At 38.8% G+C, this 72089-nt stretch overlaps 3 protein-coding genes across 9 annotated transcripts in view; 1 reads left to right on the plus strand and 2 right to left on the minus strand.

The window, feature by feature from the left end:
• Nucleotides 1-1735: 1735 nt before the first annotated feature.
• On the minus strand, nt 1736-24664 carry LOC122643583 (polyadenylate-binding protein-interacting protein 3-like). Its single transcript, XM_043837197.1, has 11 exons — nt 24493-24664; nt 24106-24227; nt 23806-23981; nt 20710-20881; nt 20533-20567; nt 20185-20260; nt 20030-20060; nt 19300-19577; nt 17747-17998; nt 2003-2101; nt 1736-1822 (listed from the first exon to the last, which is right to left on the minus strand). Exons 1-11 carry the CDS (start codon nt 24662-24664, stop codon nt 1736-1738), a joined length of 1500 nt encoding a protein of 499 aa, XP_043693132.1.
• A 20319-nt stretch (nt 24665-44983) lies between these two features.
• On the plus strand, nt 44984-51228 carry LOC122641595 (mediator of RNA polymerase II transcription subunit 21-like). 6 transcript variants are annotated; one of them, XM_043834879.1, is made up of 6 exons: nt 44984-45081; nt 46705-46841; nt 49059-49281; nt 50244-50318; nt 50416-50467; nt 50981-51228. In XM_043834879.1, exons 2-6 carry the CDS (start codon nt 46774-46776, stop codon nt 51055-51057), a joined length of 495 nt encoding a protein of 164 aa, XP_043690814.1. In that variant the 5' UTR covers nt 44984-45081; nt 46705-46773; the 3' UTR covers nt 51058-51228. The 6 variants fall into 6 exon arrangements, with proteins under 6 accessions (XP_043690814.1, XP_043690813.1, XP_043690817.1 ...); XM_043834878.1 differs by having other exon boundaries at nt 44995-45081; nt 46699-46841; XM_043834882.1 differs by lacking the exon at nt 46705-46841 and adding an exon at nt 47096-47101 and having other exon boundaries at nt 44995-45077; nt 49067-49281.
• A 15105-nt stretch (nt 51229-66333) lies between these two features.
• LOC122642367 (polyadenylate-binding protein RBP45-like) overlaps nt 66334-72089 on the minus strand; it is an 11712-nt gene continuing 5956 nt past the window's right edge. Inside the window, exons 3-7 of one of the 2 annotated variants that reach the window (XM_043835807.1) lie at nt 69363-69418; nt 69153-69283; nt 68961-69057; nt 68706-68873; nt 66334-66628 (exon numbers count right to left, since the gene is read on the minus strand). In XM_043835807.1, coding sequence (XP_043691742.1) covers nt 66626-66628; nt 68706-68873; nt 68961-69057; nt 69153-69283; nt 69363-69418 — 455 coding nt within the window. In that variant the 3' untranslated portion in view covers nt 66334-66625. Of the gene's footprint in view, nt 66629-68669; nt 68874-68960; nt 69058-69152; nt 69284-69362; nt 69419-72089 lie in introns of those variants that run through there. The other variant, XM_043835808.1, reaches the window with a different exon arrangement.

A 72089-nucleotide genomic window follows, 5' to 3' on the forward strand; every position in this document is an offset into this window, starting at 1 on the left:
GGACTTCGAGCGCTTTTACTTTCTTTCGCCATACTATGACATGGCCAATTTTTGTGATACAGTCAGAGGATAACTTGATTCGACAGCAGCAGCAAAATTTTAGTGGTTTTGATCCGGGCCGGAACTCGTTTTGGTACTAGGAGTTTAGGACTCTAGGATGGGCATAAGGGTGACATGTTTCTTGTATTGTTGATATTTGACTTTTTGCAATTTGGTGTCTATTCACTCCCAATAAATATATTGTTTTACTTGAATTATATATGTTCTAGTACTAAAAATTGTGTGGAATAGGCCATATTAGAGAATGTATACAACGTTCACTACCAACCTAGGGTCCAAAGTCAAACTACCATTTTGGGTGTATTTTTTAAAATCTAAGGGTTTCATGTTTAAAGGGCCTAAATAGGGCGTCCTAGAAGTTTCGGGACCTAATTTGGCCATTTGGCTTTTGAAACCAACCATCGGAATTTGCAAACAAAAATGTACAAGTTTCAACTGAAATTTTGGTTTTGAGCCTGGTTCCGAAACCTGTAACCTTGGGAACCAGTTTGGGTGTTTCTTTATAGCTTGTGAATCCAGAACTTCCTAATTTTCAGGAATCTAATCTTCAGCAACAGTGGGGCTCAATTTGAAGAAGGTTTACAGCTTGCGATTGTAGAGTTCATGAATTTCAGGAACCTAATCAGTAGACAAGTTGTGGGCTAGTTATAGGACTTCATTTTCTTTATTTTGTATATTGCTTAGTTGTTTGGACAGGTTGGGAAACTTGATAAGACCTAGCTTCCTATTTTATGTTAATTTCCTTCAGTTTAGAACACTCCATCTCAGCCCGTGCAAGGAAATTTCTTTCCTTATTTGGTTTCTTTTTTAGAGAGTTTCCTTTTGTTTAGGTAGTTTGGTCTGAATAGGATCCTTCATTTTAGCCTGTGTATGGATGTAATCCATCTCTGTTTTATTTAATTTCTTTATTTAAACCAATGTAAGGCTATTACTGTATTACAGCCCCCACGATTTGATTAATGGAAAAACAGAATGAGTTGATTTGAAAATGAGGTTGTTGCCTCTCCCTTCTCTCTTCTTCTTCGCTAGCGGATCAAGTTCTTCTCGTCCATTGATCTAAACAACCAACACAGCAGATCCATCTACCAGATCTGCATTATAACCGGTCTCGGTCTTGGCTTTGAGCACCGATTACACAATTGGTCAGTTTCGGTCCTGGGTATCATATGTGTAGGACTGATTAAACCCCTAGAGGATGCTATCTTCAATTCAGAAGATCCCATATAGAAGACCTCCCAGTGCAAAGTAGGTAGGACTGGAGTAAGAATCAGTGCATATATGTTGTACCAAACTTTTGGCAACCATATGTAAAGGACAGCATCAATTTAAAGTTGGATGGGTTTAAAGACTGTGAATGAGAGGATTCTCATCATGCAACCTCAAATCACTCTTGAACCATAGACGTATGCTCTTAGCTTTGCAGTGGTACTCACCAGGATCCCGCACCACTTTGTCAAATGTAAGAACTTTCTACAAGCACAGTACCTAAGATTCCTCATTCTACAATTCCCCTCAAAACTAATTATTTAATTTCTTCAGATGTCAAGTAAGGATAAGCTAGCAAAAGGCTTTAAAGAAAGAGTCCTCTTCACCTTATTATTTGGATACGTTCAAGGAACAAATAACTTGTCTGCGCCATTTTTAGCATTAATCATGAATCCATCAAGCGATTCTATTATTTGGATAAGATCAAGGATAAATCATGTCTTACATGTGAAACTGGATGCACATAGAGAAGTTGTCCGAGTCGTCCAACCATGACCTGAGAAAATGAAATGGAATAGAAAAAGAAAATCAACAACTGGTTACAATGACTCAAGTCACTGGACAGATCATGAGTCCTCATAGTAAGAATCCACCAGATCCTGCTAAACCGAGTACAAAACAACCACATGAGAGACAATGCAGCTAGCAAAGCAGATAAGATCTCCCTACCACTTACAGGTTGAGAGTTTGGATGCACATATGCAGGTCCTGCTTGGATGGGATATTGACCAGCATATCTAATTGGCTGCGGCCTGCTTCCCACATGTCCAACAATCTATTGAAAGAAAAGAACTACAGATATGAGTTACTAGAAAAGAACATTGGATAGATTATAGAGTAAGATAATAGCAGTTTGAGTTTTTTGGAGAAAATATATTAGACAATCATGCAGAGCTGCAGCTTGATGGCTCGGGACGGATTCTATAAGATGCGGATCTGGATCCCATTATTAATTGGATGATCTGTAATCAAAATATTGATCTAACAGATCCAGAAAGCCTGACATGCTTCAAATCTAATTATTAATCGGATAATTGGAAACACCTCAATAAACACTTCTGATATAATTTCTACCAAAGTCCATCTTCACTTGCATAAATTATCTATCTTAATCAGCTTGGAGCCACCTTTATCTGCCTCTGTGTGGTTAATAAAAGGATCTGTTTAATCAGGCTGGATCTTTAATGAAGCAGGCTCTACCTAGTTTGGATCTGCTAAAACAGGCCAAATCTGGTTTAAGATCCAGCCCATTGGTAGCCTAGAACCATGCTAAGGTGGAGCAGAAGGATGGTTTATCAAACGCCTAAACCAAGTAATGGACCATCTGCTAGGAAAGGGGAAATGCATCCCACCTAGGAGACATTCAAAACCTGATCAAATGATTCTATCCATTTGAAATAAACTATTTTTCTAGATTTTTGTTTAAATAGATAATTTTTTCTTCTCTAGATTGTTTTCCATAGTTTGGACAGTCGAGAAGAATAAGATTAGATGGTTGAAACTTGGAACCATGCCGCTGGTTTTGCTCGGAAGCTCCTGGTTGGGATATATTAAATGATGGGCCCACCATCAATGGCACCACATGCACCAGAGTACATGTAGACAACTGTCCTGTTCTACCCCCAAGTCTAAAAACCAAAACCATGCTGCAAAATGTTCACTTTGTCTAGGAAAAAGTGAAAGGAAGAATAGCATTAACAAGGAATATAAGATCAAAATAAACACCCTCAAACCATGGTATACGAGCTGAAAAAATAAATTTAACTTATTTGTGCCTTATGGCAAACCTACTAGTTTCCCAGGCCCAGACCCTCTGTAGCTTCACTATAAGATGTTCCTAAGTTGATGTCAATGTTGACTTCAACGAGAAGAAAGATTCTCAGGCCGGTTATGGTTTTCTTGGTTGGGTTCCTATATTGTTTACCACAAGAAACGCAACCACCTCAAGTTAGGTTACATTTATCAATTGGGCCCAATATTTGAACAAAAGCATCCTATTCAGGTTTTTTTTAAATCATTTAATGATTAGGTTCCTACACAGTCTACCAAAAGGAAGGAAAAAAATCGCAGATTGCTTATAATTTATCGATTGGTTTCAATATTGTATGCCACAAGAAAGGAAACTTTCTCCAGTTGGTTAAAATGCATTTATTGGTCACAGAAAAAATAGTATGATAGTCGAATAACTAAGGAGCATAACCTTGAGATGCAGCACCAAACATGAACTTGATGAGGGCTAAACTTAACTCATGAACTTTATGTTTTATGTACTGCCGAGTCGGCTAGCTAGAGCAGGGGCAATTCTGTCCTTAGGATGTAACCTTTGATATTATAAATATAAGGCTTGCTTGGTCTAATTGACCATTCAAGCAATTCACAAAAAACTGTTTTGTTAACATTGCATCAGAGCCAAATCCTCTGATCTAAAGTTTTCAAAGCCCTTCCCCCCTCTCCCATCGTTTCTTCCTCCTCCCTCCTCTCTCGATCTCTCCTTCTTCTTTTCTTCTTGGTTCTCATTCCCACCTTAGGGCAGCTCTAATGAGGTGATCATGTGATCTAGATGCTGCCCTCAGTACAACCTCATTACTTCATGTTCTAAACAGAAAATTGAGATCGATAGCTGCTGCCCTTCTACTGCTGCCCTTCTATATGCGATTTTTGGAGTTTCCACTTTTTTGAAGATCAAGCCTCTTTCTACTTGAAGGTTGATATTCCTTGTTGGAGATCCATCCTGGCCATAGTTGTCAAGGCGGCAAAGCGACCCAAGGCGCTGGAGGGGTGTCTAAGTGCTTAAGTGACAAGCCACCCGCCTAGGCGTCAACTAGGCGACCAAGGCGCCCCCAAGTGCTATTTTTATCCCCCCCCCCCTTTTCTTACATTATTTAGTACGCTACAATATATACCTTATATCATCAAAAATCAACATTAAGCCACATTAAGTCACATCAAATCATCAAAAATCAATATTAAGCCACATCAAGTCATCAAAAGTCAACATAGAACTAGAAGACAACAAAACTGAAGAAGCAAGCCATTGGAAGTTTGAAATAATCAAACATACATTTGGTTTATACTAGTCTCGCATTTGGTTTATATTGTTCTTAGAAAATATGAACTTATCTATAAGTAATTAAATTGTTCTCGATTTAGAGAAATGTTCTTGTTCTTTAAGAAGTTTGACTAGTCAGATGATTTTATTTTTACATGAGATTTTTAGTATTAGGTAAAGCACAAAAACAGCTTTCCAACAAATCCAAAATTGCTTAAATCTGATATATATTGAAGAAGTTATGTTCCGGTCAAACCTTATTTGGTATGCGTGAATGCTGTCAAAATCACTCTGAATGAAAATATTTTTTTAGATATCAAAACAAATGAATATTTTACCGCACTTTTGGTATTTAGCAATGTTTTACCATATTAAGATTTATAGAATTTTTAGATTTGAGAAAAGACCCAGCATTAGAAATGTTAACAAAACAGGAATTTCGTGAATGGCTTGAATGATCAATTAGATTAGTCGAGCTCTCTATTTATAATAATAATAATAATAAAAGAGATTACAAAGGGAAACACTGTTCATGATACTATTCAAGACACTGTTCATGTGAACAATGTCACAGCCCAAATTACAATCCTACCCTTGTTCAAAAGTACATAAATAAAGCATAAATAAAAAACCAAAAATACCCTTATAATGTCGGGTAACACATCTCAACACTCCCCCTCAAGTTGGGGCATAGATATCACACATGCCCAACTTGACTAGACTAGGATAAAACAACTTCCCACTCAACTCTTTGGTGAAGACATCAGCCAGTTGATCTCCAAACTTCACAAAAGGAATACAAATCTGCCCACTCTCTAACTTCTCCTTGATGAAGTGTTTGTCAATCTCCACATGTTTGGTACGGTCATGCTGCACTAGATTGTGGGCAATGCTAATTGCTGCTTTGTTGTCACAGTACAACATCAATGGAAGATGAACAGAACCACGGATATCAAGGAGTAAACTCTGAAGCCACAGTAACTCACATATGCCCTGGGCTATAGCACGGAATTCTGCTTCAGCACTAGATCTTGCCACAACATTTTGCTTTTTACTCCGTCATGTGACTAGATTTCCTCCAACAAAAGTATAATAGCCGGAGGTAGATTTTCTGTCAGGGTTATCACCCCAGCCAGCATTTGTGTAAGCCTCAATGCGAAGATGGTCAAGAGGAGACAAAAGGATCCCCTTTCCTGGAGCTGACTTCAAGTAATGGAGAATACGAAGAACAGCAGCCATGTAGTGGAATAAGGATCATGCATGAACTGGCTCACAAGACTCACAAAGAATGGCAATATCCTGGTCCGGTGTGGGAGAGATAAATCAGCTTGCCCACCAATCGCTGATATCTGCCCTTATCAACAAGTTCACCATCCTTCTCTTGCAGACGGGTAGTAGCTTCCAAGGGAGTGTCACAAGGATGACAACCAAGCAAACCAGTCTCTGATAATAAATCTAGAACATACTTTCTCTGGGAGAGAAAGATGCCTTTTGGAGAACGGACAACTTCAATCCCAAGAAAATATCTTAGCTGTCCTAGATCTTTTATGTCAAATTCTCGTCCCAAGAAAGCCTTCAGGTGAGAAACTTCATCTGTATCATTACCAGTCACAACTATGTCATCAACATAAACTATGAGAAGAGTGACCTTTTCTCCCTTTCGCTTGATGAACAGAGTGTGATCAGCATGACTCTGTTTGTATCCACAAGAGACCATGGCTTTATGAAACCTACCAAACCATACCCGTGGAGATTGCTTCAACCCATAGAGTGCCCTTTTGAGCCTACAAACTTTCCCATGGGTCTTGTCAGAGGAAAAACCCGGAGGAACATCCATATAAACCTCCTCTTCCAACTCCCCATGAAGAAATGCATTTTTTACATCCAACTGCTGTACGTCCCAGCCAAAGTTGATAGCACAAGACAGTAAGACCCGGATAGTGTTCAACATCGCAACAGGGGCAAATGTCTCCTGGTAGTCGATCCCATAAGTCTGAGTGAAGCCTCTGGCCACAAGCCTGGCTTTATATCTATCCATTGTTCCATCTGGCTTCTGCTTGACAACAAATACCCATTTGCACCCAACTGGTTTCTTACCCAAAGGAAGAACAACTAGCTCCCATGTCTCATTTTTAAGTAAGGTTGTCATTTCTTCCATCATGGCTGCTTTCCACTTTGGATCTGCAATCGCCTCCTGCCATTTCTGAGGAATAGAAACAGAGGAAAGAGAAGAAACAAATGCACGATAGGAAGGAGATAAAGCATAATAGGAAACAACATTGGAGATGGGGTGTTGGGTGCATGACCTAACGCCTTCACGAACAGCGATAGGTAAGTCAAGGGAAGGATCCTTACCAGATGATGTAGTAGGGTCTAGATTTGGATCAAGTGCAGACGATTGTGGAGGTGGTAAGGTGGTGGTGGTAGTCTCAACTTGTCCTGTGCGCTCCCGGGTATATACCTTATCAACAGGGATTTGACTAACTGGTCTACGCTCCCCCAGAATAGGAGCCACTATAGGAGCTGAAGTTACAGAGGGCTCCCCCTGAATAGAAGCCGGAAGAATAACAGACACATCTTCAAAACCCTGATCCTGCTCCCCCTGAAGAAGTGTCTGTGAATAATATGATAAGGACTCATGGAAGACAATATCCATGGAGACAAAAGTACGACGAGAAGGTGGATGGTAACACTTGTATCCTTTCTGGGTCGCAGAATAGCCCAGAAAAATACACTGAATGCTCCGTGGATCAAATTTCCCATGAGGATGATGATTGCGAACATAGCAAACACAACCAAAAACTTTAGGGGGAACCACAAAGGAGGAGGAACCCTGGAGGAGATCAACGGGGGAACGACCATCAAGGACACGGGTAGGCACACGGTTGATGAGATAAGCAGCGGTAAGAATGGCATCACCCCAATAGTGAGAAGGAACCTGCCGTGCAAACATAATGGCCCGGGCTACCTCAAGGAGATGTCTATTTTTCCTTTCAGCAACCCCATTTTGGGCAGGTGTGTCAACACAGCTGGTCTGATGGACAATACCATATGCAGCCAAATAAAGTTGGAACTGACCCTCCATGTACTCTCTTCCATTATCACTGCGTAAAATGCGCAAGGTGGGATTGAATTGGGTCTGAACCATACGATGAAATAACTGAAAACAGCGGAAGACCTCACTTTTATGGCTCATCATGTACACCCAAGTGGCACGAGTATAACAATCAATAAACGAGACAAACCATCAATGACCAGAAAGGGAAGTACAACGGGCAGGGCCCCACACATCAGAATGAACCAAAGCAAAAGGAAACTCACTTCTTTTATTTAATGAAGAATAACTGGAACGAGTCTATTTGGCCAAAACACAAGCCTCACATAAAAACTCATTCCTATTACAATGCTTAATCAAGCTCAAAAACAAAAGAGACAAAGTCCTAAGGGATGGATGACCAAGTCGGCAGTGCCAGAGATGAAGGTCAGGGGACGAGGTGGACTGTAAATGATGAGCTGTAGAGGAAGCCGAATGCAAAGTAGAAGGCTGACCCAGGTCAAGTAAGTAGAGACCACCCTGCATCTTACCACCCCCAATCGTGCGCCCCATCTCCAGATCCTATATGACACAATGAGAAGGGAAAAAAGTCAGTTTGCAGTTCAGATCTCTAGTTAGACTACTAATAAAGAGAAGGTTGGTAGAAAAGGACGGAACATGCAAAACAGATTTTAATGAAAGGGTAGGTGAGCAGTATATGGAACCCTTCCCATTAATAGGAGAAAGGGCACCATTAGCTACTCGAACACTGTCTTTGCCAGAAGATGGAGAATAAAGATGAAATACATGGGAGGAACCAGTCATGTGGTCAGTGGCACCGGAATCTATAATCCAAGGATCGGATACAGCCGATGCACACGTATCATCGATCGGAGTACCGAGGCAAAATTAGAACCAGGAGGGGCAGCAGTGTAGATGCCGTGAGCGGAGGCAGCGGAAGAGGCTCGTGAGCATGCGACGGAAAGCTAGGAGCTCATCCCGAGTAAGCCCAATGTCGATGAAGGGCAGCAAGCAGCAGAGTAGGAGAATCAGCCATACGAGCCTTGGGCTTAAACTTCCCACGGGCTTTCTTTTCCTCAAAATCAACAGGCTTCCCATGGAGCTTCCAGCATTGAACCTTAGTATGATAGAGCCTGTTGCAGTGTTCACACTTGACAGGACCTTTAGGGACAGTAGTACCACCATCAGTAGTGGTAAGAGAAGGAGTACTGGAAGCAACTTGCAAGGCGGAGCGATCAACAGTAGAGGAATGCAGCATAGCAGCCCGACGAGATTCCTCATTATGAACCAAGGCAAAGGCCTGCTCTAGGGATGGAAAAGGGGACTGCCCAAGTACTTGCACCCGAATAGGATCAAACTCCATATTTAGTCCAGCCAAAAACGTATTTTGTCAACATGTTTGCAATAGGCAGCCAGATCAGTAGCAGTAGAGGGCTGATAGTCGGAGTAATGATCCAATTGCTGCCACATGTTCTTGAGGGCAGCATAGTATTTGGAGACAGAGAGCTCCTGTTGGGTAGTGGCATTAGCCTTCTTTCTAATCTCATAGACCTATGCATCATTCCCCGTACAACCATAAGTCTCTTTGGCACCATTCCAGATAGTATGGGCAGTGTCCAGTAGAAGAAAATTGTCTGAGATATCCCCTTGCATAGAATGGATCAAGCAGGACATCACCATCGCATCATTCGATAACCACTTGTTGAGCTGAGAACCCTCTTCCACTGGTTTAGTTGTTGTCCCAAGAAGATGGCCAGTGAGGCCACGGCCAGCTACTGTCAAATAGGTAGACCGAGACCACTTCAGGTAGTTAGAGCCATCAAGCTTGATTGGGGCAGCAAGGGGAAGAAAATCAGTCCGGGCTGGCCATCAATGCCGAAGAGGCCGAAGAAGAATCTGAACCAGTCATCAAAGAGGTAACCAATCTTCAATGAAGCAAGAAACAAAAAAATATCCAAAAATTCAGGAATCGACCCCAATAGAAAAGGGCTGTATTGGAGCAAAAAATCTCAAATATGTAGGCTGGGAATGATGTCAAATGAAAGCTGCAAGGGTGCCAATCAGATGCAGCAGGAACCAGCAGGCCAACCCCAAGATCGATTAATGTCATGGTTTTGAAAAAAACCTTGAGAAGAGAGATCGATAAGGGGCTGGGGTCTTCAACCAATCTGATGAAGTGAATAGGGGCTGAGAACAATATCAAATAAAGATCCCACAATAGAAGATGCAGCCGAAACAGATGTAGAGGCCTGATCTCCAAAAAAAATAGGAATCTTCAAATCGCAAATAGTGCTTTAGCTCCACTCGATCCAAAAAAGAGGCATAAAAAAGGAGGTATATTGGGGCAGCAGGCAGCAGCTAGATTATTACGATCACCTCAGTAGTGCTGCCCTAATGGGAGAAGAACCAAAAGAAAGGAAGAAAGAAGAAGGGAAGAAGCTCGACGGAGGGAAGGAGAAAAAAATCGAAGGGAGGGAGGTGGGTTTTGAAAACCTAGATCAGAGTGTATTTGGCTCTGATGCCATGTTAACAAAACAGGAATTTCGTGAATGGCTTGAATGATCAATTAGATCAGTCAAGCTCTCTATTTATAATAATAATAATAAAAGAGATTACAAAGGGAAACACTGTTCATGACACTATTCACGTGAACAGTGTCACAACTCAAATTACAATCCTACCCTTGTTCAAAAGTACATAAATAAAGCATAAATAAAAAACCAAAAATACCCTTATAATATCGGGTAACACATCTCAACAAGAAAGTTGAAAATTCTACCTACCGTTGAAAATCCAATTTTTGTTCTTAAACTGGGGGTTGACTTTTTACCTTTTGGAATTTGATTTTTTAACTATTTTTATTGGTTTCAAATAGGGGGTATTTGCTTATTTAAGAATAATATCATAAGTAAATGAAAACATTTACTTAAATGATATTTGGCATAAATAAGGGCTAATACCGGGTACGATACCAATAATAACCAATGCAAGGAACCTTGCAATAAGGCGGAGATTGCCTAAGCCCCAACAAAACCGCATGGACGCCTAAGCGGCGCCTTGTCAACGCCTTGACAACTATAATCCTGGTAGTTCTGGACAGCACCTATCACAGCATTACAACATCTTTTGGAGCCCCCTAACCAATATCGATCTCCACTTTCAGGGTTTTTGAAAACCCTGACTCCTATCGATTTTTGGGTTAGGGCTGCCGGCTATTGCTGATTTTTCAGGGGTGCTTTATACACATTCAAGGACCACTCAACCTCCATATCAGCAATTTTTCTGAGTCTTTTTTTTGAAAAATTCAGGTCTTCTCTATTTGGATCGATTTCTACACATCGACTTTCTTCTGGTTCTTCAATTGGCTGATTGCTTCAACCTTCCTGCTGGTTCTATCTATTGATTACTTGCAAGCATGCCAGGCTCCGATATTAGCACTGCTACTTCTGGAGGTGATGGACAGACACATACAAAATTTTTACCTCTCTTTGCTCCTATTAAACTTGATGGCACCAACTACTTGATGTGGTCCAGGTCTACGTATTTGACCATTGCTGGTCGTGGACTTACTGGCCATATTCTTGGGACTACCACCATGCCAGCTGAACCTGGTCCTCTCCAAGATCGATGGATGTCTAATGATGCTATGGTCATGTCATATCTGCTACACTCTATGCAGCATAGTTGTCATGGCGTCGCCATATCGTCGCCATGGCACCGCCATGGCGTCCTAGCGCTGGAGGTCTGTGCATATCGACCTACGCCATGGCGTCCTATCTCTCTTTCCCTCTTCGATTTCTTCTTCCTGCCTCTCTTTCCCTCTTCGATTTCTTCTTCTTTAATTTTTTGTTTCTTCCCCAACCTTAGACCCACTCTGCTTCCCAAAATCTCCTATTTTAGCCTTGGTTTAGTAACCTGCAACTAAGACATCCGCCAGATCTGATTTCAGATCTCACCATTCGGTTGCCAATAGAATTTTGGGGCTATTTCTCGTTGGGATCGGCAGACCTTGGTGCTGTGATTTTGTTCCAGAAATTGCAGGGAGAATCATCTTTATAAGGAGTTTCCTCTGTTGGAACTACTCCAGTTCACCGCCTCTCTGCCTCTCTTTCTATCGTGTTATTGCAAGGTTGAAGAAATTAAGTCTTTAAAATTGCAAGTAAGGACAACTTATATTATTTATATAAAACCCTCTATATTCTCTGTTGCTATTCTGTTTAACCCATTCAGTTTTCTCTTTAATTCCATTAAATTACAGTTCTGCCACTCCTTTACAACTTCAGATTAATTACAATTCTGCCATTGCTCTTATAAATCTTGATTTATCTACTAGTTTGCCATTCAACTTTGCCATTCAACTTTTGATTTAATTACAATTCTGCCATTGCTCTTATAAATCATGATTTATCTACTAGTTTGGCATTCAACTTTGGATTTAATTACAATTCTGCCATGGTCGATATGACCGCCATGGTCGACATGATCGCCATGGCATTGCCATGGCGAGCGACGTGTCGATATATTGATCAGACACCCCTCCACCGACTTGGATTGCCATGACACCGTGACAACTATGCTATGCAGCCTAACCTCTCCAGCAACTATCTTTTATTGGACACTGCCCATCACATATGGAGTGCTGCCAAGGAGGCCTATGGGCAGGTTGGGAATGATGCTCAAGTGTATCAAATTCGCAAGAAGGTTCATGACACCACACAGAAGGAGTTACCTGTTTCTAAATACTATGCTGCCCTCAAAAGTCTATGGCAGCAATTGGATCATTACTCGGATTTTCGGCCTTCTACTGTGGCTGACATTACTGTCTATCCCAAACATGTTGACAAAATCCGTGTTTATGACTTCTTGGCAGGTCTGAATGTTGAGTGTGAACCTATTCAAGTCCAAGTTGTTAGCCAAACTCCCTTTCCTACACTAGAGCAGTCCTCTGCTTTGGTCCATACAGAATAGACTCGTCGGGCTACTACGCTCCATATTTCTACTGTAGATCGATCAGCCCTACAGGCTGGTTCCAGCCCAGCTACTACTATTGACGGCTCTCCTACAACTCCAACTGCTACTTCTTCCACCAAGGAACCTGTTAAGTGTGAACATTGCAACAAACCACATCACACTAAGGCTACTTGCTGGAAACTACATGGGAAGCCTGCTGATTTTGAGGCCAAATGTGGTCGTGGTAAAACTTAAAACAAGGCTAATCACACTGAAAGTGTAGCTACAGCCCCCACTGCTGAACATGGTCTCTCCCAGGAAGAATTACTGGCTTTCAGGCGTATGTTATAATTCCGCTGCCTCTACTACATCTCTTCCTGCCAGTTATTCCACTCCATCAAGTTCCCACTTTGCCCGTTCAGGTATTTTATTTGCTAGTCATTGTGCATCAGTTGTCTCCACTCCATGGATTATAGACTCCGGTGCTACTGATCACATGACAGGTTCTTCTAGCATTTTTAATAAATATTCCCCTACTTTTGGAAAGGATAAAGTAAAAGTGGCCGATGGCTCCCTCTCATCAGTTTCAGGAAAAGAATCCATTAGCTGCTCACCTTACATATTCCCAATTTCACTACTAATCTTCTCTCTATTAGTAGTCTTACTAAAGATCTGAATTGCAAAGTGACTTTTTTTCCAACTCATTGTGTTTTTCAGGAACTGGAATATGGGAAAACGTATGGATCAGGTAAAGTGCATGGTGGATTGTACCTGCTTGATGATGAACATCTTCCTCCAAGAGCATTACCTTCTCAACTATGTCAGCGTTCCTCTTTCTCCTCTGAATTATACTAATGTCACTCTAGATTAGGACACCCCCCTTTAGGAACTTTATCACATTTATTTCCAGCATTGGTTAAAAATTGTAATAAGGAAGAATTTTTTTGTGAGGCTTGTGTCTTGGCCAAACAGACATGTTCAACTTACCCTATTTCTAATAAAAGAAGTTCTTCCCTTTTTCATTTAGTTCACACTGATGTGTGGGGTCCTAGTTGGAAAGTCACTGTTTCTGGTCATCGGTGGTTTGTTTCTTTTATAGATTTTTTTTCTCGAACCACTTGGGTTTATCTCATGCACACAAAAAATGAAGTTTTTTCATGTTTTCAGCACTTTCATAAGATAGTTCAGACCCAGTTTAATGTCACTCTCAAATTTTGAGAAGTGACAATGGGACAGAGTATATGGAAGGTTAGTTCCAAAAATAGCTTGCTGCCCATAGGATTCTACATCAGACTAGTTGTGTTGATACTCCAGCCCAGAATGGTGTGGCTAAGAGAAAAAACCGCCATCTCTTGGAGGTGGCTAGAGAACTTATGTTTGCTCGTGATGTTCCCTCCTTTTATTGAGGGGATGCTGTCCTTACTGCAGCCTATTTGATTAATAGGCAGCCTACTCGGGTCCTTGAGTCCAAGTCCCCTGTTGAGCTGTTGCATAGCTCTTCTTCTTTTATTGTTCCCCCTAGGGTTTTTAGTTGTGTTTGCTATGCTAGGGACACTCGATCACCTGGTAAGCTTGAGCCCCGTGGTCTCCGCTGCATTCTCTTAGGTTACTCTGCCACCCAAAAGGGGTACAAGTGTTATCATCCTCCTACCCGCTGTACTATGGTAAGTATACATGTTTTTCATGAGAGCCTTTCCTATTATTCTTCACCACCTCTTCAAGGGGAGAGTTTTAGTGAAGATGTGCTGACCATAGAACTCCCTCTTCAGTATGTGCATAATGAGTCTGCTCTTGCTCCTCCTGATCCTCCTTCTATTTCAGAGGGAGATGTTCCTATACAAGGGGAGACTCCTGATCCTCCTTCTATTTCACGGGGAGATGTATCTGTTCAGGGGGAGATAACTCCAGTTCAGAAAACCATTGGTGAATTTCAAAGGAGGATTAATGATTCAAATTTGAAGGTCTATACAAAGAACCAGACCAGACATAAGCAGCTTCAATCCACTACGGCACCAGTACCCATCCAGTTGCCAAACCCAGATCCAGAACCTACATCTCCACCTTGTAAGACTTCTCTTGAGCTACTTATTGTTGTTCACAAAGGTGTTAGAGCTTGTACTCCCTATATCTTATGTTGTTTCCTATGATTCCCCTTCTCCATTTTTTCGTGCATTTGTTTCTTCTCTTTCTTCTGTTCGTATTCCTCAAAATTGGCAGGAAGCTCTATCAGATGGAAAGTGGAAAACAGCAATGATGGAAGCAATGGAAGCCTTAAAGAAAAATGACACATGGGGGCTTGTGGTAAGGGGGTGTTTGTAGGATGTAAGGGGGTGTTTGTAGTAAAACAGAAGGTGAATGGCTTTGTGGATAGATATAAGGCACAACTCGTGGCAAAAAGGTTTATTCAGACATATGGCATTGATTATCAGGAGACTTTTGCCCCTGTTGCAAAGCTGAATACTGTTTGGGTCCTATTATCTTGTGCAGTTAATCTTGGATGGAACTTATAGCAACTGGATGTGAAGAATGCTTTTCTTAATGGAGAGCTAATGAGGAGGTATATATGGATATACCACCAGAGTCCTCTTGTGACAGGACCCAAAGCAAAGTTGTGTAGATTGAAGCGTGCACTTTATATAGCTTGAAGCAATTACCTCGAGCATGGTTTGGCAGATTTCATAAGGCTATGATTTTTTTTTTGGGGGGTGAATATAAAGCTATGATTTTTGTAGGCTATAAACAGAGTAATGCTGATCACACTCTTTTTATCAAGAGAGTTGGTGAAAAAATCACTGTTCTTATTGTCTACATTGATGATATTGTGGTAACCGGTAATCATGGTGATAAAATCAGAAATTTGAAGAGTTTTCTGGGGCAGGAATTTGAGATTAAAGATCTAGGAAAGTTGAGGTACTTCCTTGGAATTAAAGTTGTTCGCTCTTCCAAGGGCATCTTTCTCTCCCAAAGAAAGTATGTCCTAGACTTCTTGACCGAAACTGGCTTGTTGGGATGTCACCCTTCAGATACTCTTATGGATGCTAATGTTCGTCTTAAAGAGAAAGAGAGTGAACCTATTGATAAAGGCCGGTACCAAAGGTTGGTAGGGAAGTTGTTTTATCTCTCTCACACACGTCCAAACATTGCTATAGCCGTGAGTATTGTGAGTTAGTTCATGCATGATCCCTACTCTTCCCATATGGAGGTTGTTCTTCGTATCCTTCACTACTTGAAGTCCACTCCAGGAAAAGGCATTCTACTGTCTCCTCATGACCACCTACGGATAGAAGCTTATACTGATGCTGATTGGGCTGATTCTCCGGACCGTAAGTCTATTTCTGGGTACTGCTGTTTTGTAGGTCGCACTCTTGTCACTTGGCGTAGCAAGAAGCAGAATGTGGTTGTTCATTCCAGTGCTAAAGCAGAGTTTCGTGCTATGGCACAAGGTATTTATGAGTTACTATGGCTAAAAGGTTTGCTACAAGACCTTGGGGTTCCTATTCGTCTCCCTATGATGTTGTATTGTACAACAAGGCTGCCATCAGCATTGCACATAATCCAGTATAGCATGATCGTACCCAAGATCTCGTCTCGTCTTGCCATTTCGGGCTGGTTGAGATTTCCGAAATATACCGAAATTTCGCCGAAATATGGTTTTTTTTCTGCCATATTCCGGCACTCCATCTCAGTGGGTTTTTGGCCATACTAAGGCCTAATACTTCATGTACACGCTATTTAAGCTAAATAAACACATTAAAACCTTCATATTGCAAAAAAATGAACTCAAAGTGGTGTTTTGGGTTTACACCCTTGATTGACATTATACGTCGAACCCTGATGTATAAATAGTTAAATACACATTGTTTAAGTACTAAAAGACATAATAAGAAATTTAAACAAAGTAATAAAACAAAAATAAAGTCAAATATAGCCTTTAGTTTAAACTCATAAAGTCATAAGTGCATAAGTCATAACTCATACTCTCTATAATAGTCAATAGTTCAATATTCAATACACAAAGTATTGCTTTGAAATTTAACAAAATATATCGAAATTTATAGAACTTTTTTCATTTCAGAAGCCCATCTCGTCTCGGTAGTGTCGAAATTACCGAAATTTCGGCAATATATCACAAAATTTTAAACCATGATCGTACCAAGCATGTTGAGGTGGATAGGCATTTCATCAAGGAGAGGTTGGAAGAAGGATTGGTCTGTGTTCCCTTAGTGAAGTCCGCTGATCAGCTTGTCGATATTTTCACCAAGGGACTGTCTGGGAAGTTGTTTCGTCCTGTTTTAGTCAAGGTGGGCATGTTTGACATATTTGCTCCAACTTGAGGAGGAGTGTTGAATAATGTACACTAGAATATCGTGGGGGTATTCTGGTCCTTTTGGAATTTTATTTTTATGTTTTACCTGCCTAGTAGAGTCGGCTAGCTAGAGCAAAGGCAATTCTACCCTTAGGATGTAATCTTTGATATTATAAATATAAGGCTTGCTTGGTCTAATTGATCATTCAAGCAATTCACAAAAAAGTGTTTGGTTAACACTCATCAACCAAGTTTCAATCTAATCATTTGAGGGTAAAGGCAGTAGCCAGAGATACTATTCTCAATAAAAAAGGGCAAAACATAATATGTGTTTATGTAGCTATCAGTCAAAAAGCATCTTTTGTGGCTCCTTGGGAATGAAAAAAAAAAAAATCAACCTACTTTTGTTTGCATTTTGCATTTTGCATTTTGGCCTAAATTTTTTTAATCTTCGATACTCAATCAAATCCTCTTTTTTGATGATTGAATGCACTTCTATAGTCCCAGATTTCGTAATTCCCGAACGGTTTCTTTCTTCTGTATCCAGGATCCTCTAAATACAAAAGAATAATTCACCTATCCCAATAACAAAGAAATCTGACTTGAATGATCCTATATTAAGAACTAAATTGGCCCTATGATCACTTATATATTTTTCCAGCAGTAATTAGGTACTATTGCATGTAAACTTTCAAGAAATGACCTAAAATTCCTGGGTGAGTCATAAGAAATAGATGACCCAAAGAAAGAATTTAACAAGTTTAATCTCAGATTCTCCAAGCATATAACTTCCTCATTAAATTGAACTTAATTTCAATTAATCAGGAGGATGAAATAAGGCCTCCAGGCAGTCGACCAATATTTGATTGTGAAAACCCAAAAAGTGCAGAAACTAAGACCCGGAAGTATAGATGAGACTACCAGCCAGAGATATTCAAAGATCCAAAGGAAACATATCAGATTTTATCAGACAAGCATGGTGCGAGATGCATCCTCCACACAAAATAAAAACATAATACATGATAACAGAAAGAGCTTTTAAAAAAGACTAAGTACATACAGGTTGTGAATATTGAGAGCCACTTCCCCCATTTACAATTACTGAATTATTGTATTGGACAAACTTCACCGGCAGAGATGAACAAGGTGCAAAAGAACTGACTCCAATTTCTGGCTGCACACCAGCAACAGGCACCAAAGACGAGCTGTTTGGGATGTAAGCCATGCTTGCAACTGTTGGCACTGCAGGTGGTGTTCTAGGTATTGCAAATGATGGAGAGAAGGTTTTTGCCCCTGAATTGAGCTTAAATTCCTACACAAAGTATTCAATGACCTTATTTTACCCAAAAAATACTAATAATCAATCACATCAGAAGAATTGAATGAAGGTGACAAGTGACATTATTTTGTAGATCGTATGGATACTATTAATCAACTCCAAGTAATAGACACCTCTGCAATCAAAAGTCACGAGTATTGAATGACTATAAAATACTTCCATCCACTCTCTATTTCAGATAGTGTCTTCAGCAACCGCTATGGGATCCAGCGATGCAAATAAAAGAGATGGTCAACCAATTCATCCTCCTCTTTGCACATCAAAGTTTGACTCCATCTCTTGAGAGTTTTTCAAATGACATGCACATCCCAGGGTTTTGAGAATCGTGCATTCCCTAAGGATGTCAAGGAACAATGACCGTTATTGGAATCTAGAGCCTTTTGGTGGGGGAGGTTTTTAAGAGGGGAGTCCAATTTGCATCTTTTTGGTGTCTGTGGATGAAAGAAATGTGAGGCTATTTCAAATCCTTTTTCAGACCTACATGTGATTGATAAGATCACAACTGAAGAGGCAAATTGGCCACACACACAAAATAAAATAGTGGCATACCAGAAGCTTTGCACAAGGATGGAAATTCCTTGAGCCATTCCAGAGTAGTGAAGGAAGAAGTAAGTCAAGTAACTCCGCTCTTAGCAGGCACCGTGGGTTGAAATAGTCAAGTTGAGTTATGATGGCTATTTTCTGGGAAACCCACATCCATCAAGCATGAGGGCCCTAAGAGGAATTTTAGGATATGGGATTGATCAGTTTTGGATTAAACTCAGGCCCATTTATGGAAAGTGATTCCAGTAGAGCAGAGTTGCCTCTTAAAAGTAGGTTTAGAGATTGCTATATCAAAAGGCTACAGTCAGGTGCTTGTGAGAGGAGATTCATCTTCAGAAAACATTAGTAATTGGACGAGAAATAATAATTCAGAATCATGATGATTTTATTATTGGTGAGCTTCATTAGCTCTATTGCATCCCAGCTGAATTGCTCATTCACTTGGATGCCAAGAGTAGTGAATCAAAAGGCAGACAACTTTTGGCTAGGAAAGGAGTGGTCAGACTTCATCTATATTTGGTGATAGCTTGCCATTGTAGTTTGCAATCTCTGGTTAATCACACTTATTCTGTGGTGAGCTCCTTTTTTAGGTTTGTAAAAAAAAAAAAAGAATATCCAACAGTGCCAAGATTCCAATTATAGAATCATTTAATTGGTCTCGTCTTGACAATGCTACATTCATTAAAGAATATAATTCTTATCTGATCATTCATGGAAATGATCTACCTTACCTTGCTATTTGTATCAAATGCCAAGATTCTTGGGGGGACCATGCTGGTTGATGAAGCTAAAGAAGTGGAACATGATTGTGAGGGAACATCTACACCAGAAGTGGACGAAGTAGAAATATCTGATGGAAATTCTGTTGAAGCAGGCCTCTCACCGTCCTGGGTGTCTGGTTTGACAACTGAAGGGTCAGGGCTACCACATGCTCCATTTGGCAAATTATTAGATGATATCCCCAAGTTCTTTCCATCAACAGATTTTAGTCGGGTGTGGCAAGTATCCACTGCATGAGAATATAAACAAACAGAATGGGAACAAACAACATAAATTTCTGACCCATAGTGAAAGCAAATCTAGGTTAACACATAGTCAGACCAAAAGGGCAATCTAGTACTGAGGTGGGTCCACCATTTAATGCAGCTCTTAGAGAGGCCCCTTTTTTTCCTCCTACCCATAAAATAAACAACATGGCATTAGTAGAGAAGAGAAAATCATAAGTCAAAAGGCTATTATCATAGGAGACCTCCTAGGTAGTCTTGTGGTAACATGAGCCCAAAAAGTATAATATGACATTTTACTGTAAGACATTATCAATCATTATGGTCTGTGCCAGATTGGATTACCTGAAGGTTTCCTCTAGTATAAAGGAACTGAGGAGGAAAAAGTAAGTTACTTCAAATTAAAAGTAAAAAAAGAAAGTTCACAATCCTAAGTAAAAAAGGATGCTGGACTCACCACTTGAACTTGAGCTCTGAGATTTGTTAATCTGCAGGAGACAGTTGAATATGAAGTGATTGAAGTCCACATAGAAACATGGAGTACCATATGAGTTCATATTTTCAATTCTACTTGACCATAAAATGATTCAAGATATATTTGCTTTAACATACAATGTCTTCCTTATGGGCCTCACAGTCTTGGTCATACTGAACCTTTTCCCCTTGTGACCTCTCTTTCCAAATCTGTCTGTCAGCAAAGCAAGTGATGGATTCTGAGTTCAACAAACAAAAGAAGGAAGAGAAAAAGAAACAGCAACTAATTCACATATGCCAGCTTTAACAATATGTAACTCTGGGAAATACACCCGTAAGGTCGGATGGATGGTAAAACTCAGTCCATCCAATAGTCCAACCTCTGCCCACTTTTGGCACCGATGCAGTTAGCAGAGCAGTCCAGAACAAGTAAAACAAAAAACTAACTATGGCTTGTGGTGCTGTATATGTCTAAAGAGTACTTACCCCAGATAATCTGAAACAGTTGAAACTTCTTCAATCTGCAATCATGTAAAAGAAGCAGCAAAAAAGTAGGTAAAAAGATGCATCATCACAAAGAAGATATTAACAGATGATAAGAAAATGCAGCACTGTTTGCTTTCTTAAAACGCAATCCATTCAGAAATTCACACAAAAGTTCACCTTTTCTTGATGCATGCCATCCTCATTTCCATTATCACTATTCACCATACTTTCCAGAGGTACTGTCTCTTTGCTTATCCCAAGCCCCTCTTCTGCTTTTCCAGGGAAATAATCCTCAGAATTTGTGTTTATGAAATCATATGCTGATTTATTCTCATTCTGATCTAAACTCCTGGATTGATCCATGAAAGTGAGAATGAGGCTCCAAGGTTCTTTCCAAAATAAAATGAACTGACACTAGATGGTTCCAGAATACAGCAAATTGTCAAACTTAAAGCTATAAACCAATATTCAGGTATGTTAACGACTTATTAATCAAAAGTTGAAATATTTAAGGTTTAAGCAACCAAATGTTAAACTAAATGCATAAGTCAGGGAAGAATACCAACTCCAATCAAACAAACTAGAAATTTTTTTGCTTTTTGCAGCATACAATGAATCATAACTTACTAAATACCCCCCCCAAACAAACAAAAAAAGAAGATGGTTAACCTAATAACAATAGTTTCTGAGTAAAATGATGAAGCAAAATACTAAAATAAAAATGTGTCTGAAACGCAATTAGTGATGAAAACAACAGAACTTTCTACTTCCCTATGAGAGTGAGGTCCTTTGTAAAAAAACTAAAACGTAGTAACAGTTACTTAGTAGGGGTGTTTCCATATATTCAGAATATGGGAGCAAATTAAATTTTCTACAAGACTGATAGTGGCTCATTGACTAATTTCTATTGCTCTTTATACATCAATGACATGCAAGGAGTCGTCCCAGAACCTATGGCTTAAGAATATCTCAAGGATCCAAAGTGGAACTGATGCAGATCAGCACCAAGATGGGTACTTTTTGAAGTACCAACACAGGAAGAACCAGCCAAGGCCATGCGGTTCACCAATGAACCAGTTTTTGTTCAAACCAAGCTTAGCTTGGGTGTTTTGCTGGTTCACTAAAAACCAGAATCGTAAGACTGTTTTAGGTGTTATAAATTTCCTTCATTGTTATCTAGTTGGATTGGATTACATGTAGAAGAAGTCCATTCCTCTTAAATTCCTGTTTTAAAGTTACTTGTTTAAGTGGAACACTCCACCTTATCCCCAAGGTTTGGAGAGTTTTCCTTTTCATTCTTTGTTTATGTTTTCTTCTTAGAAATTGTTTCCTAATTAGAGTTTGAGACTTCAACTCTCAACTCTATATATTGATGTAAGAGCCATAGAGCTCCCAACAATTTTAAGTTGAATAAAGCTGGCTTTTTGCCTCCAATGTTCTGTGAGATTCAGAATAGTGTTGAGAGATGCAGTGCAACCCCTGGTGAGAAACCAAGTATGGCCGATGGGATTTCAGTCTAGTTCCAGGTGAGATGCTTGGTCCATATCCATCTATCTTTCTTCCATTCTTCTAAGCTATCCATCATGGATTCAGGTTAGTGGTTGTTGGTTTATATTCAGTTTCATTCATATTTGATGCTGCATTCTCTGTTTCATTGTGAATACATCTCAGATATCAATCCTGCCTTTAATTTTAGCAAGCTGATGTCTCTCTAAGCACACCCACAGTTTTAGTTTTGATTCCTGTTATTGCCTGGGCTAAATATTATTGTTTCACTTACTGGAATCTTCAGACTCTGCCCTTGTTCTGAGATACCATACTGTTTGCTTCAGATTTAATCTCAAACTCTGATCTGGTGATATAGCTGTCAAGTGTTGCCTAGGCATCTAGACGCCTTGGTCGCCTAGATGGGCACCTAGGCACCTTGTTGGTGTCACCTTGCATCCAGGCCCCCTCCAATGCCTTTGGTTGCATAGACATCGTGACAACAATGGATGATATTCCTTATTATTGCTGTTGTGGCTTAATTTGGTTAAATCCTATTGTTCTTCTGAGATCAGTTCCTTTCACTGACATTAGTTCACATCAAGTAGGATTCTTCTGTAATTTGGAATCTGACCGTTGGATTGGTTTCAAATTTTATTATCATGTTCTCCTAATAGAATAGAGTAATCCATTGCATTCTGAAGTGCATCTGATATCCTGATCTTGATTTATTGAATTTCTTTGATTGGCCACTTATTCTTCACTGTTGTTCTGGTTAATTACTGTGTTTCTAATCCTAAACCTTTAGGTTTCTAGAAACCCATCAAGAACTTTTTGTTCTTAAACAAATAACCAAAAAACACTTCAGCTTTTTTGGGTATTGCAGACAAGAATTTGTCTATGATTTAGAAAGCTTTATGTTCTTGCTTCTTTCGGGTCAATGATAATTTATATTTAATCTCTACCAATAATGTGAGAATTGTGGCCTGTGTAAAGAAACAAGTTCGATAGGTCCTTCAGTTCAAAATCAAATTGGATGACAAAATAGTAAAATGTGGGATAGAATTCAAATCATAAGATTGTAAGGCCTATTTGTTTGTACATGAATACTTTCCCAGAAAATTTGCTGTTAGTGAGAGATCTGTAAACCATATCTCATGTAGAGGTAAGAATTTAAATGACAAAAATGTCGTATGTAAACCCCAAAATATATGTTGTTCTCTGCAGAACCAGTATTAACAAAATTTCTCGCCTCCTATAATCTTATCCATGAAAATGACAGGGTATCCAGCACTCATTAAAAAGCTGGATTCTGCCCCCCCCCCCCCGGGGGGAACAAGACTCCAAATTCAAAAACTTTCCCTGGACAAGAATAAATAAAATATTAGGGAAAAGACTTCTTAAGCACTAAGCATGGATATTTAAAGAGCCTTCTCTTAGCAGCCCACTTATTTTGAGCTATGCTGAACACTGATTGCGTAATTCTCATTTCTTCTTATAACTGTAAAGAAAATTATAAAATTAACTAGCCAACAAAAGCGTGTGTTCAGCTATAAATCATTACTAATAATGTATGGTCATAATTGAATTTACAACCTCTCAAAGCCTGCAATAAAAATTAGCTTGCCTTTTCCCCCTTTCATTCTCATGCTGTTTTTCCATGGAAATTAACTTCCCTTAAAGAAATATCACACATAACAGGACATGATAAAATGCAATCTAGGGGTGTGTTTCAAGCCTATGACATCACCTCAAATATGTGTGAGAGACAATAGTAGAGAGGATCACCTAATTTGACTTATTTGAATAGAATCCACTGCAGACATTTTCAAATCAACCTTGTTACATTTCGGAGATACTTCTTCACTTTCGAGGCACTCAATAGGACAAACATATCCAGCAACAGTTCCAATGCCATCCTCAGCTACACTGTCAACAGTTCCATCTGCCTGAAGTATAACTTCCTATATAATGAACCCTTCACATATTAGCACATTCCCAAAACAAAGTCCAGGAAACAGCAAATGGAATCTGGGAAGAACTTTACTTATTCAAAGTTAAATACGACACATAAACTGTTAAACATACCTTCGCAACTACTTGAACGAGATCACCTGAGAGTACAACAAGTGTATCTACGACAGCATCTATTTCAAGGTTGGCACCATTTTTCCCCTTCTTTGCCATCCTCGCTTTTTTCAAAACAATACCTAAACAATACAGATCAATTACATGAATCTCCCAACCATATAGCTTAGGGACATGGATCAATCATTCTAGACAAGGTTGACATTAACAAGGAGGATACATAACATGCACATACAAATTCGAGAGTATTAAGAAACTACGGAAATCAATCCAATGAAGAATGACAAGAACAAATCAGGATCAAAACCTATACCAATTCAGAGATGAGAGAACAACAGATAGATTCAAATGCAAATGAAAATGGCAACTTGAGATTGGAGAATGCACCGTAATCCTTTTCGACGCAGGCAGTGTGAAAAATGCCGGAATAGATCGAACCGTCCTTGACCTGAACTTCGACGGGAACTCCTAAGATACAAACGGTAGTAAATAGCAAAGCATCACTAAGAGAAGGCGACACATCGCTTTCTTCTGAAAGATCGACGATTTTACGACCCATGTTTGCCTTTCCCCTTCCGATGCTATCGCAGGCTTTGTTTCTGTTTCAGTTTTTGTTTCTTTTCAATCAATTGAAGAGGGAACTGCTGCAACTCTGCAAGTGCAAAAGCGATCTAAGCTACAGGGACGAAATGAATTCAAACGAAAGAGAGAATTTTACAGGGAGAACGAACTACAAGAGCGTAATTGGGCTACCGATTGCATGGTAAGCCCATACACAATCGGTATGGTCTGGGCCGAATTTGGCATATATCTATGTTATTTGTGCGCCCATTGGACGACAAGGATCCATCATCTATGTAGCGGATCCCATCTAGTTGAAATTCTCCGATTTGCTGGGTTTTGCCTTTTTCCTTTTATTTTATTTTTTTTTTTTTTTTTTTTTTGGTTTCAATTATTTATTTGTCATTTTCCATCTCATTTCCCATCTCTTCATTCCCCTTTTTCCGTGAAGACCTCAGCTTTACCTACTTTGTTTTGTATGGATCCATGTAGCCAACCCTATTAAGTTGGGATTTGAGTTTGTTGTTATTGTTGTTGTATTTGTGCGGTCTATTATTTGGAACCTTTTTTCACCTTCTATGTCCAGTTTTTCAATTACAAAAAGAAAAAAAAGTTATTTTGTATTCCCTACCCGGCCCAGCCCAGTTCTCTAGTTCCTCTAATAGGGGGATGGTGGACCCTACCCGAGCAGAGTGTTTGGGCAAGGGTAAGGTGGTCATTCCAGTCCCCCCCCCCATGTTAGGGGAACTGGGGAACTGGGCCGGGCAGGGAACTGGAGGAGATAAAGATCCCCCCCTCTCTTTTCAATGAAGCAAGAGAAAATAAAATTAAGAAAGAGATCATCGAATACACCCTCTACCTCATAGTTTTGACTGCAAAACATATGAAAAGTTTTATAGTTGCATGATCATTCATACCACAAAAGACCATATTCCTACATGCAGAAGACAAACAAAAGGACAGAAAGAGAATGCCATGGCCAAGGCTAAGGTGGAAAATACTGCCACATCAAAATCAAGGGTGGTTAGATGTTTAAGTCAAGGATAATTCCCTTGATGAGATGTACTTATCCAAGAGCTACTAAAGGGGATGGGTCCTTAATCTCACTCAACAGAACAACTCTACATTACAATCAAATGTGAGTATTGAGAGATAGAGGAGAGACGAGAAGTCCTACTCCAAGTCGGGTTCCCTCAAGTGTTTCGTGAAACTGTTAACCGTCGTCATCGCCACTTCATCGAAAAACGCAAAACTTGATTGGACAGAGATGGTGAACTTCGATCCGAACAGTGGAGGTAAGTTTTGCATTCTCCGCCATCTTTGTTCTTGTTTATTGGCCAAGTTCTCGAGACTGGTTCAGGCAATACACCATCCAACTCTTATATATTTGTCCAAATTTCACCCACTATTAAACCCAGAAGAGTAACCTCTTAAAGTCCTTGAAAGATATCCCTAACAATTGCTTCCAGGTGCTAACTTGCCACCATATAACACACCTCCAACAAAATAAAATGAACTTGAAACAAAATTCTATACGCCCAACCTAAGGCATTTAAGAGATTATTAAAAACTTCTACACATATCCATATGGGATAATTCAAAGTGGGTAAAGATGTAAGGCAATTAGAAATCTTATTAGAATAATCAGGTTCAAACATAAAAGATGAATCAAAGGGATGAAAATGAGACAGGTTCTGCTCAACTATCCAGCGATTAATATTCTTAACCGACCAGGGATTAGGTGAAAGTTAGAGTCCATTTGGTAACAATTCCATTTTAGGGACGTTGTTCTTCGACAAAATGATCTTTTGTTGTTTCCCTATGGAAAGGTCATTTTTTGCCTACTGTTGAGCGTTTGGTAAACCTGTGCTTAAACTGTTCTCGGGATCATTCCTGGACCAACTGATGTTTGGTAAAACATGATCTGGAACAGAAATTTAATACTATTGTCAACATTTACATAAAAGTCTTTATGTATATTAATGGTTATAAGGTTTGGACCATTTTCATCAGTATCCATTTGATCCCATAATAAAAAGTTACAAAAATTTAAAATTTTACATCACCAGTCTCCTAATAGTTAAAATATTACATCATAAAGACAATAAAAATCAAAGATTCCTTAAATTTAAAGGAGATGTCATTACTTCAGGATGTGGTATTATTCTCCACCTTTGTTCGGGTCAAGTTTCGTAATAGCAGCAAGGACATCTCTCAGACTCCTTGTATATTTCTCTGACACTGTAATGGCTCCTTCTAAAAATCCTTTTACAAACTACTGTGAAGGATGAGGAGATGCAGATGTGAAAAGTGGAGGATGAGTAGATGAAGTTGAAGTTTGGTGGGTAGAAGAACTATCTATTCCTTCACCTACCCATTTGAAAATCCACAGCCAGTATTCTCAGCATGCATCCCAAATGAAATATGATTGTTAAAACCCAATGTACTAGGCATATTTTATTACAGAAGAAATAAGGAAACACAATTTTGTTTGACATACTCTGGTAGAATGTAGGCAATACCAAAATTATCGACCTTTGCTCCAATCTTTTTTTTTATGTTCTGATCTTACATTGACCTTTGCCACACTTACATTCTCTCTAGTGATCCACCCATAGGAGAAAATTACAATTAGTTACTGGACACTTATAAAAACTTCGTCCAGGATTTTTACTTAAAGATCCAGCTGTAAAAGTTATACAACTACTACTGTGTACGTCACAAATAACAATAGTATGATCATTCACATTAGAAGCCATTTATAATGTTGGATAAATTTCATTATAAATTACACCACAAAATGAGGTAAATAAGTCATAAAATATTTTGGAGTACATCAAGTAAGCTGTAGAAATTGTAAAATATTACAGACAACGTTTTTCATAATAAGCTCTGAATAACAACCATTCAAATTGGAGCAAGCATGTGTTTTCTAGTCAACTTATTTATAATTCGTTTCCTAATATTGTTCATCTCTCTTACTCGATCCCTTTGACTACTCATTGATGGGGACGCATAATAATGTTCATGATCTAGGTTTAACACATCAAGATCTACTACAGCTTCATCTAGCCCGAGTTTGACAAAACCTTCATCTAGATTTTGTTCATCTCTAATGTAGTTATGTAGGCTACAACATGCAATGACAATGTGACTTTGGTTCTTTACAGAAAAATATTGTATTTGCATTAAAATCAAGAATTTATTTTTTAAAACTCCAAAGAGGAATATCTGTAGTTGAACATTTCTCTAGCTATTCTTGGAATTCTTCCCACTCTTCTATAATCTGGAAGATGGTATCCCTCACCTCTGAACGGTATCAAATATCGTGTCTGATTCGCATAACTAGAGTCTACAATGTAATATTTATCTACAAAGCAAAATTACAATTAAAGTGATATATAGTATGCATAAAAAAAAATTTTATTACTTTACTCTTTAACGTAATAAATAGTCACCTGGAGGTGGATAAAGGAAACGTATATTTGGATTACTTCTTGTTGATTCAAAGTCCCAACAGTCATTGGCACTACCTTCCAAGTCAGCATTCACAAATATAAATCGCATATCGAACGAACATGCACACATCATATTTTGCATTGTAATTCCTTTTTAATTTTGATAGCGTGTTCGATCTTCCCTTGGTACAATAGCATGAACATGAGTGCTATCGATGACACAATGCAATCCTGTAGACAAATCATTACGAAATGTCTAAATAAATTTTTATACAAGATTTAATATGTATTTGAAATATTCAATTTTGATTATCTTAAAATACGAATAGTATTTTGGGTTTGCAGAAATCTCAATGGGGATTTGATTAAAACTTGGTGGTCTGATTCTTTCCTTAGTCAGTTTACGCATAGCTAACAACACCATGTTGAAGATCCGGCTAATTATTTCTCCAGAATGCTAAAATCTCTCTTGCACATCTTTATTACTTGCTCCCTTTCCTACTGTAAACAAGAACATTGCTATTTGTTCATCTACTCTAATATAACAAGTATCTTTCAACAAATCCCTATGAACAATTAGTATACATAGGTTCTGAAAGACATGTCGTTCCATCCTGAAATCTTAGTATCATTTATCCGATTGATCATTCAATATCTCATGAACTATCATTGATCCTCAAAACATACCATCTCTACATGGTTCTCTAATATTGAATGACATTGTGGCAAATAATGTCTCATACATAATGATGATCATATCATTATCATCATCAGAAGAAGAAGAAGAAGATGCCGCAGCACGCATATTCAAATGTGATGCCATAACTGCAATGTATGAACCAATATTTAAAAAAATAAAAAAAATAGCACAACGTAGCACACCACCTTCATCATCCACAAACTTTAAGTAAAACCATACATTCTAAGATTAGATGATCATGAACATGAAAAACAGTAAACCATCACATATAATTTCCAAAAAAGAAAATATAACATAGATTTCATAAATACAAACTCATCCATCAAAAGTTTAAATAACCATGATTCATAACAGAAACACACAAAAAAAAAAAAATTGTTCATCCAAAACAACTACAGTCAGCAAGGGTGAAGATCAACCATCTAACATATTTAGAAACTACTTCCTCCTATCAGGAAGTGTTGCATAGAATGACATCCTCCAATTTGGGTCTTCCCACATACGATGGACAGCCTTGAAGTACAAGTCCCTTGACAAATAAAGCTTGACAACCAGCTACACTATGCTCAACAACGATTGGTTAACAACCAACTACATTGTGGCTACTTCCAGAAGGTAAATTGGTTCGTGGAGAAGATATAACTTCTGTATTTAAACTCTGTTCCATCCTCCACACACAAAACTTGTTAATAGACCTCATTGTATTGGACACATCTGAAGTAAAACTCCTCTTTCTACGGCCAATGGGTGTTTTATCAGGCCTTCGTTTAGCAGGACAATATTCCTCATCTGCCTCATCTAGATCATCTAAACCTCTAGCCAGAGGTGTTAGAGGAGTAGGTGTATACTAATCATTGATAGGTTCTGTTAAAAAGGGGTCTTCGCTGTCGACAATATCATTATTGTAGAAGGTGCAACCATCCCCACGTGCATATGAATCTCCAAAGATCATTTGCAACTCAGGCCAGTATAGTAAGCCATTCTTCTTAAACTTGGTCCACCTTGGGTTTGTCAGAATAGTTTATAAAAACGTATAAAACTCCTCAATTGTAAATATAATAAACTAATAAACTTGTATTATTGTTTACTTATATAGCCATTGTCCATACGGAATCGTTGTCAGTTGTGACCCTTTTGGTGATTAGATTCTACCCAAAACACATGGTGTCTAGCAATTTCTTGAAATTGCTATAGTTAGCACGCATCTTACACATCTTATTGTATAATTGTTCTCTTGTGAATGAACAACCCACAGTAGCCTCTAGACTGGTTTTAATATCATTCCAACCATTCTTGTTAAAAGTAGAATTGGTCTTGTTTCCTTTTCTAACATTGTCAATCATGAGGTTAACAAATTCATTAATCTCAACTTGAATCCAATTTGCAGTGACTGTGTTATTACCCATGAGATCTAACAATTGGTAGAAAGTAACTTTATACCATTAGTACATTAGCAGAATATGATGATAAGACGATAATTAAAAGGAATATATGATTGAAACATTAACATTATGTTTTTTTTATGTGAAACATAAACATTTGTAGTTTTCCATCCTAAATCATGATGTTCTTTTTTTTTTTAGGAGGGGAGGGGAGGGTATGGGAACCAACTACAAGTGACCCTAAACCAAGAGAATCTGACTTCTTTTCTTATCTGATCAAACATGTTCAGCCAAGTTTATTTAATCCTCAAATTATGACTCTAATCTAATAGTTAGATTAGAATAACAGAAGTTATGAAATCCAAGAGTTATAGGTTTAAGAGATTTTTAAGTAGCAGAAAAATAACTAATCAAAACCCCTCAAAACAGAAGTTGAGTTATTCTCTTGGGACCCATTTAATATCCCAAACGTTAGGTTTGATCAGAGTATCAGATTGGGATCAGTAGTAAAATAACTATACTCTGAAATTTAAAACAGAATATGGTATCCACAGGCATAAGAGATCAGAGATCAGAAATTAAGCACAAAACTAATCTGACCTAATACTTAAAGTATGATAATAGATGAGAGATCAATCAATCCTACCAATAATCAGAGAAAAAACACAATCTAGCAGCCTTTGTGATGGACAGAACTCAAGATAGTATGTTTATGGTGGTAAAACAGATAAGGGGAAGAAGTAAAGATAGTATGCTCAGGCCCGCACTATAGTGCATCGGAAGATACCCGCACAATACATGATTTCAATTCGGGTAGGGGGTTTGCAAAAAAAAAAATTCACTTGACATCCCCCCTAACGGATTTTCATCCTCTCAAGTGTGGTGCACTGTTCAGTGCACATTTAAAGTGTATCCGATGCCCAATGCAAATTTCTAGGCCTTCTACACTACTACTATTTCTTCTTCTCCCTAAAACTTTAAATGTTGACAGTATGGGCTTATTATATTGGGTGCAATGTAATGTGAATTTAGGGAATGTCTAAGGCCCATAAATGAAGTTAAAATGTATCTTCCTAAGAAGTTGAAAAAGATTAACCATTGGTGGAACGGGTTTTCGCTAGTAAAGATGTATTGATGTTAATGAAGAATTAAAGATGAAGAAAAATATGTGATCGGATGTTTAGAGTCATATTACCAAAGATTTCAGACTACCCAACTAGAAAAACAAAACAGAAAAATTTTGAAATTACGGATTTCATTAATATATTCAAATTGGATTTTTTTCATGTACCATGGTTGTCACTACCCCAGTTGGACACACCGATCCACTCTTTTATATGTGAATTCAATTTTTTTTTCTTGTTACAGAAACAAGTCAATTTCAGTGGGGGTTGAATCATCTTTTCTTAACAAAAAAGGCATGTCTTTTTTGATATTTTTTTTACCATAGAAATATCCAATCGACAGGAAGCACCGACTTCCAAGTTTTTTCTATGACCACGAGATCCCCAATTATTGGCGTAACAGTGTCGGACGAACAGTAAAAGACATTCAGTTCTTCTCATCTTCAGTGCACAGGTTGCTATCACCCTTTTTCTAATTTGTAAGCAATTGCGATCACCCATTTTCAAATAGTTATGTACGGTGGTTATTACCTTGAAAAAGTTAAAATGGTTAATTGCACAGGATGCGATCACCCCTTTTCAACAATGGTTGTGTCTGGTTGTTTCCCATGAAGAGACTAAAATGGCTAATAAACAAACTAAAAAGTTACAATGATAAGAGCATTTACATAAATTTTTCGTTGAGAAGGAAGTCTCGATCCATAACAAATTTGTAGTTGATATCTACCTGAAAATTTCAACAACAGAGAGCCCATACCAATAGAAGTAAAATTAACTGTAAGATTTTCACTAGATTGGCTAGCATAGTCACCTATTTGATTTCTAAAACTGGTTTAGAGTTGTGGAGTGAGCTTGATCCAATACTAGTAAGTGATCATTAGTGTAGTTTTGGGTCACATCAAGCACACCTTAATGGTATAAACTTTTTTTTTATGTGTGGACATATAGTATGATTCCTTTAATGGCAAAGGAAGCCTAATTTGTGTTTCAGGGTTGGTCCCTACCCTCACTCATATATATATCACATTGGCCCATTAAATGTTGAGCATAATGAAGATGAGAAGAAGGTAGACAAAGCCAACAAGGAAGAGGCTATTCTACATCAAACATGGATTCAGGTATAACTCTCAACATCTTTGATTATTGTTCTTATATGCCCATAGTGAAAATTAGAGAACGAGAGATACCGCCAAGTGACTGTTTCAGATACCTAGGGTCTATCATACACCAAAAAAGGTGACATAGATGATGATGTTTCGCAAAGAATTAAAGTAGGATGGATGAAGTGGAGAGGGGCATCCAGAGTCCTGTATGACCGACACATTCCTTTAAAGCTTAAAGGAAAATTCTACAGGACTGTTGTTCATCCAGCTATGATGTATGAGGCGAAATGTTGGGCATTTAAGAAGTGTCATATAGCGAAGCTATGTGTTGCAAAGATGAGAATGTTAAGATAGATGTGCAAAAAAACTAGGAAGGATAAAGTGATGAACGAACACACTAGAATGGATGTGGGAGTCACCCCGATCAACGACAAGCTCCAAGAATGTCACTTGAAGTGGTATGGCCATGTACAACAAAGGTCTGGGGATGCACCAGTAAGGATAAGTGATCTGATGCCAATTGAGGAAGCTAAAAGAGCTAGGGGCAGGCCTAAAATGACCATAGGTGAGGTTGTGAAGAATGACAATTATAGTTTGGGCCTTGTACCGAGTATGACTTCAAATAAAGCCTATTGGAGGGCAACGATCCACGTTATCAACACTATGTAGTTGAGATTTTCCTGATTTGCTAGGCTTTCCTCTTTTCTCTTACTTACATCTTTCACTTTCCATTATTTACTTTGTTTATCAAATTTCTTTTAAATTTCTCTTACTTTTCTTTTTTGAAAACCTCGATTTTTCCCACTTTCCATTATTTTTTAAAGGATCCATGTAGTCGACCCCATTTAGTTGGGATAAGACTGGGTTGTTATTGTTGTATGCCCATGTATCTCTATGATTCGATTCCACATTTAGTATGAATCTTTTAATGGTATCAGAGCCATTCTTGGAGATTAATGAGTTGCAATTATACTCTTGTATGCTGCTTTTATTTGATTGAATTGATGATACAAACAATGAATGATTTTTATTGATAAATTCTCGATTGTGTATAGCAACAACCTTCTTCAACAAATTAGATCATCAAAGAATAAAACTATATGGCAGCAACCTCTTTCACTCTCTCTCTCTTTGTCTCTAGTGCTTCTTCTCAACTTCAACCCTCCATCAAAGAACTTAAAAATAATTAAGTAATTAAACACATACAATTCATTAAGGGAGCTTCTGTTGTAGTTCTTCCTTCTTACGATTCTTTTGTTTAAAGTCTGGCAGCAGGGGCGAAATGACTGTTCTACTCACTGCTCGAGCACCCTACCCGATTAGGATCTACACCCTGTCTGTGTGAGGCCGCACAATAGCCGCTACACTGCCTGACCGTAGAGGATACAAATTGGATGGAATAGCGGTTCAACTCTATCTGAAATACTTGAAAAACAAATAGAAATAGTCTACGTATACGTACGTATCCCTTTCCATCATTCTTTCCTTCTTTCTCTCTAATTCCATTACCTTTTGGAATCTCACTAAATGTAAAAAACGTTATAGATTAGATTGACTTTAATCCTACTTGTAAGTGTAAGACATATCTCAAAGACGACCATCTCCATTCCGAGCCTATAACTATATGTTACTACTTAATCACACAATTTTTATTTTATTCACCCACCAATGTGAGTTCGTGGAGTTAGTTAATCATGGAGACTTGTATGCTCTCTATTATCACCATTCTTTTCTTTCTTGGTACTACACATCTCGCATCAGTTCAACCTCGTCCCATACCTGATCGTCAGTCACATCAAAGTGATAATCATGATTTTAACTTACTCAATCATGGAGTCGTAGGAGATGAAAATGTTGATGATGGGAACTAGATTTTAAAAATCATCCATTATTTGTATCATCGATTTAGTCAAGTAAAAGCAGCATACAAGAATATCCATGCAGTTCATTAATCTTCAAGAATGGCTCTAATACCATTGAAAGATTTATACTAAATGCGGAATCGAATCATAGAGGTCAATGGGCATACAAAAATAATATTCAAAGATGTTGAGAGTTATACCTGAATCCATGTTTGATGTAGAGCAGCCTCTTCCTTGTTGGCCTTGTCTACCATCTTCTCATCTTCATTATGCTCAACATTTAATGGATCAATGTGAACTATATATATGAGTGAGGGTAAGGACCAATCCTGAAACACAAACGGGCTACCTTTCGCATTAAAGGAATCATACTATATGTCCACACGTAGAACTAAATTTATCCGAGAAAAAAAGAACTCTGCCCGAGAGTATGCAAGCTGCATCCAGACACAGAGGGGGCCAAAATGACCGCCCCACCCCCCATAAAAGGTGGAAATACTGCCCCTATTAATGTTTTCGCATGTGATGCCTACACAAAGACCACACTTTTAGATAGAGAACGCACCTCCAAAATCAAATTCATCTTAAATTCAACAACAAAAGCTATAAAATAGCCCCTATGCCTATTATCTACTCCATTGTGAGCCTAAATCAAATTCTTCACCAAGTGCACCGCGTTTTGGAACTCAACGACCATTGGGACATGTATTAGTATCGAACACGATAAATACTAATACGGTTAACCGATATCAAAACCTAAAATGTTGATCATTTCCGTTGTTCCAAAGTTTGATTGGTTGTTTCAAAATTAACTCCATCTAAAAAGCACATTGTTCATTTTCGACCCTATTGAGTATGCAACTACGGTCAGATTTGGTATGATTTCTATTTCAATTTCAGATTGATTTCATGAAATAGTCAAAAATTAGATTTTTGGTTAAAAAATTGAAATTGTTTTGGTATCAGTATGAAATATTTCAAGAATAAAAAAAAAATCCATTTGGTAGTTCAATTTCTGAGAATAAATTCTCTATATTTCTTTGGGAAGGGTGGTGGTGGTGGTGAAGGTGGCAGTGGTGAAGGTGGCGGTGGCAATGGGGTGGTGGTGGTGGCAGTGGCAGTGGCGGGGGTGGTGGCAATGGTGGCAGTGATGGTGGTAGTGGCGACGATGGTGGAGGTGGTGGTGGTGGTAGTAGCAGTGGTGGGGTGGTGGTGGCAATGGTGGCAGTGTGGTTGTGGTAGTGGCATGGTGGTGGTGAGACCATTCGGAGAAGAAGAAAGGGGATGTTTTATTTTTGAGGGAAAAAGATCTCTACTTGGTCTTGTAGGTAGTGTATATTCCACGCAGCTAATCTCATGGTATGGTGGTGGTGAGAACATTCGAAGAAGAAGAAGGGTGATGTTTTATTTTTAAGGGAAAAAGATCACTGTTTGGTCTTGTAGGTAGTGTATATTCCACGCAACTAATCTCATGGTCATCGGATTAGAATCATGCATTAATGACCATTGATTTAATTTAAGTATTAAAAATACTTGATTGAATTTAATAAGATTTTTATTCTTATTTAAATACTGGTTGGGCAGGTTAACGGTTAACAATTAAGATAGATTCTCTCTTTTATCTCCCCCTTCTGTCTCTCTCTGTCTGGTTTCGACTTATTCTCCGCGTCTCCTTCAGATTCTCTACCCATATCTCCTACTCCACTATGTCACATGCATACCACTTCTCGTTTTCTTCAATTGAACAAAGATAGCACTAGTACTTCCATTAATATTACTCTCTCTCTCTCTCTCTCTCTCTCTCTCTCTCTCTCTCTCTCTCTCTCTCTCTCTCTCTCTCTCTCCTGGGATATGTGAAGAAGGGAATAATAATCAATCGGACTACAGTTCACTGTTTGGAGATAGAATCAGTTTATAATTGACTGGAACCATAGAAATGAATGGAAAGAAGAAACAGATCTTTCTCAAAATATTTTTTAAAAAATGTTAATTAAAGGAACACAACCTGATTCCCATGTAGAGGAGGAATATTTTGTATTTCTCTTTGTGAGTAATTACAATTCCATTCCATCGTCTCCTTCTTCAAGACGTAATTACAATGTCACAAGTGGTTGTCTCCTACACTTCTCTTATTTACCATTCCATTTCATCATCTCCTTCTTCAAGACATAACTAGGGGTGTAATGCTTTCATCTATTTTATTAGAAGGGCAAGTTTCTTCCTTCAGCCCTCTTCCCACTCTCCCATGTTTTGTTGTTTCGGACTATAAGAGATAAACATCCCACGTCCACTACAGTTGGGGTACCTAAGGAGATTGAGCAAATCGACTTAAAGGAGACTGCCTCAAGAAAGGATCCCCTTGACACAAGTAATCGGTTGACTGTATAGTTTTCTTGTAGATTGTAATTACCTTCTACAATTCTCTCTTCACACTTGTTTTAAGGTTTAAAGGAATGTGTCGGTCGCATAGTACTCTAGTCACACCTCTCCATTTCATCCATCCCACTTTAATTCTTTTTTAAACATCATCATTTATATCACATTCTTTGTGTATAGTAGATCCCAAATATCTAAAATAGTCACTTCACGATTCTCTCTCTCGTCATTTGTCACTATGTCATCCCTCAGTGTGACTAAAGTTACACATCATATATTTCGTCTTGGATCTTCTAACCTTAAAGCCTCTTATTTTCAAGGTCGATTTCCACAACTCTAACTAAGCGTTAATCTCTATTTTTGTCTCATCCACCAAAACAATATCATTGGCGAAGAGCATACACAACAGTACCTCGTCTTGGATGTTCTTGGTTGATTCATCCATGACAAGCGCAAACAAATAAGGTCTTAGGGATGAAACTTGATGTAACCCAACAGTAATTGGAAATTCATTGCCCTGGCCTCTCACAGATCTCACACTAGTCACCATACCCTCATACATATTTTTAATTATATCTATATATTTACTCGACACTCCTCTCTTTGCAAGAACATGCCAAATTAAATCTCCAGGGACTCTGTCATAGGCCTTCTCCAAGTCAATAAAGACTATATGGAGATCCTTCTTACTAGTTCTACATCTTTCCATGAGGCTTCTTAGTAGGTAGATAGCTTCTGTCGTGGATCTACCTAGCATAAAACCAAATTGATTCTTCAAGATATGAGTCTCTCTTCTCAGACGGACTGCAATAATCTTCTCCCAAAGTTTCATTAAAGAGCAAGAGTGAATTTAAATGAAATAGGAAATTTGAAGCATCTCCTCAATTATTTCAGAATTTCTATTCCACTTGATTTCTATTAATGCAAAAATCAAACCAAAACTTTTGAAATAGAATTCACCCCCCTGAAATTGAAATAAAAACCATACCAAATCAGGCTTACATTTTTCTTTCAAATCAAAAACTGTTTTAAGGTTGTCTTTGAGAAAACTTCCAATTCTATTTCTGTTCTCTGGGATAGAACCATTTCTACAATCATTTAATATGATCTCCAATAGGGGTGTTAATCAGTTAGTTCGATTTAGTCCGATTTTTCAATCGATTTGGTGGGTTATCTCAATTCGGTTTAAGTTTTGATACCCCTATCTAAGGCTGTTGTTACACCCCCATCCCAAAAAAGGATAAAATACAATAAAAGGGTGTATGATTAGGATGACACGTGTCACCCCACACCGTCTGGATCTCGATGCAGTGGCTCGAATCACAGTCAACTCAATACAACTCATATGTACATCAGAGTGCGAGAATAAATACATTTATAATAAAAGTAAATGTAGATGCAAAAGAATGGAAGCGTTTACAATAATAAAAGCGTTCAAAAGTCTATGTGATAGACAAATAATATATTACAGCCTTTCTCAAGTGGTTAAGTAAAACTAAGAACAACAGTAATTATTAAAGAGTTTATACCATACAAATGACGAAACTTAAAAGGAATAAAGAAATAAGTATCTCGATCCAAGTGTCCCATTGGCACAGTCATCAACATCTAATCAACATCATAGATATAAGTCACCGATTGCACGTCAGCAACACCGAGCAAAACATATCCAAGGGGAAAAGCCACAGAGATTTCCACCAAAACATCACCTGCAACGCATCTAAAAAGGTTGCACAAAGAGATGTAAGCTCCACTGAGCCCAGTGAGGGGATGGGGAACATACAAACAATAACACATAGTCCAAGATGCATGAATTAGTTAACAATATTAGCCACCTAGCAAACATGTCTAAGTCACTAGGTTCTTGCTATTGCAACAGCTCGGGAAACATCACGGATCACTTATCTTATCACCACGATGCAACCTCAATTGTTATCTTGGGGCCCGCATCGGTAGAAGCCACTCGCCACCCAAAGGCAGACCCCGATAACCAATGATCATCCCTGACCTGGCCTCGTATCACTCCTCAGGCACACAAGGAGCCTTGGTTACCCAACACCTAAACCCCTGTTGGTAAGGGTCGTAGCAAGGGGAACATAACCCTAACCATTCTATGTGAACTATCGTGTCGAGAGGTATTTCGGATGCATCAACGTTCCATACCATCTAGTACTCGGGTACCAGCACAACACGACGCATGACAAACCATATAATAGCACTAACCGTATGATGCAATATGATATTATCGTATCGAGAGGTATTCCAGGTACATCGACGTCCCATACCATCTATCACCCGGGTACTAGCACGACACGGCGCATGACAGACCAATTATAAACATGATGAACATTAACCAGCCACATTCATAACGCATACATTCACAATTTTCACAAACATAGTTATAATAATGCAAGAATGAGTATGCATGAGAAATGGCATTCAAGCATAACATAATGCAAAACACTCCCAAATTAAATCAAATCCACACCCGCTCACCTATTAGTTCGTGATTGGTTTACTAGGGTTCATCGTCGATCAACGTATGATAAGCCTCACCGTACAAGTAATGGTGTCTAAAGAAGCGTGACAAAGCAAGTTAGGTAAGTGTAGACGTTGAATTTTGGCACCTTGGAAGTGTGACTCGGCGATGATGATCAAAGCTCGACTGGCTCGTGTGGTGACTGAATGGTAAGAATTACCAAATTACCCCTACCCCACTTTTTGTAACCAAACTGTCCCAAGTAGAGCCTAAACCCCTAGGATAGCCTTATTTAACCATTTTAAGCCCACATGTGAAATTTCACTCCAATTTGACACCTTTTGTCAAAATGACTGTTTTACCCCTAGCATGGTTCTCGGTATTTGGACCGCCCGATTTGGCCCAAAACACTTTGGATGACCTTATTTGGTCATATTAAGCTTTAATGTAAAGTTTTGGCCAATTCGGATAACTTTTGTGAAAATGACCGTTTTGCCCCTGACCTTGTTCTCGGTATCTGAACCACCTGATTTGGCCCAACACCTTTTGGATGATCTTATTTGGTCATGTTGTGCTTATATGTAAAATTTCGTGTAATTCTGGTATCATTTGGACCTTGAACGGTGTGAAAAACCATTTTTATACTTTTCTTAGTATCTGTGCCATTTTGCGGTGAAATCTGAACCCATCATCCGTACGGATGGAAGGTACATGTCAAGAGGTTCACGTCGATATGTGGCACGTCAAAATCGGCCATTCGGATCAAAAGATATTGATGTTTAAATGTGGACCCTTTAAAATGGAATATAAAAATAACCAAAAAAAAATTTGACTGAACCAAGTCAGACCGGGTTAACCCGACCCGGACCGACCCGTCCTGACCCAACCTGGCTGGCCCTGTCGGCAGAGGCTACAAAGCCTAAGGCCCAGGTGCACAGCCCATGGCCATGCACCTGGCTGCAGCCTGCAGGCACGCTGTGCGCGGAGGTCAAGCCCGCCAGCCCCAACCCCCTTTTTTGTCAACCTGTATTAAATGCCCAGGGCTCATTTAGTCATTTTGTCGAACACATTTTGGCCTATAAATAGGCTGTGTTTTGGAAGGTTTAAGGACCTAGGAAAATTCAGGAAAAAATAACTTCATGAATGTCACGATCCCCTCTTTCCATCCATGCCATATAAATCCCAATAACATGCTTCCATAGACATAAACAATTCCTCAAATACCCCTTGTTCACCACTCTTGCCATTCGGGGCAACAACACTTGGAGAGGCTTTCGGTGCCTTTCGGCAATAATTCCGGCCATCCAAGGATATGTAAACTGAGCCCAGACATTTCCACGCTTCAAGGGTAGTTTTTACATATTTTTATTTATTTTTATGTATTTCTTTTGATTTTCTTTAGCTAAAAGAGGTTGTTTTCAGTTAAAAAATCTTCAAAAATAACACAAGAGTGATAAAATTCTGAAATTTTCAGGGATGATGTTTACCAATATGTTTGATATGCATTAATTTTATCAACCTCCAAATCATGTTTTATGTGACATTTTTTCCCCTATGAGTGTTTTGGAATTATATGAAATCTGAACCTGTGGGTGGGTATTTTGACAAAATCATTTTAACCATGTTAAATATCATGTTTTCATTTGTGGGTGTGGGCCTTGGTTTGGCTGAATTCGGATCTTTGATTGGGGTTTTGTAATTTTACTTATTTTCCTTTCATTTTACCATTTCAATAATATTAAAAATAGTATAAATGCATAAAAATGCACAAAAAAATTATGGGATACATATTTCATCAGGCTTGATTTTATGGGATCATTAATCACTGACATGAATGTTTGATCATTTTCATAGGTGTTCCCTACCATGTTAGGGACGTAGATGTCATTTTTCTATTTATTGTGAAAATCCAAGAAAATCAGAAAAACATAAATATATATATATATATATGTATTTCTAAGCGTTAAATTATGTTTCAAGTTGTTTTAGAATGTTTTCATATGCATACATGCCCATCATGAAACATAACCATACATAAAAAGTCACTTTTGCCCTTAGGGGTATTTTGGTCATTTTATGACCAAATCATGTTTAGGGTCCTGGAAAGGTTTCTATCGCTTTATTTGCATGTTTTAACATTCATAAGCATGTCTTAAGCATATTTTTTCTTTTTCATGAGTTTTTCATGCATTTTGCCATCTAGGGGCATTTTTGTAATCTTGGTCATTTTGATCCTTAAGCCATTTTATTTATCAAACTTATCCATGATATTACGATTGCCCTAGGATCTTAATAATTTTGCATAATTGACCATGTTTTTTACCATAGAGTTAGATTTTCTAACTTAGGTAAAATAAATCAACTAGATTAATTAGGGCGCATAATGTACATAATCACCTAACTTAGGGGTAGTAATTAGGATTAAATCATTAATTTTAATTAACCTAATTAGGTCCATAAATTTCAACAAAGATAATCAAAACACAAAAAAAATAGTTTAATTAGGTACATAATTCGTATAACACAACAGTATACAATAGAGTTTGGTCTAGGAAGACTAGCCATCAGTCGGGCGGTTGCTGGGTGCCTAACACCTTCCCAGCCCGTAATTTGACACTTACCCAGAGATCTGGAGCAGACCATCCATTGAGTCATTGGAGTTAATTTAGCGCCCTTCTTTGAAGGATGGGCACCATTTGTCGGTCCTAGACCCTGATCTAGGTGACGACTTCCTACATCATCAACAATAATCCCCGCACCGCTCCTACGCTCGAGTGCACGACCTCAGAAAGAGGTCACGGATCGATCTTCGTTTGTTGCGCCTACAGTAAGGTAGGAGGGTCCCAAAGGGTCTCCAAAGGTTAAGATTTAAGGAAGGATAATAGAGTCCAGGTGGGGTCTTGAGTGGAGGCACAATGCCTGGGTCCAACCGTGGCAGAATGCTCGAAAAACCAGGACCGGACTCTCGGGTGGATTCTGGTCTGGGTCCATTCCTGGGTTCAGCACGAACCAGCAAGCATGCGGACTCATGGGGCGGACGCTGGTCTGGGTCCACTCCTGGGTCCAACGCGAACCTGCAAGCATGCGGACTCACGGGGCGGACTCTGGTTTGGGTCCACTCCTGGGTCCAGCGCGAACCAGCAAGCATGCGGACTCACGAGGCGGACTTTGGTTTGGGTCCACTCCTGGGTCCACCCTCTGCTGAATCCAAAATTCCCAAGGTTTAAGCTCCCCAACTCTATTTCACTCTGGTTTTAGTCCGCAAGGACTTGGGGAAAGGGTCTTTGGGTCTACTTAGGTCACTATAACCTACTCCTATCAAGGAATTGATGGATCTATAGAATAAACCACCATAATGACCCAAATCCTTTTAGGTTTTCCATTAGAAACCCTAGATTCAAGAGATGGGTTCAATAGAAGGCCATTAGGAGAATCAAAGGTGAGCATTAAGCTCCCCATGAAGGTAGGATACCAATTCCATAAACATCCTTGGGTTCCAAATGGAACTCTAGGTCAAAAACCCCCAACTTGGATGGTTCTTCCCCAAACCCAAAAGAAATAAAGAAGATAGAGAGAGTCCCAAGAGCTTACCTGAGCCAAAAGACAAGAACACCAATAGTTGAGCTCCAAGAGCCCAAAATCTTCCTCCAATCTCTTCCTTCTTCTTCTTCTTCTTCTTTTTCTTCTTCTCTTTTTCCTTTCAATTTTGCAGAACTAATTCAATCGTTGAGTCTCTAGATTAGTTAAGAACTATTGCTAAACCTCACTAAATGGCACCTCCACCTTACATGGGCTAGGTGGCTTTGTCCACCAACCACTACTTTCATTCTTAGCCACCTCCTACTTCACTATTTATCCAACAAGCCACCATATGCTTCCTAGCCACCTCCTACTTCACTATTTATTTAAGTATACAACATAACCCATGTGCTATTTAAATCATATATATACATATATAGAGAAATAAACATAAACATCATATTATTATATTGTATATAACTTATATTCAAGTAATATTATATTACATCTTAATTTATAGAGTAACATTATTATAATATAATCCATTTAAATACATATAATAATGTATTACATAAAATTCTTGAAATTTCATATCCGACCCGCATCAGATACAAGGCCGGATCCAAGCTTGGATGTGAATCCGTGCGTGAACTCGAGCCTGGATGTTTGGTCCTTAAGTCTCAAAATCCGTTTCTAGGTTAAGTTGTGTCTATAGGGCCCACTTTTAAGGCCCAACACAAATAGAATAGAAGAGGGTGGGGTCCAACATTACTAGGGACACCACCACGAAGTCTAAGACATGGGACAAGTGGGTCCCACAACACTTTACCCAAAATTGACCTTACAGCAATTGTGGACTCTCCGGCCTGTGAGTCCAGCTCAAGGTCCAGTCCTACAGAAATAGGGCAAATCCAAGGCAATAGACCCCGGACTTTGGCCCACCTTTCTAGGGTTACGAAGGGAGCACGTACACATGATATTTAAGGATTAAATGCTCACCTTCACGCGGTCACATCGCCCATTAAATCGAAATTCCACCCTTTTATTCCAGTTATCACCCTGACTGCTACGGCTCAAAGTCACAGGTGTTGACTGTTGGCAGCGTTGCAACATCTACCAATGAAAGTTCAACGTGGCCTGAAGAATTAGGGTGTAGTTTGGGTGCGGGTATAACAGCTGCAACAGGGTTGGGTTGGGTCGGGCCTTTTAAAACCTTAGCTCAACCCTGAGTCCCCTTAGTTGGGCCCAGACCCGACCCGATCCTGACTCGGGGCCTGAAAAATCCAACTCTGCCCCACCCTCAGGGTCGGGCCGTGCTGACCCTGATTGGCCCTAATCATGGGGGTGGAGGGGAAGGGAGATGCATGGGCTGCCGCTACCCAAGCTGGGAAAGGGAGATGAATGGGTTGGTTAAGCTGGGAAAGGGAGATACATGGACTGGACAAGCTAGGAAAGGGAGATGAATGGGCTGGTCAGGCTAGGAAAGGGAGATGCATGGACTGGACAAGTTAGGAAAGGGAGATGAATGGGCTGGTCACGCTGGGAAAGGGAGATGCATGTGCTGGCCAAGCTGAGAAGAAGAAGAAGAAGAAGAAGCGGAAGAACAAGAAGAACCAAAAAAAAAAAAAAAAAAAGACACGATTGGGTTGAGCCGGGCCGGGCTTAGCCCGAGGCCTCAACCCTGACCCAACCCAACCCCTGACTCAAGGCTGGAAATTCCCAACCCTGACCCGACCTCAAGGCCAAGGTATCTCAATCCAAGCCCTGTTCGGGCTCAGGGCGGGCTCAGGCCGTCAGGGCCAAACTTGCACCCCTACCCTATCTACCTTTCATTTTGTGTAGATAAAAATTAAAATAAATAAAAGACAAAAGTTTTCATGCACGACCGTGTATGCGCACGGTCGATATTAAATGTTGTTAGATTAGCATAAATGCCCAATAGAATTGACATCAATACCCTTGCCCCCTTATTTGATGGAGTTGATAGGAGAATCTCGTGTGTACACGAATACCTTCCCCTAAATAAAATTTTGAAATAGTTACAGAGCTCATTCTACTTCTGAAATAAAGAATGCTAACCGGTCATGTAGTTAGCGATATTCCTTCGCCTAGACACAAACAAAATGCCTTTGTGCGTGAAAAGATCATTCAACCCTTAATGCAATAAAAAATTGCATCCAAATCAATGCCTCTGTGCGAGGACGGATTAGCGTTCTTTGTTATGTGGCCCAAATTGCTTAATAATCACATGTTCATTAAAGTTTCCCAAACAAGTGTAAAAAGGTCATTTCAATTTCAAAACAAAGCCAATCTAATTCTATACTCGTCCGACCGTTGGACGGAAGACTCAGAGAATAGCCCTAGCACACCGAGCAACAAAGTGAGAATCGGCCGGTTTTGTGCAACTTGCAGGTACCTCTCTCTCTCTCTCATGCGGGTCCATTCTACCCAACTTCACATTCTCCTTCCTTCTGAAATCCATCTGACCTCCAATGCCTCGACCATAGCCACTAGAGTTGTTTGTTTCTTGTTTCATGATCTTTAGGGAGTTTACTTGCAGATAGTAGTTCTTCGGCATTTTTAGAGGAAAACAAAACAGAAATAAGTGGATTGACATTAACAAAAATTAGATCTAATTCTTTTCTCTAAAACTAAAAGCATGCAGTTAGATGAAATTCTTTATCCAAAATACTATCTGTCTCCACCTTTCTACAATTTTTTTTTGAGAAACTATCACTAGCTTTTGATCGCTATTCTGAATGTCGGCATTGGTTTGCATCATTATCTTATCATGTGGGCAAGCTTTTTAGAATACAGAGAATAACTAGTCAATACAAGGGCTCTTGATGAGTTCCATATTGTATGAGAATCACATGTGCAGGTACTCATGCTCAATAATTAGCAATTCTTAATTCTTTTATATGAATCAGTTCGAAACTGATTCAAAAAGGCTGTCAGGGTTCGAGCTCTAACAGTTTATGTTGTATGACACTTTACTAAAAACAGTTGGAGATATTCCAAGGATCATGAGAAGTTGCATTTAAACCAGAAGTCATCCTCTAGTTGAGCCTGTTTGGAGTGTCCCTGGAACTTACATTTTGATTCTGCTCAACACCCCCCTCCCTAGCAAAGGAGAGGGGGGAATCTTTCCAGGGGGACGCAACAACTTGGGTGTCTCTTTTAAGGACACATATGTACAGCTACAACTGAGAAAAACTGAAGAGTGCCTGTCCAACAAATAGAAATTTAAATGGGCACAAACTTTGCAGCATGTAAATGTTTCCTTACAAGTTTTATTGACTCTAGTTAGGGGATAAAGGCTGAATTTTCCATCATACATGGTATCATAGATGTCACGACATCTGGGCAACCCGAGGCGTTGGAGGGGGATTGGACGCAAGGCAACACCAACAAGGTGCCTGGACGCCTAGGCGATGCCTTTACAGCCATGCATGGCATCTTTCTAGAATGTTCCCTACACCTCAATTTATTGTGAATATTTTTTCTAAATTCCTTCTCCTTCCTATTAACTCTTTTCATCTTATCAATAATTTGAAGAAAAGCCTTTGATAGTCTTTTGCCACTTTGAGGTGCAATTGTGCAAAGAGATCCGTAACCCAAATTGGTGGTTCACTCTATATGTGAGCAAAAAGGTTGATAACAGTGTTCTCACTAAACTCGTCTCAACAATGGAGGAGAATACTAAAGACCCTGACTTGTTTAGTATCATCCGTGTAGCATGTCTGATGCAAAGGCCATGGCCTTCCGCAGGAGGGAGTGTTATCCCCAATTTTTCTTAATGTATATCACTATATATTGACCTATTTGATTGGGAATTTACAAAATGTGTATGAGAAATGAAGCTCTTGATTCTAATGTTAATGCCTGTCAAGATGGTTTCAGCTCTAAGCTGTGCTGCTGGTTCAAAAGGCAGGTGAAAGACGAAAACAAGAACAACAACAACAAACACCTAGGTGCTCTTGTTTAAGATTACATGTTTGTTGGTTTATGGATGAGATATTTTTGCTGTTTTAGGCCCCAATGACGTTTCTTTCAAGTTTAAGGCTAATGTGAATAACTATCTTCTGCACACTTTACATTTAGATGTGCGTGATCAGATGGAAATCTTGCCCATCAGTGATACATGTGGGGTTTGGTTTTTTGGCATTGCGGTGATCTGCGTGGGATTTGGTTTCTTGGCATTGCGGTGTGAACAAGTGAGAGAGAGCCCCCTTTGTTAGAGCTGTTCATAAATTGAAGAAGGTTCACTTATTTGCTTTGTAGAAACAAGAGTCCTGGGATGCTGGGATGGTTAGGATTGGGAAGAAGTGGCTCTCTCATGGTTTGAAAAAGGATAAAGAGTTGGGGATTAAGCATTTGGCCAATAGCAGTTCTGTATTGTGCCAAATTCCATGTTTCCGTAAAGCTGGAGACAGATCACTGATTTAGGTCTTATAAAAGATATATGGATGCAAGATTGAATGCCAAAGCTGAAGACAATAAGGGGATTGTCTTGTCAAAGTACATCACAGAACCTGCAATTCCACTAAAACTAAGAGATTCCTTCCACAATTTCCAGAAGTGTGCATCAGAATATATCTCCACTGAGACAGCTTCAACTCCTGCATTGCTGCCTAATTTCCACTCAACCACCCAATCTACTGTCATCACAATTTTTTTGGCCCCTGTTAATGTTATAAAGAAGCATCTCGTGTGTTACGGTTTGATCAACAGTGAGGGACACACCCGTCCTGCTTCTGCACTCATCTTGCAAGACAACAGCCAAATCATGGATTGGGTTTCAGGTCTCATCTGCCGGTAGCTTAGGTAGTACAGTAAATGTGACAACTTCAGTGAAGTCAAGCTCATGATAGTTAATCTAGTAAGGATGTCTTGCAAGATCTCTGGACACTGGCATCAAAACATCACATGAAATTGAGAATGAGAAAGTGTTCAAGTCAGAGCTTAGTGTGCTCCCATTTACCTAGAGATGACACACAGAATGATTAGAATAAAACAAAATTCAGGTTACAGAATTTTTTTCTACACAGTGGCATAACAAACCTATTTCTCATTCTATAATCTATATTGTCTACTAGTAACCAAATGATTTCTATTTTGGCCCATAAATTATTGGGGCAATTTCCTAGATCTACGAGATATGAAAAAGAATTACAAAATGAGTAGGTTACAACACAAAGTAAGTGTAAAACAAAGTCAAACCTACTTATTATGTAATTAGTTTTCTTATCTTGCAGATCTAGGCAATTTTCCCTAAATTATTCTTATAAAGTATTTCTCAGAAATGGGACAGAAATAGAAATCATTGCTAAAACAGCCTAAAACATCTTTCTCAGAAAGAGTAGGAATAGTTTTGGAAAACCCATACCAAAAAAAAAGGGGGTACCCAGTGCCCGAGGTTCCCGCCACTGTGGAGTCTGGGGAGTACCTAAGATACCCGTTATTATGGTTTATGTATTCCTTTATGATTCTTATATGTTAGATATCATCGTTGAGTTTGCTGTTTTGCTGCATTTTATTACATAGGTAGTTATAGGGTTTTCCACTTCATTTGGTTATTTCCCTTAATGCAATTGTCCTTAATGATTTCTTGATAATTTTTCATTTTGGCAATTCAATGTTTTGTAGTAAAGGAAGGGCTTTTTTTCCCTTTTCTATATTTTAATACTGAGTTGTGATATTTGTTTGTTGGATTTAATACATCACCACAAGGATGTTTATAAATTTTCTTTTCTGTTAATTGAATAATAAATTGCCTAGAAGATATGCCTGATGGTTTTTACCTCAAAGTGATAGACCAAAAGAAAATTTTGGGAAAGTATAGGCAGCTCGATCAATTTGCAAAGACAACTCAGGCATTATTTGTTGCCACATGGCAGGTTGATTGGGGCCCACTTTAGGAGCCCAATTCTCTTGTTCGATAAATGGTCCATTCATGTTCAGTAATAAAGTGGACAAAATTGATTAAAAAACACTCATCACCGGATGATTGTGGACCATGGAAAAAATTATGGAACCTGTGCAATGCAATGATGCATGATGGAGCATCCAATTGAGTTTGAACCTGGAATTTGGGATCTGACGAATACAGAGTCTCTTTTTCCCATACAATGGTTTGGATCGCCCCATTTGACATTCCACATGGCGGAAAATAAGGGGCTGAGGCAACTCAACTTAAGCTGCTTGCCAAGATCTTTTGGTCAGTTTGAAGAAGAAAATTTTGTTGTCTTTCTTGTAGTATCATCTTTCATACTGATTTCCGTGGTCAATGCATGCAAGACTCCCCCCCCCCTCCCAAATTTTGAAATGTATGGATGGATATTTTATTATTTGGACTTTTATTCAGAATCATTCATTCGGAATTTCAGAGACAATTGCAAGATGGACATCATATCTCAGCTACAGGAACAAGTCAATACAATTGCATCTCTTGCCTTTAATTCCTTTGGGACACTGCAAAGGGATGCCCCTTCAGTACGCCTTTCACCAAATTATCCAGAACCAACCCCCGCCAATCCCTCAGACGACACTGTGAATACTGCAGAGCAACCCAAACTAATGAGTGCGGCCCTGGTTAAGGCTGCTAAGCAGGTGAGAATTTTTTCTGTAGCCAAGGAGAAACTTTGACATTGGAAATTAATGACATATAATAGTTTAAATGGTGCAAGGGGGGATCAGAAAAGTTAAATCACCCAGGAATTTCCTTTTTAATAACTCACTGTTGTTCTGTTCTCCCTTCTTTAATTATGCATCACAACCAACATTTTTTTGTAGGCTTTTGTGGGACAGCTTGATGTTCCACTCTTCCCCCCCCCCCCCCCGCTGCCAAAAAAAAACATTATTTGAAAGTTAAGATATTATTCGACTACATCAATTTTTTATTGGATCTCTCCTAGATAAGAGAGCCTTTACCATGCATTAGACATTAAAAAGTTCAAGGTTTGATTAATTTTCTTTTCTGTTCATGTTGCTAGAAACATTTCCTTTTTATCATCTTCAAAGACTAAATGTTGGATTTGTATTGCTTACTCTGAATTTTCTTGATTTTCATCCAGATTAATTTTGTATTACTGGACTATATTTCACAGGATGCCCCTCTTTAAAATAAGAATGGGTCTCATTCTTTGAAAATTCTGTTTATTAAGCCAGTAGCCTCCCCTAATCTGCCTCATCAAATTAATCTCCTAACTGTAATGAAGTTTTACCACATCTGAAAAGATATGGAAGACATGAGAGCAAATTTCTGTGTCTCGAGCTAAAGTATTCTTAAGATGATTACTATAAGGAGCGGTTATGTAATCAAGCCCAATTCTTTAATTCGGGTGTAGGATCTGTTGAATCCATCCCAAGTAATCTTGATATATCACCCTTGTTTGACCATTTAGCAGGAAAGATTGAACACATAACAATCCCAAACTTTGAACTGGGATATATCTTCTGATTGAATCCATCCTATGCTGGATATAACTAGAGTTATTTCATTTCTTCTGAAATATTTTTAATAATGATTTTTTAATAACTTAATTAACATAGTAATGGTTTTTTGTTTCTAGTTTGATACATTGGTTAATGTGCTTCCAGTATCCGAGGGAGATGAAGCACAACTGGAACGGATTGCAGAACTTGAGGTATTGTGATGCCAAGTTATTATTCTGTTAGCAATGTTATTATGTCCCTGGTGGAGATTCTTCTCTTATTTCTCTAGTTCTCCAACTTATTTTCTAGGCTGAAAATGAAGCAGTGGGACAGGAACTTCAAAGGCAACTGGAAGCAGCAGGTGAATTTTTTACTCCACTTTTTGGAAGATTCACTTAATTCTTTTAGTCTCACATGATCACAGAAGAACATGAACAATTAACTTTCATATTTCTACACATACATTCTCTCTCACAAGCGGACAATATGAATGGAATTGCATCATCCATGTAACTATGGCCTGTCAACTGGTAATTATATCTTAATGTTTCCTCCCTTCTAAGAAACTTTCGTGCTCAAGAGACTTTGATCATCAGTGATGATGGATGATGGATTGCTGAATTAATGGGCCATCTCTGCTGTCAATGTTGTGGTTAATTTCCTGGAAGGGAAACCATCTATTTCTTTGTGGAAATTCCTAAAGTATGCTTTTGCACTATCCAGTATATGGTGGGAACAAAAGGGAGAAGATGGTGAAATAGAGGATCCACTTGCGCCCAGTACTACCCTTTTGTCTCCATGCGAGTTTCTTTTTCATCGTCAAAGATAATAATTATCTACCTATACTGTTAATATTTGGTGCTGCTTTTACCAGAGCAAGAGTTGAAGCAGGCTCAGGAGTTATTTAACCAAGCTGTTGACAACTGCGTGAACTTGAAGAAACCTGATTGATGGACAAGGTTCAGGAGTTATTAAACTGAGGCAGCCACTTGAACTTGAATAGACCCAATCAGTGACTAGTGGACACGGGGAAGTATGAGTTACGTACGCCCTTCTTTTTTGTACATTTTGATTTTTCCTTCCTCTAAACATATGATGTGGTTCATATTGAAAATTAATGAATCATATAATCTCTCTTTTTTTTCTTTTTCTTTTTTTCTTTTTTTTTTTTTTTGGGGGGAGGGGGGGTTGGGGAGTGGTAGACCATTGTGGGTTGCCACATTATTTATGCAATCATCTTGGAATTGATAGTAACTTGATCTATTGAAGCCCCCCTTCTCTTATGCAAACTGGACATCTCTTTCTTAGTTGATCTTTGAATGGAGAAGTGCTAGCAAACCCAATTCATATTTTTGGGACTTTTTAGTACACACCACCCAAGTATCTTAAGTGGGTCTTTTATCCATCTCAAACTTCTAAAATAAAGTGATCTGAAAACTTCATTATTAATTTTTTGGGGGTTTCTACCTAAAACTATTAGTTGACCAGTGCCACTTCAGTAAACACTTCTATGAACATGTTGAAGAAGCTAAGCTTGTGCCTAGTATCCAATGAATTTTGAAAAGCCTCATATATGGTGGGTTGTATGGTTGATATGTATCCAGTCATAGAGATTGATTTTATCTAATGGTCAAAATGCTAAATGTTTTCCACATGGCAAAAATAGGTTGTGGGAGAAATTCCTATATGGATTTGAAGGTACAGTTCACTAATGTGGCATTGATCAATGTTGTTTATAGAGAGCTTTCTGTCTCAAAATTTTTGAGATGAGAGTAACTTTGTTGAAATATTTTGAGTGTGGATTAAGAAATATTCCCAAAATTGAAATTAAGAAGTGCGTGTATTTGTACTCCCATCCCTTCAATAAGCTGATCACTATCTAGCAAGTTGATAGATAGCCAACACGCTAATGGTGGAAAGACATGGAAGTGGAATTCTTGGCAAGAAGACTGAATAGCTAACCCAAAAACAAAGGCTGAATGCCTGAAACTATTTTTTAAAAAAAATATATGGGAGAGGGTTAGCAGGTGGCATAGAAGAGAGAGATAGACACAAAGGCACTAGCATACTCTATCCCAGCGGCTTAGAAAACCTTTTCTCAAAAAAAATATGGGAAAAGTTTCTTTGAACCTAAGGTGTTTCTTATGCCTACTTACATAATCATTTTTTTTTTATTTCCTTACAAAATAAATAAATAATTAAGGAGAAAGAATGCTGTCAGGTTGCATAACATATGCTACTGCTTCCCTGTGTCTCTCTCCTCTTACAATAGGTGGCAGATATGTCATTTCATAGGAGGGGAGGAGAGAGACACAAGCTAACGCTACCTTATGCTATGCAACCTGGCAACCTTCTTTTTCCCAAAAAATTATTATGTGAGTAGATGTAGGAAACGCCTTAGGTTAAGAGAACCTGTTGGGCACATGCATGGAGTGTGTAGTGTTCTAAATATTGTCAACACATTGTCATCACACTGAGATGGTCAGAGATGGGTAAGTTTAGTTATGGCAGTATACATCTGTGGTGATGTGGCAACAGTATAGTATTAGTAGTGGCCGACGTTTTGATCAGCTAACTTGTTAGATGGGTTAACAGTGTTGCGACAGTGTATTGTGGTGTTTGGCTTGTGTTTAATGCAGTGACACAAAATATCCAGGTGAAGTGGCCTAAACAGTGGATAAATCAATTTCAGAACATTGGTTTTTGCACTGACATCAACTTCGTGTATTTTTTTAGTTATCTAAGATAGATAATTAGTTGAATCTCAAAACTAAAAGACTCTGACCCATTAAATGGAGATTCAAATGCTTCAAGTGTCACACACCGGCCCGGTTTATAAGGGCCAAGTGTGACTGGATGTCTCTGACATCCAACTAACCCACCAAGATCGCAAGTGTTGTACTCTATTCGCAATTTCATTCACAAATATAGAATTTAAATGCAGCGGAAGCAATTAAATAAGGCAATAAGACAGTAATAAAGAAGAACTAGTGATAACAGTTATATATAGACATTTAAGTACAACTGAGTTACATCGGTAGATCACAAAAGAAGTAACTCAAACCCAAAAGGACTATATACAATATTCATTACAAAAGTGTTATAACAAAAAGGGGTACAGATAGCCTGATCAATCAGGAAGATCAGGAGAACGAGCAGTCGTCACATGAGCACAAAGCATCGTGCTCCACCAGAAGAGGAGTATCAACTCCAAGAGTTGTAGGAAGATCCTGAACAGAAGAAGTCCCCATAGAAATACCAGCAACACCAAGAGTAGTCTCATCTGAAAAATATGAGGATCCACAGGGGTGAGCTCCACCGAGCCCAGTAGGGAAATGCATGCAAACATATCACAACAGTCATGATGAATGTCCTAAGTAAGCATGCTCCTAACATGGATTCTAAGTCGCATGAGGTACAAGTGTTACTGTAGCAACATAGTAGCCTCGGTCCAAGTATGAACCATCGGTCACCCGAGCGAAAGCATTCTACTACAGTGAAGACCCACCAGTTTCGGTATGAACCATCAGACCCTAGTAGACCCCCAAAGACTAACCCTACTGTTGATCCCACAGCGGAGCGGATCGCTAACATGGGGACAGTGAATGGCATCCCAGTATTACCCTTCGGACCTACTACAGGTTATCCAACACCTCAACCCCTGTTGGTAAGGGTCGTATCACTGGGTTATGAAGCACCCTAGCCCACTGCAATCTAATCATGATGGCATATGTATGTACAGTGCAACATAAACATCATTGTACAGTAATCAAGTAATATCAATGCAAATGTAGCATGTCAATGCAGCCTAATCACATGTAATCTAATGCAAAATTATAGAGCTAATAAACTACATGCTCTGGACAATAATAATGATGATGCATGGCATGACATATCGAACAAGTAGAAATTAAGGCAACAAACACTCATAAAATAAAGTCAAATTCCCTTACCTGATATGTTTGGCTAGCCTAAGTAATAAGATTTCTGCAGCCCAGACAAGAACAGTAGAAAAATAGCAAAGACAGTCCTAGAACAGTAGAAAAATGACAAGTATTAGGGTCTGGAATGGGTTCAGGTTAGTAATCAATCATTGGGGGCAAATTGGTCATAAAATGTTGAACCAGATTCAGGGCCAAGGTGAATCGGTCGACCGGTTCAAAGCCTGGTTCTGCATCCAATTCAAAATCCAAAATTAAGGGTTTTGTTCCTAAGGCATGGATCCTTGCACGGATAGGGTCAATTTCATAGTTTCAACCTATTCTAAGGTGGGTCAGCCTATTCTAATTGTTTAAATTTCAAAGTTTAACTTCAATTTGGGAATTTGAACAATTAATCCCAAATCAACAATTTAGGGTTCTAAATTAGCCAATTCAGCTAGGAATTGGGGTCCCTATGGGGCTGCTTTCATGTCACAGCCATGATTGAACTGAAATCTAGTTCAAAACAGTGTTTAGTTGGGCATTAATTGATTAACTAAGCTTAGGGAACTAAGCTTAATGGCTGCCAAAGGCCAAGGCTGGAATTGGACAGATTTTAGAGAAGAGATTAGAGAAGAAAGAAGTGGGAGCAGCAGGGATTGGAGGCTTACCAATTTACAGCAGCAAAGATGAGAGATGCAGCCTTGAATATGTGCTCCAAGATCTCTAATGGAGGTTTTCAAGCTTCTAAATCAAAGCCAAGATCGAAATCCCAAGGTAGGTTCCTCTTCTCCCTTCTTATTCTCTTTTCTCTATTTTCTTCTCCAAGCCCAAGTCTGATTTCGTTTCTCTTAGGTTTAGATATGGGAATAGTGAAATGAGACTTATATATATAATGGTTAAGTTAAGGGGTTGTTTGCCTTAGTTGTTTATAAAATCTGTTTTCTAAAACTAATTCCTAAAATTGATTTTAATTAGAATTTTGTACCTATTAATTAATTTTAATTATATAATGATGTCATATAACATTAGGGGTAATCCGAGTTCGGATAAATGTTGGAGATAGGATTTTCCACTGGGGACGTGGGTCCCACAGAGGTAAATTGACCAAAATATACCTATAACTCTAATTGGTCGTACAATACACTATAAAGTACATTTTAAATCATACTTACAATGAGTTTAATTAAGGGAGAGGTTCTGCATGGCATCCAGGTAGCAGATCCGACACAGATAACTCCGGTGCGGGGTTCCATGGGTGTCCTCCGACTCCAGAAGAGCAAAGTTGGGAAGAATCCCTGGAATCCTCCATAGGTGTGTCGAGTGATTCATCTATATCCTCGATCGATGCAGCCCATAGCATCGAAGCAACCATAGACTCAGAGCTGGAACCTGAAATCACACAAGTTCCAAAAAAAATTTAAATTTGTTGCGGTTTTCACACTCCACCCTCCTTATTAGAATTTCGTCCTCGAAATTGACGTACTTGGGAAATTGAAGAGATAAGGATATCTCTCTTTCATCAAGTCTTCTCTTTCCCTAGATGCTTCAGCAGCAGAGTGGTTACTCCACCTGACTTTTACAAAAGAGATAGTTCGATTCCTCAGGTTATGCTCTTTCGCAACAACAATCTCTTCTGGCACCTCTTCATAGGTCAGGTCAGCAATAAGATCAGTTGGTTGCTGAGGCAGCAGATGTAATGAGTCAGGAATGTATTGTCTCAGCATTGTGACATGGAATACATCGTGCACACCGGCAAGTGATGGGGGCAGTGCAGGCTGATAGGCCACTGCACCCACTCTGGCTATAATCTCATACGGGCCAATGTATCGAGGACTCAATTTCCCTCTCTTCCCAAATCTAACAACATCTTTGATTGGAGACACTTTCAGAAATGCCTTCTCACCGACTCTGAACTGAATGTGCTGCCTTCTTCTATCTGCATGGTTCTTCTGTCTAGACTGTGCAGCCTTGATCTTCTCTCTTATCAGATCAACCTTCTCGCAGGTCCTTTGGACCAATTCAGGGCCCAATATACGTCGCTCTCCAACTTCATCCCAGTACAAAGGAGTACGACATGTCTTGCCATACAGGGCCTTGAATGGAGTCATATCAATAGATGCATGGTAGCTATTATTATAAGCAAACTCATTCAGGGATAAAAGCTCATCCCATCTACCAGTCATCTCAAGCACACAAGCCCTGAGCATATCTTCTAAAGTCTGGATTGTCCTCTCTGTTTGCCCATCCGTCTCAGGATGATGTGTTGTACTATGGTTCAACTCAGTACCCATAGCCCGCTGTAGACTCTTCCAGAACCTAGAAGTAAATCTGAGATCTCTGTCAGACACAATGTTCACTGGTATCCCATGTAGCCTGATAATATTATCCACATAAAGCTTAGCCAATTGATCTATAGAATAGGTGATCTTCATAGGGATAAAATGGGCTGTTTTGGTCAATCTGTCTACAATTACCCAGATTATATCCATCCCCTTCCTACTGCGAGGAAGGTCAGTGACAAAGTCCATAGTGATGTTCTCCCATTTCCACTCTGGAATAGCTAAGGGTTGTAGAAGTCCCTGTGGTCGGTGTCTGACAGCCTTTACTTGCTGACAAGTAGAGCATTTAGAAACATAGGTTGCCACATCATGCTTCATTCAATGCCACCACAAGTATTGTTTCAAATATCGGTACATTTTTGGTCCACCTGAATGTACAGAGTAAGGAGATTGGTAGGCTTCTTGCAAAACCAGATCCTTCAACTGACTATCAGTAGGTACACACAGTTTGTCTCTGAACATCAGAACTCCATCAGCTGTCACTGTGAAATCAGTATCTTTCTGTGTTCCAGCCCGAATATTACTTACAATCTGTTGGAACTCTTCATCAGAAGACTGGGCTGCAATGACCTGAGCCCGCAGTGATGGCTGCACCATCAATACTGAGATTAATTCTTCAGTCTCTCCAAAAATGAGCTCTACATTTAATGCACTCAAGTCCTTCAAAATATCATCATTAATCACAATTCTGCCTGTTGCCCAATCAGAAGACTTCCTGCTAAGTGCATCAGCCACAACATTGGCTTTCCCAGGATGGTATAGAATACCAAACTCATAATCATTAATGAGTTCCAACCATCTTCTTTGCCTCATATTTAACTCATTCTGAGTGAAGAAGTACTTCAAACTCTTATGATCAGTGAAGATCTCAATCTTCTCACCATACAGGTAGTTAATGTCTCCACATCTTCAATGCAAAGACAACTGCTGCCAATTCCAGGTCATGTGTAAGGTAGTTCTTCTCATGGTCCTTTAGTTGTCTAGAACCATAGGCAATGACTTTCCCATTTTGCATCAACACACACCCTAGCCCTCTCTTGGAGGCATTAGTATACACAACCATTCCCTCAGTTCCTTCAGGAAAGACAAGAACTGAGGCTGTTACCAGCTTCTTCTTCAGTTCTTGAAAATTATTCTCACAGTCTTCATTCCATTCAAACTTGGCACCCTTTTTGGTAAACTGTGTCATGGGCATAGCTATCTTGGAAAAGTTCTCTATGAACCTCCTGTAGTAACCAGCTAACCTAAGGAAACTTCTTATCTCTGTCACAATTTTGGTAATACAGTAAGGACAGTAAAGTATGATTCATCATACATAACAGAATTCAAGGAAGGCCTTGAAGTTTATCCGTCCATCTGTGGAGGATAGATTCGATGCGAGTGGTATGGAACTGAAGGTATTCTACCCTTCGATCGATGATGTAGAAGTCCCTGGTCATCAAGGACTTGCCATCATTCCAGAGAATCGACTGGAGGTACAACCGATCATTGGTGAGTAGCTTGAGTGCTCGATTCAACTCATCGATGTTTTCGGGATTATAATTGTATTCTTCTATTGGCCTTAACACATAACTCATCTCGAAATGCAGTTATATGTTAAGCCAACGCCCCGAATTCCTAAAAAGAAACACGTAATTAAATAACATAATATAGTATAATATAATAATACTAAGATATATATGTATAGTATTACACAACATTTAATAATCTATGCCTGAGTAATATTGAGCATAATTATAAGTCAAAAACCAATGTAAAATGCAATATGTATTATTTTTATACTTATATATATGCATATACACATATTACATACAAATATTTTTATAAAATTTTACATTATTTAAATTTTTTTTTTTTTTTGCATATCTATTTTGTTTTATTTTTATTTTATTTTATTTTATTTTACTTTTTATTTTATTTTTATATGTATTTATAAATAATATAATATTATTGTTATTATTATTGTTTTTTTTTTTCTTTCTATTTTATTTATTTATGTGTTATATTTTTATAAATACTATTTTAGTTGATATATTATAGTGTATATAAACTATATTTATTTAAGTATTTATTAAACAATTTTTAAAATCATTTTTAAAACTCAAAAACCCAATCGGATTCATTGCCGGGTCGAACCGGTCGACCGGTTCACTCGGCAATGACCCAACTTAATAAAAACGTGAATCCCTGAGATTCTTATGTTTCAAGTCCCATTCGGTCTTCTACTTCTCCTATTTTTTTCTCTAAGTGCCTAGGCTGTAAAAGAGAAGGTTCCAAGGGCTTTTAAGGGTTAGGGAAAAGATCCTAACACAAGATCTCACCCTCCTAACTACATGTAAGCATTCTAATCCTTCTTTTACTTTTTCTTTTTACCTGTTCTTAGGATTTAGGTTAGGTTCTTCTCAACACTTCTCCTATTTTTGAATGGAACAAGTTCTTCTACTTTTTCCTTTACATTTTTTCTTTCCTATTGGTTATCTTAGGACAATGTATTCTTCCTTCACTTAGTCTCATTCTTTTTCATTCATTATCTTCATGTTCCATATGCAAACATTTACTATGCACAGTTTTGTGCGCAGCAAGTGTTTGAGAAAATGCCCCAATGGTATCTTTAGCTTATTTCTTGGTTCTTTTTATTGTTTTTGGGAACATTACTATATACATAACTATCCTAGGGTATTTTCCTCCTAAATGTCCTATTTTCTATTGGTATTTCGTAACCACAAATCTTCCTATAAAAACCAAGCTTATATATGCCTAGTAAGTGTTTGATTAAATGTGTGTAGGAGATTTTTAACTTAGAATTGCTTGTTTATTTAGCCTAATTTATTCCATTTTATTTTCTTAGTCTTATGGTGAGTTTTTAACATACAAAACATGCATATACATATACCATATATACATAGTTGGTTTTACCTTCCATTTTTTTTTTTTTATTCTAGCGAAAGCCTTTTGCTGTATTTTTACAAGAATGTTCACATATGGTTTGCTGTCCCATATATGAACATATATGAACTTATTCTTGTTACTTACCATCTACCAACATCTTGCTTGCAACTTTTGATCACCAATGGCAGCAGCCCAAGGGAGAGGTAGAGGTGGTAGAGGAAGAGGGGAGAGGCAGTCAACCTAAACGAAGAATTGAGCCTCTCTTCTTCAGGAATGTGCAAGAAGAGATACATTATGGAGAGCACTTCATGGAGAGGAACATTGAGATAGAGCGAGGAGTAGTCCTCGATGATCTACGGGCCTTCAAGGTCCAAGAGAGGTTTGAGGCAATAGGGTGGCTGCCTATGATTCAGCCAGAACGCTATTGCTACCCTAGGCTTATCTGGTTGTTCTACAGCAACCTAGCTTACAGACAAGAGGGCAATGATTTTTACATCACTAGCTATGTGAAGGGGAGGGAGATCTCCTTCAACACTGGGCAGCTGGCCCAGATTCTAGGGATTTCTAATAGGGGAGAGTGGAGGTACTGTCCTCCAAGGACCGAGACTACAGAGTTCCTAGCACGGTCCGAGATTCTATGGCTTTTCTCCGTGCTCACCAACGGAGTGTCTTATGATAGAGTGCTTTCAAAGTTACACTTCATCCCCTCAACACGAGTATTGTCTAGGATCTGCGGCCACTACGTAGCTCCTAAGTCTGGCCATCGCACTGAGCTATCCTCGATGCAGATCATTACCACATACAACATTTACTGTGGATATGAGATTTGCCTGCCTTACTTGATCATGTGGACTATGGCATACCAGCACGATCACCCGAGGTCAGGGAACCTTCTATACAGTCGACTCCTCACCAGGGTATTTAGGAGCTTCAGTGTGCCATTGCTCGGTGAGGAACATGCCACAAAGAAAGTTTTGAATGTAAACCGGGTGTGCTTGGTAAAGATGCGCATTCCTATGCCAGTCTTCTCTCCAGAGCTAGGCCACCCAGCCTGTACTGAGATGGGGCAGCCTGCAGTTGAGGAGAATCTACCTATGTTTGAGGAGGACTTGGATGAGGATGAGGTTCCAGCACCCATACCTGTTGATCAACCCCCAGTACCACAGCCTATAGCACCATTTGGGCATCCAGGTGCTTCTTCTTCCTCTACTGCTCCAGAGTACACTAGTGATGGCACTACCTGGGCACAGCTGTTTAGTAGATTGGACGGCATGGAGAGAACAATGCACTAGGGCTTTTCCCAGTTGAGTGCGAGGATGAGCGCCATGGAGACTCAGTTTGCAGAGTGGAGATCTCATTTCCATGGACAAGGTCCACCACCGCAGTGATCACTTGATGTTTCTAGTCCCTTTTAGTTAGTCTTTACCTTGTACTTTCTTTTCTTGTTTTCCTTGTAAGGGCTATGTCCCCAGCTTACAACAACATGCTAACCTATGTAACTCAAGCAGCCTAAGTGTTGTAATTTTGTAAAGACTCGATTACATATATAAATAGAAGTTTTTAATCTTTATATTTGCAATCTACAATCAAGTTCTTTTTACTTGGTGTCTTTTAATTAAAGCGTTTAGTTAACTCTAGACTGGACTCACCTTCAGATCAATAAGTCCAAGAGCTGTCGTATCATGAACTTGACTGCGAATAGAAATAGAGCATGAATGCTTTGATACAACTTAAATGTCACACCCGTCCCGGTTTATAAGGGCCAAGTGTGACTGGATGTCTCTGACATCCAACCAACCCACCAAGATCGCAAGTGTTGTACTCTATTTGCAATTTCATTCACAAATACAGAATTTAAATGCAGTGGAAGCAATTAAATAAGGAAATAAGACAGTAATAAAGAAGAACTAGTGATAACAGTTATATATATATATATATATATATATATATATATATATATATGGACATTTAAGTACAACTGAGTTACATCGGTAGATCACAAAGGAAGTAACTCAAACCCCAAAAAGACTATATACAATATTCATTACAAAAGTGTTATAACAAAAAGGGGTACAGATAGCCTGATCAATCAGGAAGATCAGGAGAACGCGCAGTCGTCACATGAGCACGAAGCATCGTGCTCCACCAGAAGAGGAGTATCAACTCCAAGAGTTGTAGGAAGATCCTGAGCAGAAGGAGTCCCCATAGAAATACCAGCAACACCAAGAGTAGTCTCATCTGAAAAATATGAGGATCCACAGGGGTGAGCTCCACCGAGCCTAGTAAGAAAATGCATGCAAAAATATCACAACAGTCATGATGAATGTCCTAAGTAAGCATGCTCCTAACATGGATTCTAAGTCGCATGAGGTATAAGTGCTACTGCAGCAGCATACTAGCCTCGGTCCTGGTATGAACCATCGGTCACCCGAACGAAAACATTCTACTACGGTGAAGACCCACCAGTTCCGACATGAACCATCGGACCCTAGTAGACCCCCAAACACTAACCCTACTGTTGATCCCACAGCGGAGCGGATCGCTAACATGGGGACAGTGAATGGCATCCGGGTATTACCCTTCGGACCTACCACGGGTTATCCAACACCTCAACCCCTGTTGGTAAGAGTCGTAGCACTGGGTTATGAAGCACCCTAGCCTAATGCAATCTAATCATGATGGCATATGTATGTACAGTTCAATTTTAAAGTAAACAGTGCAACATAAACATCATTGTACAGTAATCAAGTAATATCAATACAAATGCAGCATGTCAATGCAGCCTAATCACATGTAATCTAATGCAAAATTATAGAGCTAATAAACTACATGCTTTGGACAATAATAATGATGATGCATGGCATGGCATATCGAACAAGTAGAAATTAAGGCAACAAACACTCATAAAATAAAGTCAAATTCTCTTACCTGATATGTTTGGCTAGCCTAGGTAATAAGATTTCCGTAGCCCAGACAAGAACAGTAGAAAAACGACAAGTATTAAGGTCTAGAATGGGTTCAGGTCAGTACCTAATCATTGGGGGGCAAATTGATCATAAAATGTTGAACTGGATATAGAGCCAAGGTGAACCGGTCGACCGGTTCAAAGCCTGGTTATGCATCCAATTCAAAATCCAGAATTGGGGGTTTTGTTCCTAAGGCATGGATCCTTGCATGCATAGGGTCAATTTCATAGTTTCAACCTATTCTAAGGTGGGTCAACCTATTCTAATTGTTTAAATTTCAAAGTTTAACTTCAATTTGGGGATTTGAACAATTAATCCCAAATCAACAATTTAGGGTTCTGAATTAGCCAATTTTGCTAGGAATTGGGGTCCCTATGGGGCTGCTTTCATGTCATAGCCATGACTGGACTGAAATCTAGTTCAAAACAGTGTTTAGTTGGGCATTAATTGATTAACTAAGCTTAGGGAACTAAGCTTAATGGCTGCCAAAGGCCAAGGCTGGAATTGGACAGATTTTAGAGAAGAGATTAGAGAGGAAAGAAGTGGGAGCAACAGGGATTGGAGGCTTACCAATATACAGCAGCAAAGATGAGAGATGCAGCCATGAATATGTGCTCCAAGATCTCTAATGGAGGTTTTCAAGCTTTCAAATCAAAGCCAAGATCGAATTCCCAAGGTAGGTTCCTCTTCTCCCTTCTTCTTATTCTCTTTTCTCTATATTCTTCTCCAAGCCCAAGTCTGATTTCGTTTCTCTTAGGTTTAGATATGGGAATAGTGAAATGACACTTATATATATAATGGTTAAGTTAAGGGATTGTTTGCCTTAGTTGTTTATAAAATCTGTTTTCTAAAACTAATTTTTAAAATTGATTTTAATTAGAATTTGTACCTATTAATTAATTCTAATTATATAATGATGTCATATGACATCAGGGGTAATCCAGGCTCAGATAAATGTTGAAAATAGGATTTTCCACTGGGGACGTGGGTCCCACATAGGCAAATTGACCAAAATAGCTCTATAACTCTAATTGGTCGTACAATACACTATAAAGTACATTTTAAATCATACTTACAATGAGTTTAATTAAGGGAGAGGTTCTGCATGGCATCCAGGTAGCAGATCCGACACAGGTAACTCCGGTGTGGGGTTCCATGGATATCCTCTGACTCCAGAAGGGCAAGTTAGGAAGAATCCCTGAAATCCTCCATAGGTGTGTCGAGTGATTCATCCGTATCCTCGACCGATGCAACCCATAGCATTGAAGCAACCATAGACTTAGAGCTAGAACCTGAAACCACACAAGTTCCAAAAAATTTAAATTTATTGCGGTTTTCACATCAAGTCTCATCTTAATTCAGACGAAGGAGAAATCGTTTCGAATGTCCATCCTAAAGTTGTTTCCAGAATTCCTATTTTGTACAAAACGTCACTTTAAGGGTATTTATGGGTGTATAAATGGTAGATTCTAGAGTAGCTCAAAACATGAAAGGTGTAGATCTTTGAGTCCTCTTCCAAATAGCGAAAGTCTCAAGTCATTCCAATGTCGGATTAGGGAGATACAGCTTTTTTCTCAACGATGCGTAGACACTAATCTGAACTGGGTAGTTGGACAATGAACTGGATTGGGGCTGTAGTCATTATTTCTACTTGCTCGGAATAAAAAAAAGGAAGAAAGAGAAAACCCCAAGGGAGAGGAGACAAATAGAAGAGAAAATCTCCAAGAAGAACCCTAGAGGATTATCTTTCATACCATTCATTGATTTGAGTCACTGGAAGGTTTTTTCAAGATCTTCACGCAAACTCAAGGGTTTTGGGCTAAGAAGAGATTGAGAAGAGAAGAAGAGGAACGAAGAAGAAGACAACTGGGTGCATCAATGATTGGAGACATCCAGTGTACAGCATCTCCAAAGGTTACCCTACAACATAGGTAACTGTTTGAACAAATCCCTTATTATTGTATTTCACCATAGGATAGATGTTTGTGAAAATACCTATGTGAATTCTTGTGATGTAATTGGGTGGGATTTGCAATTAATTGAGCTTGTAATTGAGGCAACAATATAAACCCACTGTTATTTATGTTTTGGGTAGTGGGATCTAGACAGAGACGGATTGTAGCTCCTTGACAATTGTGGTTGTCTAGAAATGGGTGTTGTAGCACCATCATAGTTGTAGATTTGTAAATTGGATTTGTAGCTCCCTACTGTTGTAGTTGCTAAAGAATGACAAGCATTCACTGAACCCAAGATGGCACTACTTCGTAGATATGGACACACTGTCGAACTACGTAAATCTGTCTTTGTTGTTTGTCTTTTATTTTTATATTTTAGTGTATGTCTGTGCACTACCTGACATGCTTCACCACGTTATGGTTGCGAGGTGGGTGTGATTGTGCATTCAATTGTGTACGATTGGTAAAATTTGGATTGCCTCGGCCAATCAGTGCTTGTGCTGTGAATCATTGTTGTCACTGTCTTGAACAAGTTTGAGTTAGGAGAAAGTTTTTAAGAATCATTGATTCACCCTTTTCTCAGTGATACATGTGGGACTACAGAACCCTTTCCCAAAATATATACATGTCGAACATGGTATGGACTTGTCCATCTTGTGAAAAAGATACAACCTTGGCCAAGAGATTCTTGAAAATTTTCCTGACACCTCAAATATATGCTCCAGGCAGCTCGGATGGGCCCACATTTTGTGTACAACCGGAGGTGAAAATTGCCACATCATTTTTTCACTTGAACAAACAAGGTATGCCACAAAAGATTCCTTTTCAAAGTAGAGCTTAAAGTAATAGTTTTTTGCTTTGTCTAGGGAATGGCCCAAGGTAGATCTAATGCCTACCCTCACCTAAACCAATCTGAGTATATAGCACTGGGGTAATCCCAGTACCACAGCGCATCTAAGTTTCGAATGCAATCTCTTCACAAGAACAAAACATTAATGGCAATGGTGGGGCATTGTTAAATCTCTCTTTTGATTGATCAATATGTGATATTTCGAATCCCGAAACTATCTCTAAATTGATTTGAAGATCCTTTCAATTGACTATTCCTTTGAACAAAAAATAAATCTTGAGAAGTCATATTGAATATTTGATGATACATTACACACCTTGCTAAAAAAAACCCTTTTATTGCTTAACAACCATACATTGTCTACCCAAATCCAATTCTCTATAAAAATGTTCCTCAAAAAAATCTTTCTTGCACTAGTAAATAGTAATAGCTTCTTACTAGACAGTCTTTCAGTGCCAACATCAGTCAAATCAAATAGAAGGCCGTGTTCTTTCTGAGCATCTGATTTTTTTTTTGGTATGGCACGTCAATTTGCAATGATCTCATAATTTGCGTGATTGGGTGGGTGCCATCCACTTTAGGTTTCTACACATCTGAACAATTTTAGGAAAGACAATTGGGGATTATTCAGTTCAGTTGCTAGAAGACAGTGATACATGAGATGCTATAATATAACTCGTAAAAGTTCATGCTTTTACACTAATCTCTGTACAAATCATCCAACGCACTCTAAAAGATTGCTGAGGATTTGCTTTTGGGGGGATATTTTACAAATAATTCAGAAAACGTGTATGAAACTCTCATCAAATAAATTGGGAAATAAATTACCAAACCCACAGAATACATAATCTGCATAAGAAACAAGAAAATCAACTTAAAATTTTTTAACATAGCATTTATCTAATCCACAAATCAATTGTGTTCCAACAAATGGCTAAATCCTTAAACAATTTGACCACATTTTTTTTTCAGGATAACAAATCAAGTAAAACCAAGAATATTTAGATTTCACTTGTTCCCAAATCCGAATAATCTCTGTTTGTTGGGGCTTAGCCTTGGCAGAAGACGCAAAATACTAACAGTGAAATACAGATGAATTGTACTGAATTTTAAACACAAACTGAATTTAAAATACTACAGATGGTCTGGCGTTCCACATCAATCAAGCAAGATCATTCCGTATGTTTCAAGTTTCAACATATTCCCATGATGGAAACCTTTCATCAGGAAAGCGGCGGAGGAGGGGGGGGGGGAACAGGGTGAAAGAAACAGAATCCATTAAACATATAATCCTTTCTCAAACATAAGGTAGCTAATCTATAAATCTGTCGCGAAACTCAGTCGCAAGAAAACATAAGGGAATGATAAGCATAAAGCCTAAATGATCACCAGAAAGCAAGCCTACTCTACAGCTCTTTCCGATGAACTCGTACTGGGGATAAGCCCCGGTGATTATACTTGACCAGCAGCAGACTAGTTTATATGAAACAAATGGATATCCGAACTCCTTACTCCCTCTTTAGATACATAACATATGCCACTACAGTAGTGATGAAATCACCATCAGCCAATTCTTCACTGCCACAAATAAAGCAGATCACTGCAAAAATGTAAGAACAAAGCATTTATAGCACTTGAAAAAAGAAAAAAAGAAGAAATGCTAACAAACAAAAAAACACAAACATTTGATCTTCACAAATCCGAAGGAATTACTAGAGAATGTATCATGTCTCACGAACTCTTTGGAAATCAGGGAGATCAGTTTCTGAATTACACATTCTGACTCAAAACCTACTTTGCCAAGCTAATTAACATTGGACCGGGTTTTCTTTAAGCCATGGCGAATGGAGATCCATTCACCACAGGGATTCAGATGCACGCAGAAGGGTATCGGGTAGGGTATTTTGGGGAACATACTAAAACCCTATAGGGATTTGTGAACCCTAGGCTGGTGTGCTGAACCTTCACTGCATGGTCAAGGATGCACGCAGTGGCCATGCAGCTTGTTAGGTTTCAGTCTTGGTGTCTGTCATAAATTACTTGCAAATGTCAGTGCATCACATTGCATTGTATTATGGTATACAATAGCAACTAAACCAATGGTCAATAACATTCAAATATAACAATTAAAAAAAAACCATTAGCTGATAAATACAGTGCCAGGCCTAGGTCAAAACTTCACCAAAGCATACTAGGCGGGCACCATATTCATGGCTTACCCATCCTGGCAAACACTACATCAAGGCGACACCTTGACAACTAAAATCCATACTGAAATGCAGCCAAGGGTTAGGCCCGCTTTTTACAGGTAAGTGGAATCTTTATGCCCAAAAACTGGATTCCAGTAGATGTTTATTTAGTACCTCCCAAGGAGTGGGGACTGCCATTCTAACTCCACACTCTGCAAGCAAGCAAGCCTAAATATGTACACATAATTTCATATAGGGAGAGGGTTCCTACAAGGGCAGTGTAAGAAGCAATCTGCACGCTACACCAGTGAGGGGGCTGGAAAATGGTATCATCATATGGGGTCCATATGGGTCAGAATAGGAGTTAGTGTGGGTCCTACTGTTTATTATGTAAGATGGTGGTATAAAGGAATCTGTACAAGGGCGGTGCATGCTTCATTTTCCCTTTCAAGAGAAGTGCATACATATATCTATGGGAAAAAGAACACTGCCTGGTTACATGCAGCCTGCGCCCAGACACCACCCCCTGCAATGTCCAAACACCCCCCCTTTCAAAAATGAAAAATCCCCCACTGGTTGATGCCCCTGACGTCCCCTCATTGGCCCCGCGCACTGGTGCAGGGGCCACTCAACCAGGCAGCGTTCTTTTTCCATTTATACATATACGGTCTGTCCAAATGACACCTCTAGTTAGGCAATGTAATTTTCTTTTAATAAAGGGTAAAAGGGATTCGAAATAATTCAAAAGTAACAATAAAGTAAAAAACCATGTGAATGAAACAAATGGAAGAAAGAAATTGTGTTTTACTTGGCAAGCAAATACTTAACCATAGAACCAATTACTTAAATTCAGGTCAAAGGAATATCACCTTCCATTCTTAAGTGATCCTGAAATCCCAATATAGACCCTTTGGAGTTTGAAAAAATTTAAAAAACAGCTTGGCCACAATTTTTTAACGAAAAGCCCAATTTTCCCAAGGATCTGATGTCGATCCCCAGCCAAAATGGCCACCAAAAAAAGATTTACATTTAAGTAAAAGACCATGTGAATGAAACAAATGGAAGAAAAACTTGTGTTTTACTTGGCAAGCAAAAACTTAACCATAGAACCAATTACATAAATTCAGGTCAAAGGAGAACAGCCTTCCATACCTAAGTTATCCTGAAATCCCAAAATAGACCCTCTGGAGTATATTTAAACAACATTAACATCGTGCAGAGTTTAAATAAGGTAGAATTTCAAACAGGAACTCAAGAATACAAACTTTTAGGTTGAAGTATAGTTAACTAGCACGAAACTAACCTGATGAGAAAATCAGGTCAGTTTACTTATCCTAGAGGGAGCAGCAGAGGAACAAAAGAAGAATAACAATACATGCAAACCCAAAAAGAACTTGCCCACACACTCAAGAAAATCTTTCGAACTGATAATTCACCAGAAATTCACCTCTAGAAGTGGAACGTAGGTTAAGATAAACAAATTCTCACCTGCTGTTGCTGATAATTTCCATATCCTGGATACGCTCCATAAGAATACATGTTAGGATCTTGTGGAGCTGGTGCATAGCCATAGGATTCATAACCTTGAGCATACCCATAATACCCACCACCATTCCACTGGTTTTGATCTGGCTGTGGCTGAACCACAGATGCAGCCTGCATACTTGTCAGATTAGGATGGGAGCAAACAAATTTGCATCTTTTTAAGCACATATCACTTAACTACAGGCTCACATTATAAACCTGTTTGTTTGAAGGGCTACGTCCCCACGAAAGTCGAATATTTTGTCCCCCCAACGGAGTTCCATCTAACATCATCAAAGCTTCCTCAGCACAAGCTCTGAAACATCACAATATATAAACATGAAAAACAAGCCACGGATTTGATACTTAAAAATCAAGCATTGGTCTAAAGATATTCAGTAACTCTCTAACCTGATTGCAAATTGAACAAACCCACAACGCTTTCCCATTGGTATTTTCACATGAACTAAGTCCCCAAATTGGCCAAAAATTTGTCTCAAATGGTCCTCTGTAACATTGGAATCCAAACCACCAACAAATATCTGCACTCAAAACTGGTAAGTGTCACAATCATATGGTATAAATGACCTGTACACATCCAAAACAGAATAAAGTACCCACAGTTGTATTATTAGCTTCATTCTCGTTCTGAGTTCCTTGTGCATTCTGGAAAGAAGCTGCAAAAAACAAATCCATGTGAAAAAGAAGGGCAAACCAATAGATAATGAAGATAGAAAAAAACCTAGTGATGGTAGAAGATAAAAGTGAATCTATGTAACAAATCACCAGCCCACGATTTTCCAATCAAGAGATTAACTACAAAACATAAACATCTAGCACGAAAATGAGCAATACAGAATCAATCAAACAGAATATTATTCTTAAATCCTACCAACCTATAAGTTTCTGAGTACTATCCCGCAATAAAGATTTCGTTGACGACAAAACAGTTACAGTCAAAATCTTGATATGAATAAATATCATGAAAATGGCCTACTTAGAGGAGTTAGAGCGCCACTTTTATATAACAGAAATAGCAAGAACACACATGCTCGAGGAAAAAAGGAGGAACCGATAAGGGAACTGACAGGAGGATCCCAACAAACAATAAGTCGATCCACTAGCTTTGCACGAATCAGATCAACAGTTATCCTATGTTTTAGGTCATTCCAGAAAGCTATAGCCATATTAAGGATATAGCTATTAAAAGGCATGGCTTTACAACCTTTAAAAGGTTGGACACCATAAAACCAACTGAATGTGATCATTTCAATTGGTACTCCTACATGCAAAGTAACAATCACCAAACACCGGGAAGGGGAAAAGACATTCACATGGCACACTCCAAATTCACTGCCCAAACAATACAGATGGGAATGGTAAAAAAAAAAAATTCAAGAATGGCACAATAATTGTGTTTCTAGGCTTAACACAAAGGGCAGCCCAATTTGAGAGACACGGAGGGATAGTATGGCTAATCTAAACCACTAAACAGATATAACTAGTCACCCCTAGCAGAACCATATGGCCTACCATATTGAACCTCCCCCCAAGTATTTTAGCTATTTGACCATATTTCAAAACTGTTGACTCTTCAAACACTTTGACATATGGCAAATACCAGTAAGCTGCCACTTTGCAGTTCTACCAGCAGCCTAACGGGCAAGGCCCCGCATGACGAGTGTTGCATCACTACCTTCCTAAATAATGTTGATGTAGATAAGCATACCAGGTTGTATTACAGCCGCAAGCAGAAGGGAAGCAAGAGACCAGCCGTTGAACCTGAACCGAGGTCCAGCTTTGGGCCTGGTGGGGCCTAATAACACCAGCTGGCTGGGAGGATTGCTGAGCAAGCTCGCATGAGCTTTATTAGTATTTACTTAGTTATTTCTTCCTAGTTTAAGTAGGAATATTGTTTTTAGTTTTAATTTCAGCAAAGTTTTAAGTACTCCTACATTCGATAGGAGTTGATTTCCAGTTTCCTAGTGTGAATATAATTGATTTGAACTTTATATAAATACAATGTAAGGCTGTTCAGCCTCTCACGATTTAATGAATTGAAGCTTGAGTGCTGTTTAGCCTTAAGAAACTGTGAGACAGTGGGTGAGAGACCAGACCTGAGATAGGTGAAGTTCTTTGAGGCTTTAATTCCCTTCCCCTGTTCTGCAGCCAGCTCGACCGTTACTAATTTCTGCTTAATATCTTCAACTGCTGTGAGTGATTGCTTTCAAATTTTACGAGGATATAATGTTCTTCATCTTACATGTGAATCATAATTTCAGGTAAGGACTAATCAGTGTTTAATTTCAATCTTAACACACCTGCAACATACTCTGTTTTCATTCTAATTGCAGCATATATTGACCTGCTACTTGCTCCCGATCCCATAACCTGATTTCTACCAAACTTTGGCATATTAAAGCCCCCCTCCTCTGTGCAACTCGATCTGAGATTGGAGCCCATTGGATCTGTTATTACCAAGCTACCTAAAAATCTGCGACTGAATGAGTTGAGTTCAAGATTTCAACCTAATCTAATTCCTCCCTATCTAGCCACCTGATTTACTTCTAAATTGGGGGTTTGTCGAATCCAACCAAGGGTAGAAAGTCAACTGGAGTTTGGGGCAATTCTATTGGCCTGATCTGATTTAATTTCAGTTTGGCTATTCTTCCCTTCCTCCCAAATTTCTGTCCTTAGTCGGAATTCTCTAATTACTCTCAAATTACTTAACTAATCACTATCATCTTTTGATGGGTGTTATTATTCATTGTGAGGGTTTCAAATCTCAAGTTTGACCATCTGAAAAGGTTGACTTTCTGTTGACTATGACTTTTGGGAGTTTTGACTGTTTTTTTAGATCCTGCTGTGAGATTAGGTCTGAGATACTGTTACAGGTCTGCTCTTGCATTAAATGTACAAGGAAATTGAAAGAGTAAAGAACTATAGACATGATAAAACTCTATGATGCCATGAACGGTATTGGAGTTATGATTGGATAACCGGATGAGAAAACCAGAACTACTACTAATTTAACTAATCGTCCAATAATGAAACAAATCAGACTTGTACCAATCTTTGAACCCCTAGCCAAAAATCAAACTCTATACTATGAAACATTGATGCAAAAAATGATACTAAATGCAACTTCACCTGGTTAAAGAAAAGAAAATGAATGAATAAAATTTTAGCAGAAAGTCGAATACATAAATAAACATGACATGCGGCAAAGCCATTTCAAGGAGCAGTTCTCTATTTCACAGGTGTAATATGTAGCAGAATAGGACTGACAGTACAGTTACCAGACACATGCTTGAGAAGATCAAATCCAATGCAAGCCAAACTCCATTC

The sequence above is a fragment of the Telopea speciosissima genome, chromosome 10 (assembly GCF_018873765.1).
Source record: "Telopea speciosissima isolate NSW1024214 ecotype Mountain lineage chromosome 10, Tspe_v1, whole genome shotgun sequence".
Taxonomy (NCBI): Eukaryota; Viridiplantae; Streptophyta; class Magnoliopsida; order Proteales; family Proteaceae; genus Telopea; species Telopea speciosissima.

Bases quoted from the DNA above. Each gene is read 5' to 3' on its own strand.
- LOC122643583 (XM_043837197.1), bottom strand. From the start codon at position 24,664: ATGGGTCGTAAAATCGTCGATCTTTCAGAAGAAAGCGATGTGTCGCCT. The intron at 17,999-19,299 runs GTAAGGTAGATC...TACTTTGTGTAG, and splicing joins CATTTGATACAAATAGCAAG to GAATTTAAGCTCAATTCAGG. The intron at 2,102-17,746 runs GTATGTACTTAG...TTCTTTCAATAG, and splicing joins GCTCTCAATATTCACAACCT to ATTGTTGGACATGTGGGAAG.
- LOC122641595 (XM_043834879.1), top strand. From the start codon at position 46,774: ATGTGCGTGATCAGATGGAAATCTTGCCCATCAGTGATACATGTGGGG. The intron at 49,282-50,243 runs GTGAGAATTTTT...TTTTGTTTCTAG, and splicing joins TGGTTAAGGCTGCTAAGCAG to TTTGATACATTGGTTAATGT. The intron at 50,319-50,415 runs GTATTGTGATGC...CTTATTTTCTAG, and splicing joins AACGGATTGCAGAACTTGAG to GCTGAAAATGAAGCAGTGGG.